The following is a 70,151-nucleotide window of genomic DNA, read 5'->3' on the forward strand; positions in this document are numbered from 1 at the left end:
CTGAGCGCAAAGAAATGCAGTCTCTACCAACCGTCTGTGAAGTGGTGTGGGCGCATCATGAACAGTGATAACGTTTCGCACGACACGTCTCGCATTTACGTGCTACGATCGATGTCTTACCCAACCACAGCGTGCCAGTTGCAGCAGTTCTTGTGTGCTGCCAACTGGATGCGGAATCTAAAATCAAATATGCTGGTGCTGTATAGTCATTGCACCAGCGACTTTATGCTGCGGAAAGCTCACAAAGGGCGTCACAGCTGGCATCACTATCACCCTGACTGATGCTGAAGGATCCATTGGCTACATCAGCTATTCTAGCACTCCCAGAAGATTTTGCCACCACAATTGAGTGCTCTGATGCGTCTGATCATGGTTCGTCAGTAATTATCAGGTTTCGAACTACGACCCTAAGGTCCCTGTCACTGCTAGGCTGCACAAGGAGCTCACGTGCCTCAGCAACAGTTTTAAGAGTTCTCACTTGAACTGGACAGTGATTGAAACGAGGCTTAGTGGCCTGTGGAAAACTAGACTATCTACTGGTGTGACATCAGCATTTTTGCATATTCTGCGACCACGCAACCTTATTCATGTGTTCGCTCCTCGTGAAAGCATTAAAATGCACATTAGTGGCGCGGTGGGTGTTGAAGATAATGGCATACCACTATGTTATAGAACATGCCGACGGTGTAGCAAATGTGTGGGCAAACATGCTGTCCAGGTGGACGGGGGAGCCTCCATCGCTCGACAACTGAGCTCCGGTAGAATTGTTCACTGGACTGCCATGACCATCTCCATTGGCAGAATTTTATCTCGCCGGCGCCAAGAAACTAGTCACATTACCGAGCAATTCGTCAGCCTGTACGCGTGTGAGTGTATTGCTTGAAATACAGATAGACACGGCGAATCGAATTCGTCATGGTTTAAAAAAGCGATCCCTTGGTTCGGAGCACCTCTTTCAATCATTTCTTCACAATGAGATATCTCCGGAGTCTTCAAAATGGAATTATGGCCCGTCTATGAAAAATCTCCCCTTTTGCAGAAGCCTACACAGATAGTATCTGTCAGATAATACTGTACGCATACTGAGACAGGTAGTTTCGCAACGACTAAGGAGTTCCTGAATAGGTGCAAGCCGAGAAAGTCGAAACTCATCTTCCCGGGCGCCGGAAGTAGCCTAGACCTATTCATCCTTTGATTTAACTGACAGCAAACAAGCGACGCGTCGCACATCCCTTCGTTCCTGACGCTGATGTCCAACCACTCGGTCTTCGCCCTTTTCAGGCCTGGCCTGATGGCCACAAGTGGCTACGCTTACAGGAGGGCGGATTTACCCGCGACGGGCCACCCTATGGCTGTTGTTGACGTGTGTCGCGTGAATTCGGGGCGATGGAGCACCTTGGGTGATTTCGAGGTTCGGCGTCTAAGGTCGGAGCTGGTCCTCCGTGCTGCGTCAACGACAGAAGCAACCAGTGCTTAGGATCCCACGTTGAAAGCTTGCGCCTGTGTTGGACGTGCCCCGTCTTCCACAGTCCACTCCGCTCCCTCATGGAACTGGTGGGCTGTCGCTGGCTATAACTGGGATACCACAGCTCACAGTGGTGTGCTTCACGTTTCACTTGGGGAAGAGATTGAGTCGATTCCCTTTAAAGTACATGAGATTGAAGCGCTAGAGTACGCGCCATACGCGTCACGCCCTGTATCAATCGACCAATAGTCGACTTAATGCCAGCCGAGATGCAAGCCATCCACGCCATTGGCTACTTCACGGGTACGGGCTGCAGGGCGACAAGGCGCTCGAAGTCGATTCTCGAGAAGTTACAATGGCCGAGACTAGCACAATTGTGCTCTACGATTGGTCAAAATGAAGGGTCGGTCGTGTCCCGATCAAGTACATCCTCGACTACGCATACTACAAATAGGGAGGCCGCCGAATTCCGCATGGGGTCGCCCTCGGCGATTCCATTTTCGAGTACCCAACCATAGATGATCGTGCTGCCCCTACCGTCCCTGTCAGGGCTCCAACACGCAATACAACGAAGGCGGTGGAGTCAGTACTCACATCTGTGGTGGAATTTAGTGATTCGGGTGAGGACGATGTCAAGTCTCCGCCAGCCAAACAGGACCCCAATGCATCGCTGCTCCGACCAGCAGCAACCACCACGGGACGTTCAAGAGATCTTGACTGACGACATGGACTCGTTGATAACCCTCACTGATACGCATTCAACTAACCCTGCGATGGCACGCCACATCGATCACGTCCTTTCGCTGAGCAAGTCGACACCAGCCAAAGCCGTGTCGACTGGCGCGACGGACACCAAGGCACAGTTCCGCCCGACCGCGATGCAGCGTCACATTAACCACCAGCTAGTCAGTGGTACGCACGGTAGAATGGGTCCACCTACAGTCGACCGACACACTACCACACCAGGCTGTCATATGAGACCGCAAACACTAGCTCTGAAATAAATTTCAGAGTATTTGCCCTGGCTAAGGTAATAGGGGTTCTCACGGTTGGAAATTAAGTAAGTATCAGCAGTCCATCAAATCAAACCTTCGAGTTTCTTTCTGGAAGAAAGTTTTTGTTCGACATTCGTCATGACTCGTAGCGAGTGCGCAAGCGCGCTGGGGTGGCTTGAAGCCGCGATGGTGGTCAACGAGATCGAGGGAACTGGAGGGGGCGACGAGGAAGCTATGTTGCGCGAAGCAATTAGTAGCACTCGCTATTTGAAGCGCGGATCCGTACAGAAGACAGTGTTTGTTCCCATAATATGAGACCGCGGCAAACAAAAAGATGCTTAGCCACCACTTGGAGTTTTCGAGATAATCCCGTTTAAAGTTGATCAATCCAAGTTCGTACATAACCGTACATCCAAAATTACGGCTAAAACACTCGTAGAAAGCGAAAACAACTCTAATTCGATTGCGTTTTACACGAGCTTCCGCCAATATGCAATTTGTTAAAATTGGAAACATATTGAGGTCACACAACCCGAATAAAACACCGGATGTCGGGGATCCGGAAATGGAGATTTTGTTTTTCGATCCACGTGTTTTTCACATTTTCTACCGATCTATAGCTTAAAAAAGCACAAGCACTTTCGTTTCATGCGTTTAAATCGCGATTCGCACTTAGGTTCGTAAGCATTGTTTGGTTGACGCGGTCTCATACGTCACATATGATGTCTAATCTACTGTGCTGGGATTTCGGTATTCGTGGTCGGAGCGTCATGCATTTTGGAGTCTTGAAGGACACGGAACGCCGTCATCGTGTTCAATCGTGCGATATGTCCGACTTCTCCCACAAGAATAAGTTGCCCAAGTTGGGAGCATCTGCCGACTTAACATATATTGCTACTGCTTTGTCAGGGCTAGCTGCTGTGACGTAGTTAATCTACCTCGCATTCGTGACAAACATGGTGGAGAAGGTCGTTTCCAAGTTGGCCCGATCACAGCTGAGCCGATGCTTTGCCATCCCCGAGACACGATTGGAGTTGGTTCACTGGCTGGACTAGTAGTTAGAGGCGATGCGGCTCCTGCTGGCTCAAGACAGACTTGAAGCTACACAAGCTGTCAATCAGTCATTCCGCACAGGCGACGCGTCCTAACGCAGGTGGTGAATGAGTTCCGACTTACTCAGTTCGAGAAACAATTGAGAATGCTTCGCCAAGGTCCGAGGCCACTTCTGCCCTGATAATCTGCTGTCGGCGAATCGAAATGTGATTGTTCGTCACTACGGAGGCTTCAAATCGGAGTTCGCAAGGTTGTCGGAGGAGCAAGAAACAGCGTCACACTCCTCTTCTCCGTCATCGAGATCGTCGCCAGGGCGGAGGGGGTTCCACGGGAGGTAGTTACGACGATCACTTCCCCGCTGCTCACCCCAGTTCTCAATGACAACGCGGGCGGAAACCCTACGTTGGTTTCCCGCATGGCCAGTGGTAGTGTCACGTGCTTTGCTGATGTAAATTCACCCGGTGGGTGGGCCACGGGCTCTGCCGGTTTGCCTGAGTTCAGTGATCGGACCACCAGCTTTGCTGGGCTCGCGGGTGGAGGGGGAAGATCCACAATGCGCCGGTATGGAGGCCTTCCGAAGGGGATACCGACAAGGCTAAAGAGCAGCAATCCGTTATCGACCAATAATATCGGCGTCATCAAGCCGCCCTGGCAGTTACAGACTTCTGACGCATCACTGGAAGGCTGCACGGGTGGCTTGGTGGTCGCCTTGCTGAGTATAACCTGTCGATCTCTCGCTCAAGCGCGCCAGACCCTGGGGGGCCACGCCACACACCCAGGACAACGTACAAACGTACAGGGAGGATCCTCTACCTCCCAACACTCGGCCACTATCCACTCTTGGCCTTACCAGGGCGAACACTCGGTCAGTGTACCTTAAGCTCACCGGCAGACATACCCCGCGTCGGCCGAGCGTAATCAGACCCTACAGCTAAGCTAGCTAGACTTGCCGTAGACGGATTTAACCCTGATGGCTTGGGGGCAATATTCTGCTCTGATTTAATAGTTAGAGGCGGTGATGCCTCGACTATAACTAATCCCTAATAGCAACACAAATAGCTAATATAGACCGAGCTTTCGGTCTGATCCTACAACCGAACGAGCCTTCATCTTAAGTCCGGAAACCTAATAAGAGGCAAAAGGTAATCCACTATGACTACTCGGGGAGCTCGGAGGGGGATTATTAGGACCCATCGAGCCCCGATGTCACTAACTAGCTTCCTGCCACTCTGGCGTGGTAAATGTGAGTAGCCAATAGGAGACCTCGGTCACCTTTCTCCAAAACCTCGATGCCGTTAGACCTCGGCCTGGCGCCCTATCTCCGCAGTCAAAACCCAATCTCACAATGGCCCCCACCTCGACTCGAGCCTGTCAGGTGGTGACCGTCGTGGTGCACGTCGTCGTCGCTAGCATGTCTTCTCCGCCGAGACCTCAGTGTGGTCAGCAGTTCCCCACTTCTGAAGCCCTCGGCCGCGCTCTCATGGTAAACTGTGCGAGGTCTTGAAGCGTCGCTGGGTTCCTCATCCTAATCTCCTATGTCTTGCGTGCTGCAGTATGATCCCAATGCATTTATCGTGCCATTCCCTCCTGCGCTGACAGCCAGACTGGTTGAGGCCTCGGCAGGGTCAACTTCCGCCTCTGGCTCGTACAGCGGAGCACCCCGAGGCCCCCCACCGTTCACAGTGCGTGGCCCCCTAGCGAGAGGTGGTGCCGCTTCCGATTCCAGCGCCCAGGCTCGCTCGCCACCAACTCCCGTCTCTGGTTCGCACAGCGGGGAGATGGTGAGCTCTGAGGCCGCGGTCTCAGCTCGTGTAAGTAGTTCGCCTCCTTGATCTCCGCGGAGTCCTCGGTTGGACAAGCCCGGCGGCATTTCATCCAACCCATATCAGTATCGCCGGCTAGAGGAGGGTGAGTTCGAGTAGCCGGCTCCTCGCCGTCCGCCGAACCCTCGCCGCGATATTCTCGAACACGCAGTCTGGGACGTCGCCGAGGATATGGTCCGTGAGCTGCAGGACCACACCGAGCGATGCTTGTCAGACCTCGCTCACCTCATGGTGGGCTTGGTTCGTTATCCTCGACTTCACCTTGATTCTGATCTCGACCGACGCTTGGAGGACGCTCAAACTCTCGGCGTCGTGATTCATGCATTGGCTCCAGGTCGGGCACAATCGCCCGCTCCCGGCTAGGACGCAGAGATGGTGGACCTCCGGGCGGAGGTCCGCTATTACCCAGAACAGCTCACCTACTGTGACGCCTTGCTGCACCGAGTAGTCGATGAGCGTCGCAAGTTCGAAGTGGTCTGCAACCAATCCTCGTTCGAACGCAATCAGCTTGCTGAAGATTTTCGGACAGCCCGTGAAAAATAAGGCTTCCTTTCCCGCAAGATTGACATCGCAGTCAATGCACTCTGGCAGAGCGCTGAGATGTCGGACAACTTGAAGGCTTGGTGCTCCAAGTATGAGAGTTCGATCAGGGAGACTCGGGCTATCATCAAGAAAGATCGAGATGGGTTCAAGTCTGGGCTGATTGCGTACACCAAGGCTATGGAAAGGTCCAACGCATTTTTCCGCCAGCAAGATGCTCAGCGGGCTAACTTGTGCGACCTCGACCTCCCCGAGGACTCGTCACATCCGCCCGTTGTTTCCTTGCTGCTCGGAGAACTCGACGAGCTGGATCTGCGATTGTCCGAGGTCGCGGTGGGCTCCAAGCGTCCTCACTCGATCTCCTCGGCGTCTGATACCAGCTCAAGTATTGCGAGCTCTCATGGTGTCTCCGTGCCACAGCAGGTCACCCGCGTCAGCATTCCATCTGATTCCTCGGTCGAGCCGTCGGATGACGAGGGCTCTGCGGCCCCTCCAGCCAAACGCCAGAACCGCTCAGCTAAAACCTCGGCGAAGTCATCGGCACACTCCAAGCCTCCACCGACGCCTGTGTCTCCGAAGTGTCAAGTTCAAACCAAGCGCACTTCGCGCATCGGTAAGCCATCGGTGGATCTGAGGGCTAAAGCAGCAGCGAAGGCGGCCAAGTCTCGGTTGGGTTCTGGCGCTATTTCGCAACCTGCAGCTCAAGTCTCAGCACCGTCACCGCAAGGAGTGCTTCCTCCAAGCGTAGGCGAGACTGGCAGCACAAAGACTCGGTCGGCCAGTGGACCTTCGTTGGCGATTAGTGGATCTGGTTCGCGCCTCCATCGCCGTATCCTTCTGACTCGTCGACGAACTCTCTGCCCGGCTCGCCAGCCAGGCTTGATGATGGCGAGACCTCAGTTTCACTTCCGCTCCAGTAGGGGCCTTCGGACGACGAGTTGGAGACCGGCCGAGATCTCGAGGAGAAGGCGCCGGTCCCTATCGGCCGAGACTCTCCTTTCAAAGAGTCGGTGGTGATCAAGTCTCGCCGTGACGGCCGCCCAGTTCGTCCTGCTTCTACCGTGGCTTCACTCCAGTCGAAATCCTCGGCCGAGCAAGAGAATGCTCCCGACGACTTTGTTTTGGGTCTCGATGGAACGTCGGAGGCGGCACCCGAGGTTACCGACCTTACTGGACGCGATGCTGGAGATGGCTTTCGATTTTGGGGCCCCCTCTGAGAATTTCAGGAAGGAGATCCTGTCCAAGCGATTTCCTCAACAGCAGAAATCGGCCAAGGCAAAGAAGCCTACGGCTCCTTCCACAAAGGCTCCCTCCAAGAATCGTCGGCAGCGCAAAACATCACCTCCGCCGAGTCTCCGGCGTGAACGAGGCGAGACTTCAAAGGGTCGGCAGGCTGCTTCCAGAGATGTTGAGACTGGGTCAGCTCGGAAGGCCTACACCTCGGTTTCGACCAAGAAAACTTCTGGTCGTTCTTCGAAATCCTCGCCGGACAAGACGTCGGACCTTCTCGAGCCTCCCTCCACAGCCCCGGGTGCCCGGGCTTGCTGGCAGAAGATATTGAAAGGTCGGGTGCCTCGGCCTGTTGACAGTGAAGTCGCTGTGGAGTAATCGGTCGAGGGCATTGCTGTATTCGGTGATTAGGAAAGCTCGGCCCACTTGAGACCGTTGGAACTAAGGCGGCGCCGCCGGTTTTGTTCATCGCCGCTGAGTTCATGCCGGACGAGCGCATTTCGATACGGGCAGATGGTCTCCCGTTGGTGGTCAAGTTCTGGCGACAGTTCAACGGCCGAGCAGTCGGCCCCGCTGAGAAGTACGACTTGGGTTTCGCCTTGTACGAGCGTTCGCATTGGATTTCCCCGGCTGCTGTCGAGCGATGGCTCCAGCAACTTGCCGAAGAGCTCGGTGAGGGTTCTCCCGCTTACGTCGAGGCGCTCGAAGCTTGAACAGACTACCATACCAACCGGAATGGGCGTGCCGATCGTCTCCGCCTCCGGATCCCCTAGCGTCTGTGGCCTCGGTGTTACCCGGATTCGCACGGGCGCATCCACTGCACCCCGGAAGTCATGATCGAGCCCTCGGTTCCCATTTACTCCGTGGGTAATTTGCTGTGGACCTGACTGCGGACTGGTGCACCGAGGTGACGGAGCTGGATGACCACGAGCCCTGGCGGAACTGTTGGGTGGATGTGCCTGCGGCGCATCCTTACAACACCATCTTCGCCCCCTGCAACCCAGCGGTTCCGGTCTTTGTTCCTCGTGGGATGACCCTACAGCAAGTTGCGTCGGCTATCACTGTCGATCCCTCGCTGGACCCCAAGCTGGTCACCGCGCCGTGGGTTCGCAAGTTCACCCGCTTCCATGCTTCGCCGGATACTAGGGCCCCTGCTGAAGCTGGAGACTCAGCAGCCGAGGGCTCCGAGGCTGAGGAGGGGGAGTCTGAGCGTTCCCACGGCGGAGTGTCGACAGAGCGGTCGGCCCAAGGCTCGGTTGAAGAGGCTGCGGACGCTCGTGACGGTCACGTGGATGAGGCTCAAGCTGCCACTCCGCGCTCGGGAGCACGTGCAGTTCCTCCGGCCGAGCACTCGAGCGACGAAGACTTCGACGACGAGCGCGCGGCCGGTGGCTCTGCTCCGGAAGCTGGAGGGTCGGCGGCTCAACCCAGAACCGGGAAGCCCCGACAGGCGCGCCTCACGGTACTCGCTCGGGTCGCTTCCAACTCGGACCCTTGAGCCCTCGGTCTCTCGCTTCCGCTTTCATGTTTGCAGCTGTAGTTAGCTCAGAGTCTCTCAGTGATTGTAGTGTCAGGGTAGCTAGCTCTCAGGCTTTCGCTAATCGTCTTTTCATCATCTTTGCGTATCTCCTCATATCTCTCCAATCGTAATCTCCACTCGTAAGCTCGTTCCAAATCACAAGATCGCCTCTACCTCGTACTCGCCAGCGAGCTGGTCTGGCTCCCAGCTGTCCTCGGGCAGCAGCTCCTCGTCAAAGTCAAGTCTCGATCCCTCGGTGACTTCTGGGGTCAGCCGAGTTCTCGGTCGATCGCCGAATTCGCTCACAGCTTTTAATCGCGACATATGTACCACCGGGTAGAACCGGTATCCACTTCGATCAGGCAGCTCCAACTCATATGCATACTCGTCGACCTTTTTCTTGACACGGAAAAGTCCATGCCAGCGATGTGCAATTTTCTTTGTCAGCCCAGGTTTCACGCGTTCCATGTATAACCACACTCGATGTCCAGGTTTGAACAGAGAGTTCGCCACCGAGTCCTCGTCGGTTCCATCAGTTCCACCGACGCCTCGTTCACCCTCGGAAACGTCGCCCTGTACTGGCCCAGGCATGGCTGACCTTTCCAGCCTACTCAGCGTGGTGTTATGCTTCTCAGCACGCCGAGCCTTCTCAGTCGCCTGATACGCTTTAGCCATAGCCAGGGCGATCTCTTGTTGTCGGTTGACCTCGCGTCGCCACGCTAGAGCGTCCGACTGCCGACCGATCCCTCGCTTGAGAGACGATGACATCGCTCGAAGGCTCGACCAAGCGTCCCAACATGCACGAGATAAAATGGAGTGTCCTTCCTTGTTGCATCATGTGAATTGTTGATAGCAAAGATGAGCTTCTCCACGATCTCATCCCAATCTTGCTGGAGCGGGTCCTCCGCATCCACTCGCACAGATTGTGTCACGATCTTAACCGAGCGTTCCTGCTGGCCGTTTGCTTGCGGCCGATAGCTTAGTGTAGCCCGAGACCTCGATCGCAACATCTCGGCGAATGCTTGGAAGACCTCATTCATGAAGCGAGGGTCGCGGTCGTGACGTATTAACGACGGCGCACCGAATCTTCGGTAGACGCACTCCTCGAACGCTTGTGCCACACAGAGGACTGAAGTGTCGGCCATGGCTGTACCCATAACAAAACCCGTGAATGCGCACTGAAATAGTAACAGTGCGGTGTTCCCTCGCCGAGTCCTCGGCAGAGGTATAACGAAGTCCACCGATACGATTTGCATCGGGCGATCGGCCAAGATGTTCCCTGGCGAATATCCACGGAATTGTGGAACACTTTTGCACAAGCTACAGTCTGGGCACGAGCGCATATGCCTCTCCACGTCGGCAAACAGGCCCATCCAGTAATAGTCCGCCTTAACTCGGTGGTAGGTGCGGACGATACCCTGATTTCCTGGATTATCGTTGTCGGTACCACCAGCCTGAATTTAGTCTCGTCGGTCCGTTCCTTTCCCCATCGACGGTTCACTCCGAGAAAATAGAGTAATCCATCTTCACTTAGCGCAAACTTGTCAGCCATTTGCCAGGCTTCGCGAGCGGTATTGTAACCTAGTTTTGCCTCTTCTCCTTTCAGCACCGTCTTTAGGTTCGACCAGCGTAATTCCTCATCTTGGCCAGCACTTATGCGTCGGCAGCGCTCATCCTGCACCACCGAGGGTCGATGTCGTCAGCACTCGGTTCGTGCACCGCTGTTGCATCTAGCCTCGGTTGGACCTGTTCGTCATTTAAACCCTCGGTGCTGGCCCCAGTTGGTTCAGACACGGGTTCTTCACGGCCCGGACCGATTACCGAGACTTCATTCGAGAAGCGGACGTGTTTTCGCTGCTCTTTTGTTTGGCGTCTAATCACCGCGGCTACATGTCCCAATTCCCGTACGAAATCGAAAAAATCCGGCTAGGGCTCTGGTCATGCGGTGTCAGTACTCGAACCGGGTTGACAGAACGTGTAGGTTCTTCAGAGTTTTCCGAAGCCTCGGCTGGCGCTTCGTAGATAACTTCTCTCCATCAATTATTGCTTCCTTTCATCACCGTCCACTACCACCGAGGCTTTCTTTCCATTGTTTCGCTTGCGAGCGATTCAGCGGTCGCGTTGAATTCACATATTGCATTCAGGTATTTCACCTGGCGAAGTCTCGCCGTGAGATCCTTGTGCTTGTTCAGTTGTGCCATTAGCGACTCCTTACGACAAGCGATCACCCCTAGGGATTGCTGGATTGCGAGGCTCGAGTCTCCGACGATAACTAAGTCCTCGGCCCCATGTTCTAGGGCTGCCGAGACACCGCTTCATGCCGGTGTACTCAGCGAGGTTTACCGTCGTGGTCTCGAGATAAGCACTCGCAGCGATCACTATAGTCCATTCCGGGAGTCTCCACAAAATCCATGCGCAACTACCATAGCCACCGTGCTTTACAGTTTTGGCAGATCCATCGAACGGGCGTACAAAGCCTCGGTGTGCACGGGGCAGTCGAGCATATAGCAACTGGGGGTCCATACGAATAGCCGGGGAACCACGTGTCGGTGGGGTCACCGGTGCCAGCGAGTCTTCGAGGTCGACGAAACTAGTAATAGTCGACTGTTGGAGTTGCGCAAAAGCGCAGTAGTAACTTAGCGAGGGCCGGACAATCGTGAAGAAACACGAAAGCAGCTACAGCAATAACATGCGTCCCCTTTATTTCACCGGAACATGCTTCTAAAGCCATCTGATCAATTTACTAGCACCCAGGTATACCATCTTCGCCCGGTTGCTTCTGTGCAAGTACAGGACATGGATCCTTCCTTGCATACTCTCTCTTCCGAAGATCGGGTGTTCTTCTTTGTCGCCAACCCAAGCGCCATGTGTGACACAACACCACCTGCACCACGGACAAGGCCAGCAAAAGTTGGTCTGGCGGAACGCTAAAGCTCTTGCCTAAAGGTTTGCAGCGGATTAGCTGCTTGTGGACGTGTAGAAAACAATCAAACAAGATCGTGGAAAGGCGTTGGCATCAAGCTCATGTTCGCTTGCAGTGACACCAGCTAGACGATCGACAGAACCCCTCCGCAATGTTCTGCACGCTAGTGCTTTGACTTGTTCTCTACCAAGGCTGCCATACCCGAGTCATCACCAGCGCGTATGAGATTTGTTGCAGCAAGGCTCTCCCCAGTGCCAGGGTTAGTGTCAGGTTCACTCGATGTGCTACAGTTATTTCGGCCCCATAGTGAGGATGATATCCCTCCGCGAACGAAACATAGCAACGAAATTTAGTTGACCTAAATTTGAAGAAGCAGATGAAACAAAGCTACGCCCTGTGTCGATTTGTTATATTTTTCTCGTAGCCATGCGGCGTGGACGCGGTCACAGGCAAGCTCTAATTGCTCTAGTCTGCGAGTGAGGAAGGAATTTTACAACAGCACAAAGATCAATATTATCTTGGATCGGTGAAGACATCTCTGTACTGCGAAGTACTGTTGTCATGATCTGAAGAGTATCGATTCATCACATAACCGATGATAGACCGACAGGAAGGTTCTTGATGCCCTACAGAGAATTCGCAAATACAAATTGTGAAGAAAGTGATGAAGTGATACGAATATTGCAGTTTGCAAATCGCGGCCACGGCAGGAGCACCCGCCACCTCCATCCTCAGCTCAACGCCGTTTTGACGAGCAAACCATCTCGGCAGTTAGAGCACTTGTTTGACTCCAGGTACCGCGAGATCAGCTCACTTGGAGCGGCATCGCATGGGTCAACCTTCGTGCTACATCAGATTAATGCGATTGGCTAATAGATTTCAAGAATACGAGATTATTGGTTAATAGATTTCGCACTTAGCTGAGGTGGACGGCTTTCTTGCAAGATCCCAGCGACGCCACGCTGCTTCTCGTCGCCGAAGAACTGGCCGGTGAACGGCGGTGTGGACAAGTTCATCTCCGCGCTGGAGCCCGTAAAGGAGTCGTACCCAACGCTGTCGACGGCCGACCTGATCGAGCTGGCGGGCCAGGTGGCCCTCGACAACGCCGGCAACGTGACCATCGACTTCCTGGGTGGCCACACGGACGAGAACAACGGGAACGGCACAAAACAGAAGGCGCTGAGCTACAGTGGCCCGTACAGCAACGACTCGCTCACGCTGTCGAACGAATAATACCAGGTGCTCCTGAACGAGACGTGGATCGAGGTGTCGGAGAAGGAGTACAAGGCTGAGGGCAAGGGCGTATACATGATAGACACGGAACTGGCGCTTCTGGCAGCTCCCGAGCTGAAGGAGGCGGTGCAGCTGTTCGCTTCGGAGGAGGGCGCCTTCAAGCACGTGTTAAATTCGGCGTGAGCCAAGATTGTGACAGCCGACCACTTCAACGTGACCAGCTACTAAACAGGGCGGCGGCGAGTGTACAGTACGGTATCCTAGTCGATAAATACAGTTGACCCTGCGCACCGCAGTGCAAGTGCGGTACCTTAATTACAGCGAAATCTCTATGATCGACTCTGGCTGTTTGTCTTTCTATCACTTATCAGCGTGGTGACACTCTTCTCATTCGTACGAGGTTCTGTTCATAGTGGTCTGACATAGGCACCGTGGTCCGGGCGCAATGTGAGCCAAACTTATTCACTTTTGCGCTTGCAAGGTAGGCAGCGCTTTCGGGGTCAGCGTTGGCCTTTGCCCCACCCAACGCGTCCTACCCCACAAAAGACATCATTTCATATCGCGATGACCACAGTTAAGACGATGAAAGAACTCTATCTAACGGAACGACTAACTGGATTTCCTACTACGTAGTTCAATACTTCAAGATGCACTAGCAGAAACAGAGAGGCTGTGTAGCCAAGAAGCAGAACTTACTTCATGATAAAATCTAGAGCTTCTCCGTGCTTTAGTAGGGATTGGACAGATTATTAATAATCACTGTACAGTGTAACGTAACCGCAGTTGCCACCTACCAGTACAGCAGATGTTAAAGCCAAGAGAAGTAGTGAATACTACTACACAAAAAATGCCCAGGCCATCTATCGCTTCTATTTCTGTTTATTGGCTTCGAAGTGAATGATCTTCTACCCTCTAACCGAGTCCAACATACATCACGTCCTTCCTTCGATTGCAACAAACGAACGCGATTCCAGCAATCGAATTCTGAGCCTAGTTATTGATAGGCATTCTGCACTGAGTCAATTTTGGTCCAAAGACCGCCCACAGAGTCGAGCTCCCTGGCAGCGTAGCCGACGAAGCCGCCAAGCTGGTAGCCAGGCTTAGCAACATCCGTTGCCTTAAGGTGATTGTCCGAAGGAGCCACGGGGGTTCCTCCAAAGATTGAGTTGCCCAAGCTGGTGGTGAAGTTGACGAAGAAGACGCGCGTGTGGCTGTGCTGCTCGTCCCAGTGCACCTCCATGCTGATCACGCGTTCACCGGTAGCTAGAGTGCGGGTGTTCATGTCGCCATGACGACCGCCGTGATACAACCGGTCACTAAGACCCTCAATCTCAAGACCAACGCCATCCACGCGGTCGCCACTGCAAACCGTGATGGACTTGACGACTTGACCCGCCTTCACAAGCTTCGCGTCAGAGTACTCGTCGCCGTGGGGGCCGCCGTGGGTTTCAGTCAGGTAAACACCTTCTGGGAGCTCGGCAGCGCCAGTTGCGACCAGGGCTGCCATCGTGAGAGCCTGCAGGATAAACTTCATCTTCGTAGCTTGTTTGAGCTTGTCTTGGGTAGGAAGAAAAATCGATAATGGACGGAAGCTCGCGGGGTCAGCGGTGCTTTTCTGGTGAAAAGATGGTTCGACATGAATCGCCAAGACAGCGAGCAAACCGATCGTCAGCTGGTATCAAGGGCCGGAGAGGATTACTCAAGTTTACTCAGTAAAACTACTGTTGGTGCTGCTTATGTTCAAGTGGGATGTAAAATGGGATAGGAATGCTGTCTTTAATTTCTGCAATTTCGTACAAAGTATTTTGCGAATATACAGCGAGCATACAGTACGAAGACCCCACCAGGGTTGCCGGACTTAACTAGCTGGTGAACTTTGCGTTGGCCTCATCATTTACTTTGTACTATTACATTTATAATAGTACACTTATTGATTACAAGACCATGCCATAAACTCGAGCGAGAATGACAGGTTTGGGACTCCCAGAATAGATACAGTGCGCGTCAAAACTATAGGATCACCCCTGGGCACCCTCATAACTCAATCAATCTTTATCATTTTGAGGTGGGGGATCGACAGTAGTTGTGAAAGACGCTGAGAAAGACCTGCTATGCGCTAACACTCGCGTTTTTGCACTTTAACAGGTGGCTCGTATACATGTATACGAGCCATAGATGTATACGAGCCACCCGTTAAAGTGCAAAAACGCGAGTGTTAGCGCATAGCAGGTCTTTCTCAGCGTCTTTCACAACTACTGTCGATCCCCCACCTCAAAATGATAAAGATTGATTGAGTTATGAGGGTGCACAGCAGTGTGGATAAAGCCGCACCCTTGCGGCTTTATTTCGTCCAGGGCTCTGTCGCGATTTGCTAGATAAAGCCGCAAGCAAATTCAAAAAGCCGAATAGAGCCGGCCCTATAAAGCCGAAGATAACTCCGCGAGATTGGCTATACAACGGTATACGAGAGGCTATACCTACTTGTATACTCGGCTATTTGTGTGGGGTTTGTGTTTCGGAAAGTTCCTGCTCAGGTGAGCACCACAACACAACCCCCCCCTCAAGTTCCCGTCCAAATCAGTATACAGCCAGCCTACTCATACAACAAGCCTACCCTGGCACGATGGGGCGCCTCCAGGGCTACGAGCGGCAGCAGTTCATTGAGACGGGCTTACCGAAGAAGGGCGACAGGCTCCAGCTTTGGTGCAAGCATTGTCATGCAGCTTACGGCGACGAACAAAGATCTGATCCTGCACCCGCGCCCAAGATCGTCATAGGGCGAGATACCAACTATGTGAGCCACCTCAAGCGTTGTGAGTACTACCTTGAGGCAGTCACACTGCGCAAGGTTGCCCCTCCTCCCTTTGATTGTGTTACTCTTCACGAAGCGTTGATGCGCAGCGCCCTGCAGCCTATACCCAGACCCAATGTGGCGAGGACCCGACATCGGGGGGATGACGTCAGTGATAGTGTTTCGACGGCTGGAGTTTCCACGGCCAGCTCCGACAGCCCAATTAGGTACGATTTGTCCGGTAATGTCCGGATATTGGCCGCCACTTGCCCCACAAATAAAGCCGCGGCTTTATCGATAAAGCCGCGGCTAAATTATAAAGCCGATCGGCTAAAAAATCGATAAAGCCGAAAAGCCGAAAATAAAGCCGCGGCTTTATCCAACACTGTGCACAGGGGTGGTCCTATAATTTTGACGCGCACTGTATGTGCGGAAAGGGGTACAGACGGGGGCGTGAATAAGGAACGGGTGTCATCCTATAACCTTAAAAACCTAATATTATGCAATTCTAGAGGGAAGAGCTTGAAGCACTGACATTGGCCATCGCCATTGGCCAGCTGGGCCTGCTGGCAGAGCTGGGTTTTGAATCTGGGCGGGAAATTCGAATCTCTGCATGTCTATTCCTTGGTCTGGTGCAGACTCTGGGCGCAGACTGCTACAGTAGTACGATTGCTACAGTAGTACCATGACATGATGTCAGTGGCATCCCACATCATGGACTTGTCTGTAAAAAGTACACTACCGTACATAACGGATACAGTAGCATCAAATAGCGAACCGTAAACCACGGTTTCACCGCTCAAGCTTCAGCAAAGGGCAAATTGTAGGTTCTGACTTGATTTCAGGATATTTTGCATATTTTTGGTATTTTGTCCTAAAATCCGAAAAAAACATGAGTTTGTCCTTAATTTGTTGCTGATCAGGGGCAACAATCTCCATTAAAGCCGTACCCGATGACATTGCGAGTCGCTCTGCAACAGCACCAGGGCTTTCTACGTGGTTTGAGGAGTCGCCACGACGTCTATGCTCGCTCACGACAAGAACTCCGAAGGTGAAGACTCCGCGGACGAACTACTCGAAAATCTGAACGAAATGATCTTTTAGGTCTGAAGTTTCCATTTAAGTTTTTATAGTATATTCTCTTCTATTTGTGTACCTTTCTTGGATGTATAAGCGTTCAATCCAATAGTATGCGGTACACAATTCGGCGTTATCCTTATCCGTATCTGCTGAACTGTCGTATTGTTGAACATTTGTACATATTGAGTGGACCGTCATTTTTTGTGTGGGAAATGACCTGTATAAAGATGTGTGCTCCTTTCCCTACAACTTCCTTCAATATTGAATGCGTTTGTGTCAGCGGGAGCGGAGGATGGTAGTTACTCGGGAAATGGTAGACTACGCTATTTCTACTTATACTTCTGGCGCTCGGTAAAGCTTTCGCTTCATGTTATTTGAGTTTTTTTTTTTTTTCACTTAAAGTCAACCGCTCGTATTTTGTGAAGGGCACCCATAAGTTAAGGTTAGATCCCCGGAATCAAAATTTAAGAATGATTCGGTGAATATGGTGTTTGCCAAATAAACTATACCGTCATGACATTTACAGTAGCCCAGTAGTCTCTTATAATTGAAGTTTTACTTCAGTATCTTGATAAAATGAGCATTTGAGTGTACAGACGGAGGCGTGAATAAGGAACGGGTGTCATCCTATAACCTTAAAAAAACTGATATTATGCAATTCTAGAGGGAAGAGCTTGAAGCACTGACATTTAGTCATCGCCATTGGCCACTGGCAGAGCTGGGTTTTGAATCTGGGCGGGAAATTCGAATTTGACACGAACAAGATGGAGCGGCAAGCACGGAGAATGCGCCTCACCAAGCAGCAACAGCTCGACCTCTGTGCAATGCGCACCCGCGAGCCAACGTGGAGCCTCGCGACGCTAGGAGAATGGGCTCGGGAGAAGTTTGCGCTGGACAAGGCGCCGGGCAAATCGTCCGTCAAGAGGATCCTGGACAACGAGAGCTCGCTCAAGCGACCAAGGTGTGCTCGCGTGGATCAAGCGGTGTGTACAGACACCGCGCCCACTTCCGACACATGGGTACACACATAAATTTCTAAAGTGACACGTATTCTTGCTAGAGATAAGATTTGACAATACTATTCCGCATATATGTTTGACAGGCGAAGAATGACCTCGTCCACTTGGACGTCGTCTCCGTAGCTGGTACGGAGACGACGTACAAGTGGACGAGGTCATCCTGGATGTAGCGTAGCGTCCATTGGCTGGAGGAAGGCTGTTGTGCTGGACGGGAGATGCTGCACGGTCACATTGGTCAGTGCTAGAGGGCCCACATCATGAAAGGACTAGTTGTCGAACAGTAACAGGATGTGGCGGTCCGCAGCCCGCATCTCGCGGTCAGCGCCACGCAGACACACGTCAGCACACGTCTGTCCAGGGCAAACTACGTGGTGCTCATGATGGCTGACGCGTTCTTCTTGATGGCGCTGATTGTGTTTCCCGCCCAAAATTACCTGTACAAATTGATTTTGATTTATATAAATGTGAAAAAGGTTATAGGTATACCCCCGTGTCGGAAGTGACAGCGCTGACTGTATTGCAAGACTGCGGCGAAGAGGCAGTCTGGAGACTGTGCTGCGAGCTGGACCCCTTTGTAATCGAGACATCGGACGCAGTCACGTGGTGCAGCAACGCGTGTAATGCGCTGGACGCCGTCGTAAAAGAAGCTCTTCTCATCCATGTTGAAGACATCAGTGGAGGAGTAGAGGCTAACAAGTTGGCGGAGACGCTCAAAGTCAGACGCCACCGCCTTTAGATCCACCTCTCCAGACTCCCCGTAAGATCGCCGCCACCGAACTCCATATCTTGCTTGGAGGTGCCGCAGCCAAGACCATCCAAGTCTAGGCTGTGACTCAGCCGGGATGCAAAGCCGCCCTAGCAGTCTTCGGGCATAGCAGACGATCATGTTGCCCGAGAGCGCCAGCTGGAACTCCTCGCAGAACGTGATGAACTCAATGACGCTCTGGTCCAGGCGCAGCTGATGAGGGGGGCGGCGCTTCTTGCGAGCCAAACACTCAGGGGTCATTCGCCGGAGGCTGCTCTCCGACTTCAGCACGCGCCCAATCATCTGCTTCGATGGCGTGTCAATTAGACCGAACTGGGCCGAGGCCCAGTTCGGCAATTGACTTGTAAGTCTCGTTTGGCATCGTGCGGTGCCGCTTGCAGACAGCCAGTTCTTGCTGCTTCGATAATCTAACACGCTTCTTGAACGCCCGTCTTCGTGTGGGTATCACAGGCATGGTTGCTGGAGAGAGAATGTGTGGAAGTGAATCAATCTTGGCGCCTTCCAACGTCATTTACGCGTGCAATGCATGGATACCGGATGTCCTCGGTTTGCGGTCTGTGATTGGCGGAATCGTTGTAGATACCATCTAATTGGCGGAATCCCAAGTTCAACCCTTCTTGTAGCAGTGCAAATGGCTACAACTTCAGTAACATCAGAAACAGAAGGTTATCAGCTGCTACCTGTTCTTTATTCAGGCAAAAGACTGTAGCAACAACATCAATGGTCTATGGTACCTACCCCGCCTGCACCAAAGCTTAATTTGCTCTGAAGTGCGCACTCCGCCCTCCCAGCATCTACAAAAAGTATTGATTGACCCTTGGGCCTCAATTAGAATTCAATTTTATTTCGAGCAACCTGGCTTCCTACTCACAGGGCTGCTCAGGTCGAAAAGTAGTGGCGGACAAGGTCGATCGGTGTATGTGGTTGAGTGGATATTTGGGTTCGAGAATTATTCACAAGTTTTGTTAGCAATAGTTTCCATGACCTGAACGCCTGTCCCGCTACGCAGCACCAACGTGGTTGTTTCCTCAGCAGCACGTGCGCTGGATGCCAAGACACTCAATGATCCGTGGGCTTCACTTTATTGGGTCGTCGATATCCACATCAAAGCTTCGGGTACACGTACACACACCGCACGCCCTCTGCTCTCCATCGCCTGAAGGCGGCTACACTATATTATAGCCGCTACTCACTGCAGAAGGTGGCGGCCACGGATCAACGATCAATGGACTCCGTCCGGTTCAGCATGCTATGTGCATATTCGGGATAACTCTTTTCCCGATGTACAATTCTGCTTGGTGGTTGCGGGTGGTACAGCGCTGGTGTTGGCAGTGAATCAACATGCGCGATCTTCCTGCCGCCTACCAACTGAGCATCCCATAAGTATCGATTGTACTCAAGAAAGAGTAGGGTCTCAAATGTTGTTGGGTGTTTTGCGCGGCGGTGAACGCTGAAAGCGAGACCTGCTCACGAGAACAGCCTCTGTCGCTTGGTCTCCTCCCTTGGTGTCAGCAGGACGCCCAATAGCTTGTGATTAGAGTGGTCTATCGGCTCCTCAATGTCCACGTAGCGTCAATGACGGTGTCACCGCGCAGTGAGTACCAGCCTCCATTCGTCAATCAAAATGTCGAGGGGATGACCGGCAAGTCGCTGGCTAATTCGATCTCCGTCGAGACAGCGACGCAATAGGGCGCGGAAAATGGAGTCCAGCGACGTGTGCTTTCGTGTCTGAGGATGGGAGCGTTCTTTACGATCTTCTAACAGCACTTGACACACCTGGTGCTACGTTGGGCGGGCCGTGCGGATCTCCATCTTGTTGGGGGACAAAAGCTTCGGAGGGAGGGCTAGAACTGTACGCAGGAAATCGAAGAATGAGGAATATAATGCCAATCTGATCCGCACTCCAGCATTGCTCGCGCCAAGCCCACCTCGAGCTACAATTGCAGATTCGGGCGTGAAGCATACCACTAACGTCGATAGAAGCGGTAGGAGTGCTCTAGGTGGAAATGGAAGGCTACCTACACGGTAGCAAAATGAACGGTAGCAAAATGAACCTGTATTTGGACGTGATTGGGGCCTTGAGCAAACAATAATTTTGTGTTTTAATCGCAATAATTGTTAGACAACTTGTTTTTCGAGCAACCCTACTAGAAGCATGAGGTGTCTCCTCACTGTTGTGTTGAGTTTTGTCTGTGTGTGTGTGTGTGTGTGTGTGTGAGAGAGAGAGAGAGAGAGAGAGAGAGAGAGAGAGAGAGAGAGAGAGATGTGGTACTGCCAACAGCGCTGTTCACAAAACTAAAGCCAATGTTGCAACCTGCAAGACAAGCACAGCTCTACGATGATTTACAGCCACTGGCAGCTGGATACTTCTGCTCGCAGAGTGAGATGTTTGGTTGCGCACGCTTACTTCGTCCGAATGAAGGACAGACTACAAGTAAGTTACAGCGAACTTACCACCCATTACTGCATATGAGAGGCATTTTATCAAAAGTATCACTATCGTGTTTTTGAGATTTTTCAACGAAGGACACAGGGCGGAAGCACGGCGTATTGGCTTCCTCTAGCGCTATTTAGCTCCTCTAAACTCGAAGAGGAAGGGAAGTTATGGCCGAGTGCCAGAGGCAACAAGTCCCGACGACCAAAAATTCGAATTTTTTTTTGTAGTTTCAGAAAGCTAAGATCCTGGGCTATCCGATAGACCAATCAACAACCTTCGAATCGAGCTAGAACACTCTGAAAACATTTCTAAGAAATGCTGGATTGACTTTATGAAAATGTTCTCAATAAAACATAAGTATCACAAACTATGTAGCCATGTCCTAGACAATAGCCTGCTTACCCTCGTCGTCGTCGTCGGCTTCAGCTTCAGCTTCTCTCTGCTTCCGTTTCTTATCTGTTTTTTTACGTCTTGCATGCTTTATTTCCAGCACAGTTTCGGTCATTTGCTCAGAGGTTTCTGGTAGATCGGATCGTCGCGAAATCGAGCTGGAACAAAGGGATTTTGTATGGCCTTTCGTAAAGAACTTTAGATGCGCTTCACTTAGCACTCCAAATTCAACTAGAAACATAAGATACCATACCACTTGAGAATTCTTATTCTGCCCGCCGCAATTGTCGGCCCACACAGTGACACGACCAGGAGATTCAGTTTTCTCCACGACATCGGCAGTGGCAGCGCTAAGAACTCCATAGAGATCGAGCGTATGATGCAGCATGCTAGTTACCTCGTTTGCTCCTTTGCCACCTTTTCTCTCTGAGTACACGAAGTGGTTGTAGCTAGAGTCGTTGGCGCAAAACACACCAAATAACGATAGATGTGAAGCGTCCTATGACCGACGCCATAGGCATTTTCAAACGCAAACTTGCACACCTTACCAATAAATGGTAAATAATACGAGAAGCGTTCGCGCTCACTCTCGCTGTAGTCTTTGCTGGCGAAGGCTGCCGACATCCCCAGAGCAGTCAACAACGACACCTGGCGCTCGCTCCTGGTCATCCTTGACAACGACATGAAGAAACGGATTGCAGCATCTTGTTTTCCTGTGAAACAATGCTTCGTACAGCATGCAACAGCTTCCAGTTTCTTCACGTGAGCAGCGACGTCTGTCAGCTCCTCAAGAAGAGGACCGCCCTCCGGGGTAGGAGGAGCGTCACCAGCTCTTTCGGGAGGCGCGGTTCCGTCTTCGCTCGAGCTGCTGCCGCCTCCTGGGTCATCAATCCAGTCTTCGTTGCTGCTGTCAGACATGCTTTCGCAGGAGTTCGTTTTGTTTTTGCTTGTTTTCTCAGCTCCTGGAAAACTGGACTCCTCACCACTCACCAACTTTCAAGGCCAATTACAAAAAACCTCAAAAACACGATAGTGATACTTTTGATAAAATGCCTCTCATATCACACAAGAGGAGACTCCAAGGGGATAGCCCTAGTGCATGTAGAGCTCACGCTCCAACTTCTTTCTCATTCTCAATTCTACCAACTCAATAACAACCAGTCTCCTACACCTCAGTCGACTTCCTAGCCTTCCGTAAGGTTATGAGCCCAAGGACGACCTGCACTGAAGAGTAACCAGACGTCATACGACTAGGCATGTGCAGAAAACCTCCGATACCGGATACCCGTGATAAGCGATACCTGCCTATCCCGATACCTGCGACGCGCGAGAACCTGCGACGTGTGAGAATTTGCGACGTGTGACAACTTCAACGTGTTGCACTCGTACCACCCTCAGGCTACCCTCCAGCAGAGATGAACCCCGATGATGAAATGAAACACCCAGTCAGGCGGAACCTTGACGCCGAGTTCAAGGCCGCTGCTACTGAGACCCCCGTCAAGACGGAGCCAGGCCCGCCCGACCCCGAGCTAGTGAAGCTGCGGGCAGAGGTGTCAACGCTGCGTAAACAAATAGCGTCCGCTGCAATGATGGCAGCAGAAATGGAGAAGATGCGGTCTGACTTTGCTCAGCTGATGTCAAGGCAAGCCGCAGCGAAGTCTCTCCACGATGCAGAGCTGGCAGAGCTGGCAGAGCTCAGGGCCCATGCCCAGGCCGCACCACAGCTGCATGCAGAAATTGTACAACTAAAAACAACGATCCACGCAATGAGGAGTGGAGCCCCGCGGCAGCCCCCCCCCCCCTGTCCCAGGGGCCCCGACCGCACCTACAGCACCCGCACGCACCACGCCTAAGATTACTAAGATCAAGGACGTGATGTGCCGTAAGTTTGATGGCCAAGAGGTGTACCTCGGTCTTGGACCGGGCTTCGAGGACTTCATCCTCGAATACGAGCAAGCACTCTATACTGAGTCGCTGCTAAACCAATCGCGTTGGACCTCGCAGATCAAAGCTTCCGTATTGGTCAATTTTCTGGCGGGAAAGGCTGCACGTTTCTTTCACTCCAACGTGACGCAATGGCGTATTAAAAATCCTGACTTCAACTATGAGAACTTCAAGGGCAAGATGAATTCTGAATTCGGCTGCCGACTTAACCAAGGGCAGCTATGCAAACGATTGACGTCCGGCAAACGTCCACAAGACAGCTGGTCCGACTATCTCGACTACTTGAAGTATGTGTCCCGTCTCATGACTGGTGACCATAGTCTACTGCTGCTGGAGACCTTCTGTGCGAATGCCTGCCCGGACCTCGCAAGTGTTCTCGTTGCTCGCATTGATCGCTCAAACGGAACTACCTCTCCGAAGCAGACCGCATCCTCGCACTACTCGTAGATTTGCGAGGCGATGGCCGCAACGTCCACAGGTCGCCAGAACGCCAGCGCCCAGCGAACAGCATGAAAAGAAAAATGGAGCCTACCAACTGCAAAAGCCCCAGCATCACGCCGGACAAAAACAACAGAAGCAAAGTCACCGAACTGGACAAGGACAAGCACTAGCAGCAGCTGCGAAACCTGTGCCTAAACTAGTATGCTATGTCTGCGACGAGGAGGGCCGCCGCGGACCTGTCTGCCCGGAGCTCAAGAAGGTAAAGCGCCTCGTGAAAGAGCGCGGACAAGCCCACAATGCTGCAGTGACCATCCCCGACCCACCTATCGATGCGACTAGCCAAGATGATGATGGAGGTCTCTGGTTGGCCGCCTCGGATAGGACGACCGTCGCTGAAGAATGGATACTCGACTCGGGTGCAACACACCATCTCTGCACCAACAAGAATCTGCTGTTCGGAGTCGAGCCAGCCAGCCTGAAAATCAAGTTGCGAACTCAGACACAATTACGGCAAACCTCAAGGGTAACTGCCTGCTGCGGACTAATGTCAACGGAGTTGACCGAACCGTCCTGCTGACGGAAGTTTACTACTGCGAAAACCTCGGTCGCAACCTTCTGTCGTTATCGCAGCTGAGACGACGTGGTCTCCGCTTCATTTTCGACGAGAAGTGCACATTTCACGGAAGTGATGGCAGTATTGTGGGAGAAGCAATCGAGCGTCGCGGCCTCTGGGTCGTAAATGCCTCCGCCGCTGATGTGAATAGCGATGACCCTCACGCTTATTTCGCAAACATTCCCGAAAGCTCCTTGCAGCAGTGGCATGAACGCTTAGGCCACGTGAACTACCAAGACCAACTGAAAATCGTCAACAAGAACCTTGCTACTGGGATGGAAATCAGCACCAAGAAGATAAACTTCTGTATGGCATGTGCTGAAGGAAAGCAAACACGCCACAAGCAGCCAACGGATGATACCTCTGAGTCAGCACCGACGGATGAACACGGTGCAGTTATCTGCATGGACTTGAAGGCTGATCTTCCCGCAGATCGCAATGGCCATCGCCACATCCTCACCATTGTCGACCACGCCACTAATTACAGTCAAGTGTGCTTACTGCATACAAAGGATGAGGCTTTCGACAATTTCGAGCGATTCGCAACTCAATTTCAGCGCCAGTTCGACATAGTCATCAAAGTCATCCGTACCGATGGTGGGGGAGAATTCGTCAATCGAGAATTCGAGGAGTACGCTGGACGATACGGCATCCGGCTACAGCACACGCAACCTGATACGTCCGCTTCGAACGGCAAAGCAGAAAGATTCCATCGGACACTGATGAATTCAGCCCGAGCCATGCTATGGGCATCCTCACTACCGAAACGCTACTGGGGTGACGCAGTTGTCTACGCCTCCTACATTCGCAATCGAGTCCCCACCCGTGCAAATGCGGACTACAAGTCCCCCCTTCACGTGCTCACCGGTAAGCAACCGAATCTCGCGCATATACTTCGTATTGGCTCCAAGTGCACAGTGCACGTCCCGCGCAAGAGCAAACGCAGTCTCATGAAACGCGCCGAAAAAGCAATCGTTGTGGGGATCTCTGACACGCAGAAGGGATACAAGTTGTTGCTGCCCCGAACCAAGCGGTTTATCACCAGCTCGGACGTACAAAATATCAACAAGCTGGACATCAACGAGCCTGAGAGCGCGGAAGTTCTCCAGAGACTGCATCATGAAGAAATCCACCCTGAAACGCCCAGCAACGAGGCCACCAACCAACCCGACGTAGGCGAAAATCACTCGGATCAACGTGGAACAGATGAATCCAGCGATGAAGTAGACGTCCCAGAAGATTTCGGACGGCCAATACCCGCTGGTGTACTGCGTCGAGTGTTTGGACGGTGACACACCGCTAGAACCGAAGAGTTCCAGCTCCCGAAGTCATTCATTGACGCATTTGCAGGGCCTGCCTACGTGCTTCTCACAATTCGTGCATTCGACCACATCAAAGAACCTAAAACACTCGGTGTGGCCATGCGCAGCAAATACTGGCGGCAATGGAAAGAAGCGATGGATAAGGAACTCGCCGATCTCCAAGCCAACGGTACTTGGAAACTTGTTGACACACCCGAAAACGTGAACCTAGTGACGGCAAAATGGGTGTATAAGATCAAGTTCTCGAGCAACGGTGAACTAGAGCGCTTTAAAGCCAGGCTCGTTGCCCGCGGCATCACGCAGAAGTTTGGAGTTGATTTTGATGCTACTTTCTCTCCGGTGCTCAAGCTGCTGAGCGCTTCAACATCGAAAATCTAGGGGAAGCTCAAAAATGTCTCGGTGTATGGCTCAAGCGCACCTCGGAAGGCATTATTCTTCACCAGCAGCAGACGATCGAAGAATTGCTGCAAAAATTTTGGCATGGAGCAGTGCCGCCCCGTGGCAACACCAATGGAAGTGAACCACCAATTCTACGATGAAACTTCGGAGCCGTTCACCGACACAAACCTCGTCCGTGAGGCTATTGGTAGCCTTTTGTGGCTTTCAAATTGTACACGACCGGACATCACCACCGCTGTAAACTGCTTGTCACGTTTCGTGGCACACCCGACAGTGATGCACTGGCGTGGAATCAAACGCGTACTGCGATACCTCTAGGGCACCATGAGTAAAGGACTCCTGTACAAGTTCGGCAACGGTCCGGGAGCACAGCTGCAAGCAGTCGTTTACTCTGACGCAAACTGGCTGGAGACCCCAACTCTGCAAAATCAACGAGCGGTGCAGTGTTGCAGATAAATTTGATGACCGTCTCCTGGGCCTCACGCAAGCAGACCACGGTCGCACTTTCGACTATGGTAGACGAATGTGTTGCTGCCTGCACAGCGATTCAAGATTGCATCGGCATCCGCCAACTTCTTGATGAACTACGCCTGCTACCTGAAGGCGCGTCCATTTTGCTCCGCGTTGATAACCAATCGGCCATCAAGTCCATGCAAAACGCAGTTTCGTCTCAACGGACCCGGCACCTTAACATCAAGTACCATTTCGTTCGCGACGCCATCATGAAAAAGGACGTCCACGTCGAATATTGCCCCACGCAACAGCAGCTCGCTGACCTTTTCACAAAGGCCACCGATCGGGTCATTTTCGAGCGACTCTGCTGCAAACTCCGCCTCGCAAGCCATGCTTGAGGGGGAGTGTTGCAACCTGCAAGACAAGCACAGCTCTACGATGATTTACAGCCACTGGCAGCTGGATACTTCTGCTCGCAGAGTGAGATGTTTGGTTGCGCACGCTTACTTCGTCCGAATGAAGGACAGACTACAAGTACAGCGAACTTACCACCCATTACTGCATATCACACAAGAGGAGACTCCAAGGGGATAGCCCTAGTGCATGTAGAGCTCACGTCCCAACTTCTTTCTCATTCTCAATTCTACCAACTCAATAACAACCAGTCTCCTACACTCGCTGTGCTCCTCAGTCGACTTCCTAGCCTTCCATAAGCCAACTGTGTGTTTTCACTACCGCTTATGACACTTCCTCCAACAAACAGGATCGAGCGAACGTGCCACTGAGTCCACTTACTCCACGGGATTAATGCTGGTCCAAATGGCTCCCGCCGAGTCGAGCTCCTTGCCAGCGTTACCGATGAAGCCACCAAGCTGGTAGCCAGAATTCGCAGTATCCTTTCCGATGAGGGCCGGATCAACCATAGGGGTACTTCCTGCGATCCAATTGCCTGCATTCGTGGTGAAGTTGATGTAGAAGATGCGCGTGTGACTGCCCTGCTCATCCCAGTGGGCCTCCATGTCGGTGACCCACTCACCCTTACCCAAGGTCATTGTGTTCGAGTCACCGCCGTAGCCGCCGTGGTACAAGGGGTTCTTCAGTCCCACAATCTCAAGACCGACGCCATTGACGCGCTTGCCAGTGCGGATCGTGATAGATTTGACCGCTTGTGCCGGCTTCACAACGTCCAGGTCCGAGTACTTGTTTCCGTGGGGACCGCCGTAGATCTCGCTCAGCATAACACCGTTCTGGAGCTCGGCAGCGCCAGTTGCGATAAGCGCCACCATCGTACGAGCCTGCAAGAGAAACATCATCGTTGTTGCTTGCTTGATCTTGTCTTGGGGGGGGGGGGGGGATTCGATAATGAGCTGGATAGCGCGACCAGTTGAAACCGCGACGGCAGCACTATTCGCGTGTCATCAAGACCACGAGCGAGCAGATCTCCAGCAGGCTTCGAGGACCCGGAGGTGGTTCCTCGGTTTATGTACACGCCAGACTGGCCCTTACCGATAAAAGATAGGATGGGTGGATCGGGTTATTCGTCCCTTGAAGTACTATACCTTTGCCCATCCAAACTAAGAATTGTTTCAAGCAAAGCGATACTGTAATATTTGACCTTTTCGCAAAATCGACACTACTGCTACTAATTACCAACGAATCAGAGAATACTTGCACACAAACCGAGACTGCGCCTCCGGTGTTTGAGTTGACCGCGCACTGTACTTGCAGGTTGGCGCCCTTTGACGGTGGCAGCACCAACGTAGCTCGCTTGCCCTTCTTGGCACGACCGCAGCCTCGTTTGCAGGAGACGTTGTACTTATAGTTGGTTTCATCGAAGTACTGTAGACGACGAAGTCGTCATCTTACTGGTGCTTCTTCAGCGCCTTCGCAAAGACCTGGCGTTTAGTCCTGTTGACCATGTTGTTGCATGTCATAGGCTCAATCCGCGTCTGTTTGACCGTGAATGCCATGTGACTTGGATCCAGTCAGCGCGGCCGGTGCGGTGGCAGCGACGACGCGGAGCTTCTCTCTCGGCTGGCGAGTGCTTGGGGAGTGAGGCTTGGCGGGACATCTGTGCGCGAGGAGGGGGACCGAGTTGTGAGAGACGCCTGCCTGGGTCAGAGCTCAGGGCTTCTCACCGCGCCTTCGCGCGCATTTTCGTGCTAGGGCGCGCTCACCACTCGTTCTGCGAGCGCGGGAGCGCGCAAACACCTGAGGCGCAGTCTCGGTTTGTGTGCAAGTATTCTCTGATTCGTTGGTGATTAGTAGCAGTAGTGTCAATTTTGCGAAAAGGTCAAATATTACAGTGTCGCTTTGCTTGAAACTATTCTTAGTTTGGACGGGCAAAGGTGTAGTTGTCGGTGGCAAGAATTGGATGATTGGGTTTCCTTGGTGAACTAGTGAGTTGTAGATTAAGCATATCGTTCCTTACATGGGGAGGTAGTATTACCGAATTTGAGAATTCCTACATGATACCCCAGGAACATTGAAGTTGTCGCGTTGCACTTGTACACGTATGGGGAGGTATTATAGTATTACCGAATTTGAGAATTCCTACATGATAACCCAGGAACGTTGAAGTTGTCGCATTGCACTTGAACACGAGATGTACAGGTGAAATGCACAAGAACACTCCTCTGATAAATGCAAATGCAACGATGCGCGTGTACTCATGTAGTTAGGCTTCTTCCTCGTCGGCAGTTCGTGTATCGATATCGCGATCAACCGATACGTTTGCAAGCATTGTCACCCCCTTCGCTACGTAGAGTTGGTCCAGCGAACGAGCTTTTCCTCACCTCCGGCAGCAATGTAGCTCCCGCCCCAATTGCACGAGAATTAAAGTGTACGGCTGCCCCCGACTCACATTGCTCTGCTATGAAGTCACGCTGCAAGAATCACGAGTAAATCTGCCCCTTTTTCGGAAGACCCTGGCATTCTGCAAGCTCTTTGCAAAAACACTGGTTGTTTTGGCTCGGCTCTGCTGCATTACATGCTGTCATCGAGTGGTGAGCTGGGCGCACCGCTGAACATGATTGGCTAGTGAGGGATGTGCTTTAGGAGATATGTCTGCTGTAGGAAATCTCAACTTCAGAAAAGCCAAATCTATCATTGTCTGTAGAAATTCTAAAAATGGAGCTGCAGGTGGTGTCAGAAGAGGTAGTGTATGTTGGAAATGGACACACAGTCGGATCCTAACTTGAAAGATGCCAAATCCAAGTGGCATCAAGTGTGTACCTCGTTTCGAAACGAAAACAAAGGGAAAAGATTGGGTGGAAGGATGTGCTGAACTGTTGTTTTGTTAGAAATGTGGCCTCGAAACCATATATATAATAGGTATATATCCCTCTACTGGTACTGCTCCTGTGGGCCTGTAGCCGATGTGGTTATGGAGGCGCGGGGCCGCTATACATCTAATGTAGCTGTACACGGTATAACGTCCATTGTGATGACGGGAGAAATCAGCGCTGAACTGGTACATACTAGTATGGGCGTGAGCCTCACACGATTGAGCAAAGGAACCTGTACGGCTTTTACTGCCTCACTCAGGTGCCTATATCAGTATACTTAAGTAACGGATAGCATCAAATAGCGCATCCTTCCCAAATTGAATACATCCTCTCAAATCTGATAGAAATTGTTGAATATACAAAGCTATTGTACCTACACCAATTTGTAAAGGACAAATCGCAGGACAAAAACGATTCTGACTTGATTTCAGGATATTTTGTATATTTTTGGTATTTTGTCCTAAAATTCGAAAAAAGCATGAGTTTGTCCTTAATTGTTGCTTATTAGGGGCAACAATCTCCATTAAACTGCTTATAAAGCCGTACCTGATGACATTGCGAGTCGCTCTGCAACAGCACCAGGGCTTTCTTCGTGGTTTGAGGCGTCGCCACGACGTCTATACTCGCTCGCGACAAGACTCCGAAGGTGAAGACTCCGCGGACGAACTACTCGAAAATCTGAACGAAATGATCTTTTAGGACTGAAGTTTCCATTTAAGTTTTTATAGTATACCCTCTCCTATTATGTACTTTTCTTGAATGTATAAGCGTTCAATCCAATAGTATGCGGTACACAATTCCATTAAGTTAGTAAATATCACTGCCAATACCGTATAGAACTTGTTGATTCCGACATTGATGTTTGAGTAGGGTAGGGGTACGAAATACCCTATCAAATATCATATCCACCCGTAATATTTCATAATAATTTGATGTACCTACGCTCCGTTCCTTCTCTAGTAGACTGTGAAAGGGATTCCCAAAATCAATGCATAAAAGCTGTTGTTTTCCCCTAAGTACTAGTATAACGAATTGCCCCTATGTTTGTGTTTTGCTTACCTGGTAATGGCGCTGTTCAGACAACGCTTGGAACCTGGAACCTGACAAAAATTAGTGACATTTTGCCCTGAAACCTGAGAAAAGGCCACTAAAAACACCAGGAATAACCCGCTTCAGTGCCCTTTCTCAAAAGTTCCTGGAATCTGGGCCTTCTACAATCAAATAGAAAGCCTACCTCCCTCCCTGTCAGAATCAATGTTCGAAATGATTGTGCGCTAGACTCGCTCGTGTAGCTGAACACGCGGCAAATCCTGGAACCTGGGGCTTTTTTCTCAGGTTCCAGATCTCAGTTTTGTCTGAACGGGGCCATTGGCCCCGTTCAGTCGATTGATAAGATCAGCGTTGTGTCAATTCTCATTGAATAATAGTCATTTTTGTTGATTCAAACAAGAGTATAGATTTCATCAATCAAAGTTCTCTGCTCAGGATTTCACGATCACGAACAGTTACGCGAAATTGGTCAAATGTTGCGCATACACGTATACAAGTCACCAACAATATAGCCGGGCTGCTGTTGCCTACGACTTGGCTCGTCTCGCGAACGTGGCTCGGATGAAGTTTCGCCAGCGGGGGCGCTCAGCGGCCTGCGGGTCCGACCGGCGACGACGAAGCTGTGTCTCTACATCCTCAATACGCGGGGATCTGCGTTCCTCAATGGAATGGCGAGTCTGTTTAACAATTGTACCACGTGACATCACACGACTGCAGTACAACACACCAACTCGGCTGGATCCTCTACCAACCTGAGCGCCAAACGAGGTTTGATTGTCCTGCACTGAGTTCTCCTCCTTACCGTACTCGTGGTCATCTGCGCGCATCTGCTCCAGGTACGGCTGACCTGAGTAGATACTAAGTGAGTACTTGCTTCAACGTCAAAAATTCTGTTTGCATCAAAGGGAATGATAGGAGCAAAGTACCGTTCCAGCAGAAGACTACGCCCGTTTCCTTCTGCCACTTAGCAATGCGATTGTGTAGTATCGCGGTGTACTTTGGCAGCTCGCGCTCAATGCGCAGTCGCGTTCTCTCGTCGGGGACGCCGTGCCTAGATGCGCACAGGACAATGAGAACGACTGCTCCAAAACAATCGCCACGGTGATTCGTACTCGGCGCGAACTTGAAGAACCTCTTCGCGCTTGACAACGTACTAACACAAATTCAAGCTCAAAGTGATCCGTCTCCGTGTAAATGGCGGGAGCCCCCCCCCCCCCCCCCCCCAAACGTACATTGGTCAGAACCCTCATGCCAAAAAGTTGTCGCTTCAGCCGCTCGGCCTCTTTCTCGTGCGCGCGGAAGACCTTGTAGGACAGGTCTGAATTCGGTGTCGTCATCATAGCTGCGAAGTACGAGCGCTGGTCGGAGCTGTAGCCGAGCAGATCCCAGTACTCTGCGATGGTGTTGCGCAAATTCGTCACCTGGACAGCAGTCGCAGCAAACCGCTTATGGTGACGTTGGAGCCTTGTCAACTCCGCCTCGCACTACGAATATAAAGCAGTGTATCAGGACACCTAGATCGACAAGTCGTGAGGCGCACGGCTTACCGATGCGAGAGCAGCTCTACTAACTCCTTGCACGGTCTTTCGAAAGCGACTCCGCTCGTCTTCAGAGATCTACGCACAGACCAAAGCGGTCGGTTCCCGAACACCACAAAGTTTGAGGAGAAGCCTTGCCACACGCACCTGCAATTTCTGCCACAGATCTTGGATCTCCCCGAGCATCTCTGCCAAGCTCGCTTCTCGCTTGACCTTGAGCTCACGGAGCTCGACAGTTCGCTGCGATATCTTCTGCAGCATCTCGGGGGTTAAATCTCGCTTCTAGGAAACAGCACACGCAAAGGTTAGCACAGCAGATTACGCATCTTCAACTCTCGCAGCGTGACCTTCAAACGGGCATTTACGTCAGCCTCGAAAGTACAATCCGCAGGAATTTGCAGCTCGCGAGCCAGGCTCACGCACTCGCCGACAGCCTCCAAGAGCGCAGCCCTCCGCATGTGCTACACACCATGTTTACAGTCGAACACATTTTGAGCAAGCGCACGCCCACATCGAGCCAATCCATCCAGCCGCAGCGTACAACTTCGCGCGACTTGGTAGCCACCAGCTTCTGCAGCGTATCTCTGTACTCCTCGCTCAGGTCCGACGCGTCCGTAGGCTAAGACCGCCAGTTAGAGTACGTGCGCGTCGCCATTGGAACACAACAGCCACAACGTACCAGTGCGGACGTGGTGCCCAGCTTGGCATCCATTTGGGCCAAGTGCTCTCGGAGCTTGCTGACTTCGTCCACTCGGCTGGCGCGAACCTGCATGCCGCCACCCCCAGTGAATGCCAGCACAGAGCAGAACCTCGCAGAGCTGAGCCACCCTCGTACACTGTCCAGAAACTTGAACTCCATCTCCAGCGCGGCAAGTCTGTCCCGCAGCGGCCCACAACAGAGCTGGTCCAGCGGCCGGATCATCCGCCCCGCCGACTGCAACAGGAAGCATCCAGTGTCAATCAGCGCAACGGTGCAGTCCGTCTTTTATCCCAAGCACCTCGTCGCCCCGGAACTGCGCCTTGATGGCCTGCACGTCCCTCTCCAGCTCCACCACACGGGCGGTGGCTCGCTCGACTTCTCTGCGCCAGGCGTTCACTCTCTGCTGGCAGCTCCGCTTGACCACGGCGGCCAGAGCGCTCTTCTGCTGCAGCACCTCGTCCGCGGACAGCCCGAAGTCCTCCCACAGCGGCCGGAGCTGCGCCAACGCGTCGCTTGCTGCGGTCTGTGCGGACGCAGCGACGTCCACGTCGTGGCCGTTGGATTGCTGGTGCTCGGCCATGGCTTTCGTCCTCTGGATTGCTGGCGCACCGCGAATCGATCTGGTGGCATCGCCACCTTGAAGTGCTGACGTACTTGCAGCGGTACCCTGTACCGTTCATGTGCACCACACCAACTAACGTCAAGGTTTTATCTCCACAATCGCCCGAGGTTTTTCCTTCTGCGAGCTCATGTGGGCCACGCCAATGAACACCCCAGCCATTGGCTGGCGGTGGCCGCAAGTGCCTGCCCCTGTGGCCAGCCGCTCACAATTCATCGCTCTTTGGAAGGAACAGGAATCGATCGCAGCCATGGCTACCCAACGTGAGGAGGACATCAAGATGATGCTGGCCGCCCAGGTCCACATCGGCACGCGCAATGCCGACTCCAAGATGTCGGACTACATCTGGCGCCGCCGCAACGACGGCATCCACATCATCAACGTGGGCAAGACGTGGGAGAAGCTCATGCTGGCCGCGCGCGTTATCGTGGCCGTGGAGAACCCGGAGGACGTGATCGCCATCTCGGCCCGCCCGTACGGCCAGCGCGCCGTGCTCAAGTTCGCGCAGCACACGGGCTGCCAGGCCATCGCCAGCCGCTTCACGCCCGGCACGTTCACCAACCAGATCACCAAGCAGTTCCGCGAGCCGCGCCTGCTCATCATCACGGACCCGCGCACCGACTCGCAGGCCGTGCGCGAGTCCTCGTTCGTCAACGTGCCCGTGATCGCCTTCTGCGACTCGGACTCGCCGCTGCAGTTCGTGGACGTGGCCATCCCGGCCAACAACAAGGGCAAGCTGTCCATCGGCCTGCTCTACTGGCTGCTCGCCCGCGAGGTGCTGCGTCTGCGCGGCACCATCTCGCGCGCGCTGCCCTGGGACGTGGCCGTGGACCTGTTCCTGTACCGCGACCCGGAGGAGCTCAAGAAGGCGGAGGAGGCCCAGGCCACCGCCGCCGAGGAGGCCCAGGCCCGCGCCGGCTGGGGCGAGGCCTCGCAGACCCCTGCCGAGCCCGCTCTGTACGCCGCTGAGCCTGCCGCCGCCCCCGCTGCCAACGCCGAGTGGACCTCGGCCGGCAACACGGAGTGGTCGGGCGAGGCCGGCGCTGCCCCCGCCGCCACGTCCAACTGGGACGCCGCCGCCCCCGCTGCCAGCAGCGGCTGGGACTAAGCGTCCTGCCGCCAGCTCTGGACGGTTCGTTGCTCTTGATGTGCTGCAACTCACTCCACCAAGGACCTCGTTCTTTTCGACGATGAAGTACGCTCGGAGCGTCTTCGCGGGGTGACGCTGCGCTCTGCTGTGGCGCGTGGGCGGCCGCATGGAATAGACGACGGTGTTATGCGATGGCACCTGGTTAATGCGACCTCAAGCTCCCGCCGCAGCGGAGGGCTCGACTAATACACTCCTCGATAACCTCCGAAACCCTTTTCTCCTCCTTCAATCTGCCGCATACAATCCGCTCTATATTCTGCCCTTCAACGGTAGCTCTACCTCGTGTGTGTCACACCATCTTTTTCGAGAACGTGGAAGATCCGCCATACAAAGCGCAAGTGAAAAATCGGCCCACCCGCCCAGTGGCTGCCCTCGCCGCATCGCACAAGGAAGAAATCCGAGCCAAAGGCAGGCGAGAGAAGCCCATGAGCGAGCAGCCCCAGCAGGCCGCGCCGGAGCCGCCGGCCCAGGCCCAGGCGGAGCACACGATGACGGTGGACGCCGTGGCCGCCGAGGCCGAGGCGCAGCAGGCCGCGGCCAAGCGCAAGGGCGGCGAGGACACGCCGCGCAAGCGCCGCACGCCCAGCCCGCGCGCGGCCAGGAGCGACAAACCGCCGGCCGAGGGCGACGAGACGGAGTCGGAGCCCGAGAAGCAGCCCAAGAAGCGGGCCAAGACGGCGGCCAAGGGCGCCAAGCGCGGCCCGGGCCGCAAGAAGAAGGCGGAGCCCGCGCCCGACTCGGACGACGAGCAGCGCGAGGTGGAGCGCAAGGTGGCGGCGCTGGGCGACGACATCAAGGGCCGCTTCGGCCAGGTGGTCTGGGCCAAGATGGGCGGCTACCCGTACTGGCCCTGCATCATCACGGACCCGCGCCTGCTGCCCAAGAAGCTGCAGGACACGGCCGTCAAGGCGCTGGAGACCAAGTTCCTCGTCTTCTTCTTCGTGTCCAACAACTTGTACGTGCGGGCCGCGGAGCGGGGAGGGCCGCTGGTGCTTGAGCTGACGCTGACATGTTGTTGCTGTGTGTTTTGAACTGCTGGTGCTGCCTGCTGGCAGCGCGCCGGTGTCGTTCAAGATGATCGAGCCGTGGGACGACGCCAAGTTCAACTACAGGGAGGGCCACCCGGAGAAGGACTCGAAGGCGCCCAAGCGGCGGGTGAAGCTCATGGCGGCGATCGAAGTGGCGGACGTGAGTGCAGGCAGAGCTGAAGGGAGGCGCATTTGCCGCAATGGCCTCTGACTGGGGAGTTTGCGTGTGGGGTTTTGTGTTTGTGTTGTGTGTGTGCAGAAAGAGATCAAGCTGCCCATCGAAGAGAGGGCGGACGGCCTGCTGAAGCCGGAAGAGAAGGTGGAAGAAGAGGAGGGGGCTGCGGTCGAGCCCCCTCCACCTGTGAAGCGAAAGCCCGGCAGACCCCCGAAGAACAAAGCAGCAGCCGCCAAGCCGGCGCCGAAAAAGACGCCGAAGAAGCGACAAGCGAAGGGAGAAAACGCAGAGGAAGCGGCAGATGACAAGGGTGGAAAGGAGACGGCGGTTGCAACTACGACACAGGAAGAGGAGGAGGATGCGGCGGGCCCGACGCTGAGCAAGGAGGAGATTAAGGCAAAGGTAGCGAGTCGCAAAACGCCCAAGAAGAAGGGAGCAGATGACGGTGCGAACGCCGCGGGAGGGTCCGCCAAGAAGGCACCTAAAGCTACTGTCAAGCACTCGAAGTCGAATGGCTCTGCTGAGATTGACAGCAAACGCAAGAAGGAGATTGAACTGGTGGTTCCGCACAAGACCGTGAAGTCAGCCGATATTCGCGAGATGACCGAGGAGGCAGCCAAGAAGAAATTGAGTGGCTCCAAGCCGAAGACGAAGAAAGACAAGGGAGAGTACAAAGTGGGCGATCTTGCTTTATTCGCGAGCAAAATGGCACGATTGCATGCGAAGGAGTCGACGCGGAATAACGACGAGCTAGTTGCCATGATGCAGGAGTTGTTTAGAGAAACGCTCATGTACCGTTCGGATGTCGAGCGGTCAGGCTTGGCTGCAATTATTGCGACTTTGCGCAAAAGCTTAAGCCCCACGGTCGGTCAAGCAGCAAGCGCACTCCGAAAGCACATGATCAAGATCTTGAACAACGACACAGAGATTTCCCATTTGGGCAAGAAAAACCACAACGATGCTGTCGCACACGGTACGAAGAAACGGAAGGCTGAGAACGGAGCTTTTGTGAAGTCGGAAGAACACCAGAAGAAATCTACGAGCGAGCCACCGCCTGCACCCGCAGCCAATGGTGATGCCAAAGACAGCCCCACAGTCATGTCACCACCTACCAAGTCTCCTTCACCTTCAAAGAAATCAGACAACGCGACAACAAAGATCGACGCAGTAACGACCAAAGAAGAGAAGGTGGCGGCCACAGAGACGGTAGCAACTAATGATAAGGTTGTGGTGACCAAGGTGGAGAAAGTGACGACCAAGGAGGAGAAGATAGTTAGCAAATCCGGGGAAGATGTGGTCGTGAAGGATGCTCCTTCGAAGGATCCGCCAGCACAGGGTGAGGATACTGCTGAGAAGCCCGAAACAACTACGGAGGACAATCAACCAGCTTCGCCTGTGAAGGAGGCGGAGAACTCTGCCGATGGTGCGGCGAAAGACAAGGAGGACATTTTCGAAGCACCAGAGCATGTGGACAAGAATCGAAAGATTTTTGCGGAGATGCTGAGTAAAATCCTAGACCACGAAGGATCAACGCGTCGTGACCTGGCGCAGGAGATCGAGGTGCGCTCACTCATCTGCTGTTGCTACACTGCCAATATCTAACTAAGCGTTGTTGTGAATATGTTGGCAGGCCGCTTTGTTCGAGCGCTTCAAGGAGAGCAACGACGATTACTTGACGCAAGCGCGGATCATAATCTTTGGCCTGAAGGAGAACGAGCCCATGCGGGAGCGACTCTACTCTGGTGCCTTGCACTGCCTCGAGTTCGCATACGCCGACGATGCGGTACGTGCACTTACTTGCTGACAACACCGATCGCGGAGAACCTAACTGACGTTCACAATGGTCTGGCTCGTGCCTTTTTTGCAGTTCTTCAAGGCGGAGTGATAGGACGTCGCCGCAAGTGTAAACAGAGAGCTGTAGGAACTTACTCATTGTTCGTCTTCTGGCGTTATCAGCCGACACCCCAGCGTTCGGAGAGCAGGCAAAAAAATGTCATGAGATCAGAGTTCGAACTTGTCCACCTCTGCTGTTGCCTTCCCTCGTGTTGGTATGCTCCAGGAGGGGTTTGATGCGCCGCAATCGCCTCCCGATCTGACTACGAGTGTATCAATCCTCGATCATGGCGAGAGCGAACCTGCTGCTGAGCGAAGAGCTGGAGCGCGCGTTCGCCGACGCGCAGAGCGGCAAGCTGCGCTACGTCAAGGTGAGCATCGACGACGAGTCGTTTGTGCTGGGCGCGGCGGGGCCCGCGACTCCCGACCCGCGCGCCGACGTGGCGCAGCTGGCGGCGACCGCGCTGAGCGCCGAGCAGGCGGCGTTCGTGCTGCTGTGCCCCGACACGAGCGTGGCGGCGCTGCGCTGGGTGCTGCTGGCCTTCGTGCCCGAGGGCGTGAGCGTGCGCGACCGCATGCTCTACTCGTCGTCGCGCGACTCGCTCAAGAAGCAGCTGGGCTTGAACTACTTCTCGGGCGAGTTCCACGCCACGGAGCTGGTGCGTGAGAGAGCTAGAGAGAGAGGGAGAACGGTAGAGCGGAGGGGGTGACGGCTGTGCTTTTGTTGCTGGCTGAGGTAGAGCGAGGTGACGTGGGAGAGCTTCCTGGAGGCCCGCAAGAAGCAGGCGGCGGACGCGCCGCTGTCCGAGTCGGAGCGGCTGCTCAAGGAGGCGGCCATGCTGGAGCGCGACACCAACGTCAAGTCCAGCGCCATGGGCGTCGTGCCCTTCGAGATCACGCAGAACGTGCGCGACAAGCTGCGCCTGCTGCAGGACAACAAGTTCGACTGGATCGCCATGGTGAGCAGAGCAGAGCAAGGAGCAGTGTAGTGTGGTGTAGGGTGCTGGGGGGAAGCGGATGCCGACTGTGTTTGGTGCGTCTTCAACTTGTAGAAACTGAGCGAGGACAACGAGAGCGTCGAGGTGGTCAAGAGTCTGGAGAGCGTCGAGCTGATCGACGTGCCTACGACGCTCGACCGCCGCGCGCCGAGCTTCGTGGCCTACCGCTACCGCGGACCCGTGGCCTCTGGCGCTGCGTCGGCATTGAGTGAGTTTGATTCGATGTCCACGGATCATCGTGTCTTGAGACTTCGCTCTACTAACTGTGGTTCTTGACGAATGCGGCAGTTTTCATGTACGTGTGCCCGGAAGACTCGCCTGTGCGCCTGAAAATGGTCTACTCGACGTGCAAGGCCACCGTGCTGTCTGTGGCTAACGAGCAGCTCAACATCACGTTTGACCACACGGTAAGCAGATACTACTCGACGCGTCTTCGTGCCGAAAGCCTCCTGCGTTGACATGTCTTGCCATCTCCCCGTTCAGATCGAGATCAACAACCCGAGCAGCGCGGTCGACGACATTCGCTCGGAGTTGGCGCCGCCCAAGACCGAGGAGGAGCTCAAGCCGCGCGAGTTCGCTCGTCCTGCTGCTCCTGGCGGTCGCGGCCGCGGTCGAGGAAGAGGTCGCGGGCCTCCTGGCGCGCAGTAACCTACGAAGACTCTCCGCTAGACGTGACCAGTGCCGACAGCAAGCCAACTCGAGAAGCAGCACAATGGATAAAGCGTGAAGTGATCGAACGGCACCGTATTCAACCGATAGACCCCACAGGCTCTAGCCTGTCGCCTGAGGTCGTCCCTACTCCTGCTCTCGAGCATCTCCAGCACGTCCCAGCCAACCCATGGCCGTGCCGTCAGCACGTGTTTATCTCCTACCTTTCTTCTTGCCCTTCTTCTTGCCGCCGCCCGAGCTGGCCGTGGCCGCGCCGGCCGCCGCCGCCGCCTTCTTCTTGGCCTCGTCGGCCTCCCGCTCCAGCCGCAGCTTGCGGCTCTGCAGCTTGGGGATGAGCTCGGCCATCTTGAGCATGAGCGCCTTGCGCGTCGGCACGTCGGCGTTCTCGGGCGAGCCGTCGTCGCGCACGAGGCGCACGCGCACGCGGCCCGACACGAGCCAGTCGCGCGGGTACTTCTTGGCCGGCTCCAGCACGTGCGGCAGCTGGAGGAACGTGCAGACCTCCGACATCTCGTCGGCCAGCGGCGCCTCGCACGCCTGCAGCTGCGGCACGCGGCGGCCCTGCTGCACCGTCTTGCGGCCGTCGATGTAGTTCGGGTAGAACGTCAGGAGGCTCGCGGTGGGGGCGCCCTCCGCCAGGCCGTACGCGTAGATGAGCTTGGGCCGCGCGGGCTCCATGGGCGGCATCATGCCGGGCATCCCGGGCATGCCAGGCATCATGCCGGGCATGGCCCCCATGGGCGGCATCCCGCCCATTGGAGGCATCCCAGGCATCCCGCCCATGCCCTGCATCATCTCCATCATCTGGGACATATCGGGCATGCCGCCGCCGCCGCCGCCCAGCATGCCCATGAGGTCGGCCGGGTTGAAGGCGCCCGGGAGCGGCCGCGTGCGGCCCTGCGCGGGCGCCGGCTGCGCCATCGGGATCGCATTCGAGTCGTAGCGCTCGCCGGCCACGTTGGGCTTGGCGCGGCCCTTGGTGCGCACCATTGCCGTCGCCTGCTTCTGACTGTGGCCAGCGAGGGCGCCTGCGGATCCCAATATCAGCTTCGACGGGGAACTGGTCCCCTTCGCTAAGTACGACTGGTGGTAGAGTAGTAGACCAAAGATTAGTAGCGTTAGTAGTGCTTTACTATAGTACTGGTGGCTTGGCCGATTAGTAGTGCTAATTGGATAGTAGAGAGAACAAAGACCATTAGTAGTACTAGTTAGCACTACTATAGTTCCCCAAACTTCAACCCATGTGAGATCTTCGTAGGGCGCGAAAATTGGTGGCTTCACGGCCTCCCCCACTCGCTCCGTCGCTCATTTCTCAGTTTGCGGCGCAAGCAACAAACCCATGAAGCGCACTAAGATTGGCTATCATTGGAGGGATATAGCGGAGGCATCTCCTTGCTGTGTTTGTGGCGGTCAGGTACATCATTTGTGCAGCAATGAGCTCTGCACGAAGCCAGATGTCGACCCCTCGAAACGGTAACAATGCTGGGGTAATACCTTCGCGTATGATCTGTTTCCCCTAACACTATCTGAATGCAGGTTCTGCAGTCGCTTGTGTGTGAGCAGATTCTTCAATATTGACAGTGATTCCCAGAAGCTTACACCTAATCACATCGTTCACAAGCCGCCTAAGAAAATGACTGACTCGGTTTTGAATATGATACACTGCTGAGAGAAGCCTACTACCCTATGGGGGCTGGGACTCGCTGAAGTCGAGTCCCTATTACGAATTATTGAGGGAGTACAAAGACGTACTCCCGGAAGAGATTCCTGCGGAGCTTCCGCAGGATAAGTGCATTCAGCACGAGATTGATCTCGTGCCGGGCACGAAGTATTGTGTTACGCGGCAGTGGCCACTGCCGCGAGATCGAGTGAAGGCGATCGACGACTTCTTTGAAAGTCGTCGCAAAGCTGGACAAGTGCGGGAATCGAAGTCCCCGCACAGTGCTCCGACGTTCTGTGTCAAAAAGCCACAGGGCGGATGGCGCATCGTTCACGCGTATAACAAGCTGAACGATGCGACGGTACCGGCGCAGACGCCGATACCGCGAAAAGATGGTATCATCGATTCGATGGCCGGGAGTACCGTTTACAGTGCTCTCGACTTGCGAGATGGATTCTATCAGATCCTAAAGCGTGAGAGCGATATCCCTCTCACGGCAGTGAGCACGCCAAGCGGCATGCTCTGGGAATGGCTAGTGATGCCACAGGGGCTTAAGAACTCCCCTGTGACCTTCAACAGGTGCGTGACGCACTTGTTGTGCTCGGTGCGCGACTTCGCACCGAGCTACTTCGACGATGTGTTCATCCACAGCCGGGCTGTGGACGGGAAGACCGACGTAGAGATGCACAGGGTGCATCTCCGGAAGCTACTTGAGCTTATGCGAAAGCATAAGCTCTACGCGAACCTGAAGAAGTGTTTCTTCAGGGCGAGCGAGATACCCGTCCTCGGGTGTCTCGTAGGGAAGAATGGTGTTCGCCCTGACCCGGAAAAGGTCAGGGTGATCAATGAATGGCCAACGCCTTCAAGTGTCAAGGAACTGAGGCAGTTCCTTGGCTTGGCCACGTACTTGTGCAAGTACGTGGAGGATTATGCGGGCAAGATCCGCCCGCTATTACAACTTCTTAAGAAAGAAGCCGTGTGGAATTGGACAGCCGATTGCCAAAAGGCATTCGATGCAGTCAAGCGGGGCTGGACCGAGGCACCGATCTTGGCAGTGGCTGACCAAGATCGCCCATTCCACGTCGTGTGTGACGCATCCGACTTCGCGATCGGATGTGCGTTGATGCAGCACGATCACGAGGGCCGTGATCGCGTCGTCTACTACCAATCGCGTCAGCTGAAGCCAGCTGAGCGCAACTATCCGGTGCATGACAAGGAACTCCTTGCCATGAAGTACGCACTCGCAAAGTTCCGAGTGTATTTGCTTGGAAGTAGACCATTTGTGGTCTACACCGACCATGCTTCACTGCGTACCGCAGTGAAGTCGCCACTCATATCACAAAGAATGGCGAGATGGCTCTCATTCTTTGTGGAGTATAACTTCCGGGTCGAATACAAACCCGGAAGATTGAATGTAGTGGCCGACGCGTTATCACGTCGGCCGGACTACGCAGAAGCTGCTGACGTCAATGCCATTGACGCCATGCGATCGAGCAAACCCACATCGTCTCTGTTGGACGATGTGAAGGCCGCGTACGCGCACGACGCGGACGCGAAACTCTTGTTGGCCTATGGCACAACACCTTCTGACAAGGCTCGTCAGAAGTTGCCTAAGCACCTTCGTGCGCGTGCACACCGATATCGGGTGCACGACGGACTACTGCTTTACAATGCAGTCGACGACAACGCGGATCGCGTTGTCGTACCGAATGACCATGACCTGCGACTCAGGATCATGTACGAATATCATGATGCCCCGACTGCGGGACATCTCGGACGTGAGAAGACTTACGTCCTTCTCACGCGCGACTTCTACTGGCACCACCAGTATAAGTGGGTGCGCAAGTACATCCGTGCTTGCGAGGTGTGCCAACGCGTAAAGCCTGCGCCGTTTGCGCAGGCTCATTTGCAATCACTACCGACTCCGTCGGAGTGTTGGAAGTCCATGTCATTGGACTTCATCTTTGGTCTTCCCCCGGACAGCGGAGGGAATACCGGTGCTGTGGTCTTCGTAGACCGCATCAGCAAGATGGTACATCTTGCTGCGGTGCCAGCAGAGGTGACCGCGAAGCAGACGGCCCGTCTGCTCGTCGACATGGTGTTCAAACACCATGGCATGCCGACCGACATCGTGTCGGACAGAGACCCGCGCTTCACAGCGCACCTGTGGCAAGAAGTGTTTACACTTCTTGGGAGCCAGATTTCAATGCCGACTGCGGATCATCCGCAGACGGACGGTCAAACCGAGGGCGTGAATCGCGTGCTCGTCGATATGTTGAAGAGCTACGCTCACTCGTTCCAATACTGGAGCGAGTGTTTGTCGATGGCGGAATTCGCCATCAACAACTCGGTGCATGCCTCTACCGGGCATACACCGTTTTATGTGAATGTCATGCGGCATCCCCGTCTGCCGAGTTTACTCGGAGTGGTGACTCCCACTTTAAGTGGGGGAGGATCTACGACTGCAACACAGCAGTCGCAAAAAGCCGCTGACACCTGCACAGTGTCAGCCGCGACAACAAGGAACAAGACAACCAGGTCTGCGCGGGGCGCAGACCTTGGCAGGAAGAACCAAGGGTCAGCGCCTTGCGCTGACCCCCAGAACAAGGAAAATGAGTCTGGGCAGAACACAGACTCCACAAGGAACAAGGACCACGGGTCTGCGCAGGGCGCAGACACCGCGAAGAACCACGCAGAGGCCGGGCCTCTAGCGGAGAGCGAGCTGAACGCGTTCAGCTCGGATGCGATTGCTTCATCAATAAAAGACAAGCCGTAATTCGGTTTGTCCAGGACACGATTGCAGCTTCTGTGGATAAACAGAAGCTGAACGCCTATAATATTGGCAGGGGGAACACAAATGAATTCAACGTGGATTCATTGGTTTTGTTATCTACTCAAAACCTGCCTAAACATGCAGTTTCGGATTTCGGAGCAAGTAAGCTTGCTTCGCGCTTCATCGGGCCATTCACGGTGATGGCACGGCACGGCAACGCTTACACGCTAGACATACCGTCTAGCATGCGCCTCCACCCGACATTTTATGTCGGGCGGTTAAAGCCATACCTCCAGCACGAGCCAAGTGGCTCGTCTGACCCGAAGAGACAGACTCGGCAGGGGAACCCCTCCTCTCCAGCGCGTTGTCGCGCTGCAGCAGTTAATACAGTCGGGCCTACAGCCCGACCGGCACGTTCAAGGCGGTCAGGGAGACCGCCAGAGCCGGGACACGAAGGAACAGAGCGGCAACCGCCGCGCTCTGAAGGTACTCCACGACCGTCACTTGGTCGTGGAGCAACACGAGATGAAGGTCAACACGGCGTTGACCATCGGGGCGTGTTACCACCACCTCCGCCACCGCTGCGAGACGCACGCGGAGAAATTCGCTGGATCATCCAGCGAATTGTTGATCATAGGAAAACAATCCGAGGTCCGGATTGTTTTCGCATTCGCTGGAGAGGTTTCCCTCCCCAACACGACACGTGGGAACCACGGAACGTCCTGCTGGAGGACGTTCCGGAAATGGTGAGGGCGTACGAGGAGCAGTACGCGCTGGTGCAGCGGAAGTAATACGAGCGCTGCGATCATCGCTAGCACCCGAACCCTCACGTGCTAAGAACTTAGCACGGAGCTCTTTGAGACTCTCGGGCACACGAAACGACGTGTACCCGTTCAGGTCGCGGTCGCTCAAGCGGACCGCGCCTGGGAAGCACTTCGTGCACTGAAAGCCCTCGGGCACAGCGCACGGCACATTAGCCTCCTCAGCAGCAACATGAAGTTGCTCCAGCTTTCCACGCTTCGAGTATGTCTCGAAGCGATCACGCGCTTGCTTAATCCGATCACGGTAAGCACTGGGCTTCTTGTTGAAGTTTTCAACAAAGGCGTTCCAACTTTGACAAAGTGCCTGCCACTCGGGCACTTTGCTGCGAGAAGATGTCTTCTTGCTTTGAAACCATCGGAGCTCATGAAAGAGTCCGATGTAGTAATCGCGCCTTTGATGCGTTTCCGCATCAAAGTGCAGCTCGGCAGCCACAGCGTCATCTTTGATGGCGCTGCATACGTACAGAGGTACCTCATTCGGAGGTACCGAGTTCCCATACCGGTCCGCAATCTCGGACGCGGACGGCATCCACGGATCGCGCGCTGCAGGCGCAGCGCGCGGAGAGCCTTGAGCTTTGAAATCACGCGCTGCAGCAACAGCGCGCGGAGTACTGAGAGCCCCAGCGGAAGCGAGTGGGGTATCGCTCTCAGTACGCGAACGCTTCGAACTCGAAGCGTCCGATTCGTCCCCTTCACGCGGACGAACGTTCTTGGCGTAAGGGTCGAGCGATTTGCTCGAGACTGAGTCTTTACGCTTTGAGGGCGAGTCCTCCTCGCCCTCCATATCTTCACCGTCGTCGTCGAAGTCGACGACGTCGTCGTACTTCGCCTTCTGGCGTTCGAAGTAGTCCTCGATGGAGAGATGACTCCCCACCGACTTTGTGGACTTCTTCTGAGGCGCGCTCATCGTTGAATGAGCGCGGATTTTTCTCCAAACGCGGAGAATTGACGAATGGCCAATTCCAAAAGATTGACGTGCGGGGACCCCGCGCGTCTAACCGTAAGGGGGGATGGTGTAACGGGGTTACACGCACAAGTGGCTGCAAGCCACTTGTGAATTTAACAGATAGGTTATCTGTTAAAAGTTTTGGATACTTCCTCACCTTGGTGTAAGACACACCAATGGATACATTGAAGTGGACCACCACAGTGAGTGGTCCACACATACCCAAAATATCCTATTGGTAGAAAGCACCATCTTTCTACCAATCAGAGACATGCATATTAGCGGGGCTCTGACAGCCAGCCGCTGCCAACCCTTTCATAGATGATAAACAGTTTTTAGCAGATTTTAGAGGAAGATCAATTTACAAACAATACAGTTCTCATTTTACCTTAAATTAGCTACTTGGTGTTTTATTTGATTTATATTATACTTGTGGACTCAAGTATAATTAATTCAAATTATTAATAAACTCCTACGCTTCCTCATACACGCAGCGCGACGTGTAAGCTAAAGTAGTGAGCCAAAGTAGGCCCACTACAAGAATTATGTTCCGCAACTCTGTCACGTCCGGAATACACAATCGCTGAGTTGAATCAGGGCACACTTGGAAATACAAAAGGCCATCGGCGATGGTAAAACGGCGAAGTCTCCTCGACCCGGTGTCAATATCTCAGACGATGCCTTGCATAATTGGCCGAATATGGGGTCTGTAGCTTGGTGACGCCTGCACATACGTAGTATGTCAACGGGGTGAGTGACCTGCTGCGCAAAAGCACTTGCCTCCTCGGAGTCGGCGTATTGGAGGTGAGCTGGTGTAGCAGTTCCGAGAAACTGATAGGACGGCTCGTGTCGTCGAACCAGTCGGGTCGTCTTCATACACTATCCGCAACGGTATCGGTGCTGCCGGCGATCCACCAAAAACGAGGCTGGAATAGCGCGATCTCGTTTAGCCACCGTGGTAATCTCTGCGAGCGCGTTTGCTGCTGCAGTAAGGATTCAATCGTTCAGTGGTCGGTGTTGAGCAAGAAAGGCTTGTCTAGCGAATATACCTTCCAGGTTCGCATAGCGTGCAGCGCTGCTAGAAGTTCCTTTCACATGTATGTAATAAATTAGCTCCGCTCGTGAAAGCTTCCTACCGTCATACACGATAATGCGTTCCACACCGCTATCACCATACTGGAATAAATACCCACCAACCGCAAAATCAGAGGCGTCCACGCTCACGTGGAACGGTTTCTCGAAATCTGTATGGGCGTGAGTCGGAGCCGATGACAGCTTCTGCTTGAGCGTCTCAAACGCCACCATCTGCGCCGAGGAAAATGTAATCTGGTCCTTCGGACGTTTGGTTTTAATAAGTTCGATCAGCACGGCGACGTTCACAGCAAACCCGTCGCAAAATCGGCTAACGTACACACAGGTCCCGACGAAAGACTGCAACTCGCGCTTGGTCCCGGGCGAATGCCAGTCCCGGATGACTGCGGCTTTGACGGGATCGATCCGCACGCTGTCCACACCAACAACATCACCCAAACAGGGGATTTCGCGCGCGCAAAAAACATATTTCTCGATCTTCACGTACAACGGCTGTTCCGCGCATATATCGATTGCACCAGTCGGTTGAACCATGACGGACTACATGAAATCCCCATAGGCATCATCAGGTACTCGAAATCCCATCGGGCGTGGACAACGCTGTGTAGGGAATAGAATCCTCTCGCAACTTGACCTGGAAGAAGCCCCATAGCAAATCTAACGCTGAGAACATGCACCCGCGAGACATCGCGCGCAGAATCTCGTAGATTCCACGATAATCGTGAACGATCCGCCACTCGCCGCTGGCCTTCTGCACACAGAAGGTCGGATGGCGAAGACGACGGCCGGATCAATTCGGCCTTAAGCATCTAGCGCGTCCATTCCAGGATTGCCTCGCGCTGCGCCCTTGAAAACGGGGACTGGTTCCGGTGAACGGGCGCCGCGTCTGTAACGTCGATGCTCGCATCCATGTTGCCTTGGCGAGCCGGAGGGAACGGTTGTAATTCTGATCTGAATACAATATCTCTATATTCCAGCAACAATGGGTACACTTCTGTACCCTCGAGCGCCTTCCAGGCCGCTGCTGCTTTCGGGACCAAAGTGGTCTCGTCTGCAGAATTAATCAGGAAACAAAATTCATTGTCAGCAGCTTGTAGGAGTTTAGGACATCCCGAGACCGGACTAAGCTCGTCCGGTCCACCTCGGACTGGTGACTATGAGTATAATAATCACGCACACGATACTGAGCACGCCGCCTCGGAGAAATGCGCGGGTGACTGCATCGTCGCCCACCTACACGGACTCCTGGCTGGACGCCCGGCTTTTGTCGCACCGTCTTCGCTACCCAGTCGATGATTGGGCTCACCGTTTCGATCCACGGCATGCCCAGCATGACGTCGCATGACTCCGGGGTCTCCATCACGAACGCCCATTAGTGTAAATAGAAAGTCAGGTACAGTAATAGAGAGAGAGGTTTCACTCGCCGGGGAATGACAGCTTGGTTTCCGCCATCAAGGCGGATTGTCAGCAGTCGGGCATGCTCGTAGACGCTCAGTCCAACACGCGTGGCGAACTGCGAGCACACTGTATTGAAGGATGCACCGCTATCAATAAAAGCAGACACAGACTGGTCTTGGACCAGGTCTGGCTGCTAAAGGTGATCATGAGGAGAGGATTTCTAGCGCATCACCACAACGTCGTCGTTTTCGTAGTCGACGTGTGTTTGATGGCCAGAGGCTTGACGCTGCGCTGCCGCCTGGTCGACTACAGCCGCGTTTTCCTTGGTGGGGCGCCAGCCCACCGAGCCTCCTAGTTTGTTTAGCAACCGGGCCCTTGCTAGGACACACGGGTGCCTTGTGCCCCTTGAATCCACTCTTGAAGCAAGTTGGCTCAGTATGGGTATCTACAGATCTCGGCTTGGACGGGGGTTGCGAATTTGAGCTTCCTGTGTCATTGCCCTTGGTTTCCCCTTGATTCTGCTTTGGGGCATTTGTTGTTGGTACTGATTTAGCCTTCGGGGCCTCCCGAGAGTCCTCAAAGCGTTGAGTGTGATTGATAGAGTCCTTTAGCGTGCGTGGGCAATTTTGCGAGACGTATGAGTTCGTGTCCGCGCGAAAGTTCCGCTGGTAGAACCAGCGCTTCACAATATCGGACATGTCGATGTCCGACATGGACAGCAACTGGATAAACTTGGTGCTGTAGTCCTGTTGCGTGGTCGTGACGCGCAGATCATACATCTCTGTCAACATCTTGAACTCGAAATTATTATCACGATACCGTGATCGGATCTGTGGCTTAAACAGAGGCCACGTGCGCGGATTATTACCCATCGCGTGCTTGAATTCACGATACCAAGCCATGACGTCTACGCCCAAAAATGATACGACGTATCCACGAAGCGTGAGTCATTGCTACTCATCTCGATGGTGTACGCCGCGAAGTACTCTTCTATGTGGAATAACCACAGCCCCAAATCGTCCTCGGCGCGCCCGTGAAACTTCGGCAGGTTAGCTTTCTGCTTCTGACGATTGGGCCGTGCTTGCATCTCATACATCTCCTGCTGGAACCTAGCCTGCTGCACCATGCACGAATGCATTTGCTGCTAGCTAGTGGCCATGGCCTGCTGCTGTAGCGAGAACATGTTTACTAGATTAGCCAGCAGCTGAGCCGAATCGGTTCCAGGCAGCGCTGCTGGGGGCGGGATATAGTGCCCTTGTCCTGACGATGTTGCTGGTGGGGCTGACCCGGGGCGCGCCGGCGGGGATGGTGGGGCAGGCCCGGAGAAATCTGGTGGTGCTGGTCCAGCTGTAGGCACCTGCGTAGTTGGTGCCGCGGGGCCCACGTTTGCACCTGCAGGAGGCGGCGGCACCTCGGGGGTGCTGCCGTTCTTCAGGCATAATCTCGTACGCAGCGCAGCCTTCGGCCCCAGGCACTTGGGAAGCATCAGTGGAGTCCATTCGCGGCGCCTGGTACGGTCGTAAGTTGAGTGATTCGACTTCGGTCTGCCGAGCGGTCTTCCTTGAGCTCGTGAGCGGACGGACGAATTTAGCTGTACTTCAGCGAATAGGTGTGGTGTTACCTCGAATGTTGCTGCAAAGCCTTCGGCTCTAATTTCGAAATTGGCTTGCCCTTAGTGGTTGCTTGGCCTTGCATCTTGTATAGCTGCGTGCTAGGAGGCGAAATGAAGACTGAATTGAATAAAACAGGCAACTACGACTCCGCGCTCTGCTCTACTCTCTGCTGTACAGCGGTCTAATGAAACTCACGCAGCAACGGACGCACCCATGTGATCGACGACGGGCGCTCTTCGCTGGATCCTCCAGCAACGGACTGCAATCTCCGTTACAAGTAATTCCAACCCTTAACTCTATACAACTCCAAACCTTATCTTGCGCTTCAAAACCTGGAAGGAAACCCGTGTAAGCGTTAATTTTGGTTCAGCAATTTGCGTATTTTACGAGTCAATCAATGTAAAGCGGATTGGCAATATGCCAAACTTAACCATTAAACGTGATCAAAACCCGCAACGCAGGAATTAAAAGTGCAACCATAGCTGTTTTTGGATGTAGAATAAAATTATGTAATGAATAGCTCGAGCGAGTCAACTCATCATTAAAGTTGCAATAGCAAACCCATACTTAGTACAACGAAGTACATACTTAGTGCAAGTACGCATGGCAGTAGATATTCCAGGTACTTGACAAAAGTGTATCTATTCGACATTTCTGTGGTCGATTGGTTACCGATTTCGACAAATTTGGCCGGGACACACAAATCAAAACTGGTTTCATAAAAAAAATTTGTCATAATTTTTATGAAACCAATTTTGATTTGTGTGTCCCGGCCAAATTTGCCCGCGTCAAACAAAATAATGCTTACAAACCTAGTACGAACCACGATTTAACCGAATGAATCGGAAGCGCTTTGTCTTGATCTTCTCTTAAGCTATTGATCGTTATAAAATGTTTAGAACTCTTGGAGTTACATCGGTCGAAAAAAAATATCTCCATTCCCGGACCCCCGAAATCCTGTACGCGATTATCTCGATCACTCCAAATGGTGGCTAAGCATCTTCTTGTTTGCCGCGGTCTCAAATGTTCTCGTAGTGAACAAGTAAAAACTAAGTGTGGTGAGATATGAGAGCAGCACTAAAGCACGAATCTTCCTCAGCTGCATGCGAAGTGGTCTACAAGTTAAATCCAGAAGTGTTCTGGGCGAAGCTCGGTAGTGAGACGACCGTGACAGCACGGCGTCACCAATACATATGACACCATCGAGGCTCATCAAGCGTGATGGTAGAAAGCAGGGCTCGCAAATGGCGATTTTCGGGTTACCCGCACCCGTCCGATCGCTCCACTTGTTCACTTCGGGTACCCGCACCCACCGTTCGGGTACCCGAACTTTGCCGGCCCATTATATACAAACAGAGCCATTCCAAACAAAATGTGCAATATATTGTGAGTTCATCTTTACTCTCAGTCGATGAGATCGCTATTAGATCGTTGCCAGCATTCTCGTCGTCCAGCAGCGGCGCCGTGAGGAAGAACGGGTGCTCGTCGATCGAGCTCTGGTAGAAAGGCAGTCGGTGCGTGGTGCCTCAGTCCAAATTTTCCCTTTAACTTAACAAGGTGTCTGTGTGTGAGTTCGTGTCCTCTTCCCAAAACTACATGCTGGAACATCGTAAGCTAGCGGTTATGATAAAAAACGTGCGTTGGGAAGCTATATTTTAAGTAGCTAGGGGAAGTCCGTCGTGGTGTCCGCTAGTGGGACGACCATGACATCTATCATGCTCGTTACGTTCTAGTTGCTGGGGTAGATGATTTCGGCAGCTTCAACTACTTCAATTATGTAAGCAACGACGATATACCTATACGTCTCCACATTTCTCTGGCATATGACGCCGTATTTGGCTGTCTGCGCCTGACTAAGGCCTTCAGCCGCACACCACTCGATTAAGTGCGATCACAAGATTGTCACACAATTTTTTGCTACATATGAATTTTAATTGAGGCACAAGGGTCAATCAATACTTTGTGTATGTGCTGGGAGGGCGGAGGGCGCACTTCAGAGCAAGTTAAGCTGTGGTGCAGGCTGGATAGGTACCGTAGACCATTGATGTTGTTGCTACCGGTACATGTACTTGGTTGATGCGGTATCGGAATCCGTACACCGATACGGTTCGTTTGAGTGAGTATACGTGTGCAGAAATGTTTGTGGAGTACAGATACGGAGCCCGTAAACCATAATGGAAAACGTTAAAATCACACGAACGGATCTGACCTACACAACGAACGTCCAGCAGTAAACAGAGAGAACGACAGGAGGCAAGGCCAAGACGAGAAAACGTTAAAATCACGAACGGGTCTGACCAACACAACAAACATCCAGCACAATACAAACAGAGGCAATGCCAAAGACGGGGGTGAAGGGTGATGCGTATCGCCTGTCTGGATGGCCTGTCGGGTGCTGGCACAGAAGAAACCCACACTTGATGTGCTGCCGCAGATCTATTGTATTACAGGTGTCCCCGCTGAATCTGCAACTGCCATCGGCTATCTACCGCGAACACAGAGTGTGCGGGAGTCTGCCAGTGCAGAAGATTTGCCACAGCTGTCTGGTGAGACGTACTGAATTAGTAAGATCATTGCGGGAAAATGTCTCTCTGCGGGAAACATCGAGTTGCTAGATCACGGTAGAAAATGAAAGGCCCACAATGAACATTACTAGTATATCTTAGATCAGGGCATCATTGCGTGCATCAAGAGTCACTTCACGCGCATTAAGGTCGAGGATAGCATTGATCGTATATAGTAGGGTTGCCGCAGGAGAAGATCTCAATATACACAGCGTTCAGTTGGGCGTCACAGGCTTGGAATGCTGTAACTCCGGCCACTATCAGGAACTGCTGGATGTATTCTGGCATCGTATCTAGCGCAAACTCAGCTATGGTGATCCGTAACATTCTTCATTGAAAACAGTACATTAGCGTCTATAAAAGCAGTACATTATCGTCTATGCGCAACCTGTGCAGATATTGTAACCTCGCAGTTTTTTTTGGTCCCACCTTTGCAGATTCGGCGGCGACACCTGTATAGAGGTACAACACTGTTATGTGTCCTTCACGCGTTCTCCTATAATACGTTATGTACGTGTGCTCTTGAGCGCGATCTGCTGCTCGAGACACGCCACGAACCGACAACAGAAATACACTCAAATGCTCGTTTTATCAAGATACTGAAATAAAATCTCAATTGTAAGAGACCCGGTATTGGACTTTTCCGGCCTTGTCATGACGTGCATAGTTTATTTGGCAGACACCATATTCACCGAGTCATTCTTGAATTTGGAATCCGGGGACCTAACCTTAACTTATGGGTGTACTTCACAAAATACGAGCGGTTGACTTTAAGTAGAAAAAGCATCTCAAATAGCATGAAGTGAAAGCTTTACCGAGCGCCAAGAGTAGAAGTACGTAGTCTACCATATCCCGAGTAACTATCATCCTCCACTCCCACTGACCCAACCACATTCCACATTGGAGGAGGAGGAGCAAACATCTTTATATACAGCCATTTCCCACAAAAAAATGGCGGTCCACCCAACATGTACAGATGTTCAACAATACGACAGTTCAGCATATGTACGTTACTGTACTTTTTACAGGCAAGCTCATGGTCACTGAGACAGTGACTGAGATCATGTCAGTAGTACTACGGTGGGTCCCCCCGTTTACGCAATAATAGGGCGGGCCTTATTGGACGGGGGACCCACTGTATAGCAATCTGTCCCAGAATAAATCCCAGACCACGGAATTGACATGCAGAGAAGGGGGAGACACTATCGAGCACACTTTTTTTTTATTCCCCAAGAGAAAATGCATCAGCAGCAGATACAAGCGAAACCAGGTGTATTATGATGTGCTTCCACTTCTTGCTACCGCTCGAATTATTTTATCCTTACGTCGTACTACACTGTACCATTCTTAGCGGTTGGATGATTATGTAACCGTCCCATAATCCAATCAAAAACTGTACAGTATCCCTTAGGCCTGTTAACGTTTTCTACAACTGACAAACATTTTACATAAACTGCCCAAACTGCATAAACTGCTTCAAAACGACTCTAAACATTCACTGCGTCCAGCAGATGTTTCCTGTTCCCTCTTTAAACAGAAATACTGCATTTTGAGTATCGAGTCCATGGGCGGTCGATCTATTCTGGGAGGCACAATTCTATCACAGATCCTCGCCCCAGTTTATCACATGGTGTTGTTATATAAAAGTACTAGTATAAATATGATAGTGCAAAGTAAGTGATGAGACACGAATGCTCCAACGCAAAGTCCACTAGCTAGTCAAGCCCGGCAACTCTGGTGGGGTCTTCGTACTGTATGCTCGCTGTATATTCACAAAATATGTCGTACAAATGGTTTGCAGAAATGAAAGGCAACATGCCTATCCCCGTTTACATCCCAGCTGAACATAAGCAGCACCAACAGTAGCTTTACCGAGTAAGATTCCGTAATCCTATCCGGTCCTTGATACCAGCTGACGATCGGTTTGCTCGCTGACATGGCGATTCGGGGATCGCCATGTCGAACCATTTTTCCACCAGAAAAGCACCGCTGACCCCGCAAGCTTCCGTCCATTATCGATTTTTCTTCCTACCCAAGACAAGCTCAAACAAGCTACGAAGATGAAGTTTATCCTGCAGGCTCTCACGATGGCGGCCCTGGTCGCAACTGGCGCTGCCGAGCTCCCAGAAGGTGTTTACCTGACTGAAACCCACGGCGGCCCCCACGGCAACGAGTACTCTGACGCGAAGCTTGTGAAGCCGGCTCAAGTCGTCAAGTCCGTCACAGTTTGCAGTGGTGACCGCGTGGATGGCATTGGTCTTGAGATCGAGGGTCTCAGTGAACGTTTGTATCACGGCGGTCGTCATGGCGACATGAACACCCGCACTCTAGCTACCGGCGAGCACGTGACCAGCATGGAGGTTCACTGGGACGAGCAGCACAGCCACACGCGTATCTTCTTCGTCAACCTCACCACCAGCATGGGCAACTCAATCTTTGGAGGAACCCCGGTGCCTCCTTCGGACACTCACCTTAAGGCAAAGGATGTTGCTAAGCCTGGCTACCAGCTTGGCGGCTTCGTTGGCTACGCTGGCAGGGAGCTCGACTCTGTTGGCGCTCTTTGGACCACGATTACCCCCTTGCCTGTCAATAATTAGTCTCAGGACTCGATTGCTAGAATCGAGTTTGCTTGATGCAAGCGAATGAAGGACGTGATGGATGCTGGACTCGGTTAGAGGGTGGAAGATCATTCATTTCGAAATAAACAAGGTTGCTGCGCTCTGGCTAGGAGATCATTTTTTTCTGCTTGACTTTTTTTCCTTGATGGATAAGATCTGTGTGGTTAGCCTCAGACAAACTACCTGACGTGTCCGCAATTTTTTCCATAGAATTTCATACTACCTCCGTTCGGAAATAGATGACCATTTCCAATCATATTTCAGCCTCTCCAACATAATTCCCCTTCTAAACCAATCGAGTTTGAATTCTGAATCTCCCGCGCTTTCCCGCTCACTGGCCACCACACACTGCTGGCCCCCGCACACTGGCTTCTGGATTCATTTCGAAAGTTGGCGGATGGGGGAGATTACGGATAGTGAACGCCAGGCCGTCTAGGAAACCCTACTGCTTCGCAGCGAAGGAGGCGTGCTTACACGTGGGGAGATCGTCCGGGTTGCAATGTACTTCCACGTGAGCCGCCAAGTTGTCGAGCGCATTGGAAGCGTGGAATCAACTCGATGGGAGATCGAGTAGCAGCTGTGGTCAAGTCAAGAAAGAGTGCAAGATGGACCGCCGCCCCGCTGCCCCTGCCAACCGCCTGGACGACTCTCCACCCCCAACCTCGCCGACGCCACGCGCTGACGCTGCTGCGCCGAGGCCTGGAACGCTGGATTCGACCTTTCGTGCCCGGATCGAATCCCCCCGTGTCTCGCATGTACATGCGCTACGTGCCCCGCGCTTGACTTGGCGCGCGTCGTGTGCTGGAAGCGATGCGGGATCTGACGACGATGGAGGGCTCGGTTGCTGACGATGAGCGTGAGGCGAAGGCTGAGAGCGACGCTTGGACGGAGGGCTCGCGCTTCCTGCTGCAGCGCCCATGGAGCGTATTATGAACTCTAATGGTGGAAATGATTACCGGCTCGAACATTTGCTAAGTACAAACTGATGCGAACGGACAGACTTCCAACGTCATTGCCATGCGATGCAACATCTCTCAGCAAGTGGGATCCTCGTAGCACCTGAAGTGCCCCTCAAGGATGAAGTGAGATCTTAGATCCATTTTTGTGCGGCGGAACAAGAACGCCTGCGCCTCTCTGGACTGTGTCTTGCTTAGTGCCAACTCTAGATCTCCAGCCCTCCCACATTTTAAACGCCTGCGCCTCTCTGGACTGTGCCTCGCTTGGAGTCAACTCTAGATCTCCAGCACTCCCACAATTTTATAATCAGGAAAATGAACGAGGCGGAGCGCTGCGCAAAAAAAAAACAAATGGTCATCTATTTCCGAACGGAGGTAGTAATACAACTTCGCTATGGTTGCACATTGCTACTGTTGCTCACGACGATGGTGGAGCTGGAAGGGGTGCATTCAGCGAAAGTGTATGCGAGGGTGTGGAATGAAATTGAAGTTGTTGATTCAAATGTACTGGGCAGATGCAGTACTGTAGATGCCCGTACTTAGAATCAAGTAATCGTGATTTTTGACGCGAATTTTTTGCTACATGAAAACGTGTGCTGCCAAAACACTATTAGGGGTTGTTAATGTCCGCAGCATCAGCACAGTTTTTTCAATTCAGCAAGTCGGATTTTTTTCGGGGCGTGATTGGCCAGATAAAATCCGCTAATGGAACGAAAAGTCGTTTCGATCAAGAGGCAGCCTCACTTTTTTTTTTGCAGCCCAAAGGTTCAACAGGGCCGCAATGGCCACGTGCAAGCTGAAGACATGTCACCGCGTGGAGAGGGCCACCGCTGAAGACTCGGCCCTTGTCACCTGCGATGTCAGCAGTTACGAGCAGAGCATTCATAAGGTCTCATTGGATCGGGTTGTGTGCAGCAAGCGTTGCTACAACGCGATTCTAGAGTCACAGCGCAAGGCCTCAGCGCAAACAGTCCAAAACAGTCCCCTGGCACAATGACGGCCCCAATATTAGCGTCACCTCCCTCAGCGTGTATGAGGAGGGTCGATCGAAATATTGCGACGTGAGTACTTGCGCATACTCTGCCGCATACCGGCTGTTTATATTATCTTTGCTCGAGTCATTCTCGTCGAGGACACAGCGAAGATGGCGTGTTATGATATCGTTATGATTTGATGATATGATGCAATCTAATTGGGTATAAATAGATTGTTAATTTAGCCAATAGGAAAAGTACAGCTCATCTACTTGTGCGCACTACATACACAACCTGCCGAAGGAGGAGGACGCATGGCGCCGCCACTGCAGTCCTCCTCGCTCCGAAACGGACGGCCTAGTAACTAGACCAACATTTCAGATACGTCTCCACGCACGATGAGCTCTGGTCGCAATGGAGGCGCTCCAACTCTTGGGTTGGAGAAGTTCATGGGAGACAATAAGGAAGGGGAGTACACCATGTGGGAAGACAAGTTCTTTGCCTACACCAAGGAGCAGGACCAAATTTACGAGCGCGGGGTTTGGAAAAGGACGAAATCCCAGCCTCTGAATTGATGGTCGACTTCCTGGATGGGCATCCGGAAGAACCGGCCAATACGATCGGTGAAGCCACCGCTAGGGATGAGGGGAAGGAGTTGCATTGGCGCCGCCAGCATTGGACTAGGGCTAATTCAGTTATTCGGAACCTGCTGAACCAATCAGTGACGAACATATTCCTCTCGGGACTATATCAAGCATGAGGTCTTGCGACATCTGGAAGCTACTGGAGAAAACATGTGGGTTGGGGACGCCGGAGGAGTAATCGAGCTATGCCGAAATTATCGGCTCGAACTGGAGTGACTTGGGGACCGTATTCGCCCAGTTGAAGCAGCTCCGCAACGACATGAACCAGAAGATGACGGGATTCGTCGGCAAGGAAATTGTGACGGAACACTGGCTGTGCATGGAGGTGCTGGCTCAGCTGCCCAGTGAGTTTTGGGGAAGCTCCATCCGCATGGCAGCGGAATGGTTTTCCATCGAAAATGTCGAAATAAGCTTGCGACGTGTCTTTGGTGATCGTTCCAAGAAGGAAATCAGCATGATCACGGAAAAGAAGCGTCCAGTCATGATCAATGTGGCGAAGAGATTCACGGGGAAGAAGCGCAACCAAGTTGAAGCGACGAGTGCTGAGCCTGGCAGCTGCTTCTACTGCTTTGAGGACGTTACCGTAAGAAGGACTGTCCGACTATGGCGAAAGCTCGTGGTCCGAAGCGACCGGATGGAGCGTTGTTCCGCTCGAACATCCGGGCTGCACCGAGTGCGAAGAAGAAACGCTTGATGACGGTGAACAAGACATCCACTCCGAAGAAGAAAACTTCCAGCGGAAAGGGCTCGAAGATGGCGACGGCGGACGCCCACGCCTACGACCAACAACTGGCAAAAGCAATTGAGGTCGCAGATGAGTTCGCATTCGGCGAGAATGTCCCTGTGAGTGAGGGGGAGGAGGCCGAGGACAAGGCGTTCAACCCGATGAACATTGATGCTGAGGTAAGGAAGCATTTTGGAGCGTACTTATCCATGTTAATGGAATTAGATGTTACTAACGATCTGTGGGTTGCTGATACTGGAGCAGGACTCGCATTAAACCCCATCGATACTGGTTCAGTACTCTTGGTCGAGGGCAACCCCACACTTTTGAGTACTGGAACTGGGTACCTCATTGAGTACACTGCAAGGCACGGTGAGATTTAGTATACTCATACGACAGGGTTACTATGTTGATATCTCAATAAAGAATGTTGCCTTTGATAAGGAGGGCAGTGGTAATCTGCTAAGTGCATACTACCTTGCTACACAGGGATATCGGCATATCAGGCCATGAATGGGAAATACCTATATTTCTTGGATAAAAATAATCGATTCGTCTTTGCTGCTGTAGCAATTGATGAAGTTTACTACTTACCAAGTAAGAGGGCGGGTGATAATACTAAAGTATCATCTGCCAAAAGTATGAATTCAACATTTATCCATAACACTATGAAAGAGTGGCACTTGCACTAGGTCATGTTTGGAAAGACCGCCTAATGAGGATATTGTCGAAGTAGTTAATTGACGGGGAACCACGCCTGGCACGGAAAGACATGGCAAGGGTAGCCTTCTTTTGCCACACATGTGCACTGGCTAAATATCGGCGAATGTCATACAGGAATATGATAGGAGAAAAGGCGACCAAACCGCTCCATACTCTACACATGGACTCTTTGGAAGTCTGAAGGGCTGTATGGTGCACCAGGGTTTAAGTATGACTTGACGGTTGTGGATGATGCCACCGCATACAAATGGTACTTTGTGATGAAATCACTCCATTGAGTGAAACCCCTGGGACTGTCGGATAGCTACAAGGATATAGGCTGCTGGAATATCAAGGGAAACCGGTACCTCACTGCCCGCGACGTGAGGTTTGATGTCACGTCCACGGCCAGTTTGATCACGAGTTCCTTTCCACCGGCAAAGATTGAAGTCAGTGAGAACACACTCAACGAGATATGTGGGTTAGGTAAATGGGTGCGAGTAGCAGGGACACACGCTCCGGAAAAACAGAGAAGAACTACAAGATCCTCATGTGCGGCTCTAATGAGTACATGAGCAGTGGGAGATCAGGCAGATCATGAGGTAATTTCCTCGATTCCGAGGACCCGCCGCAACCACCAGCCAAATTCTCGGCTCACAGACTATGTAGTAGCCACCAATGTGGTTACACGAAGTATTAAAGTCATACCGATTACGAGGTCACTCAAAGAGGCTCTGTGAGGATCACACGCAAAACAGTGGGAGGCAGCAGTTCAGATTGAACACCGAGCAATAATTGCGAATGGTACTTGGGAACTTGTAAAATTACCGAAAGGGCGCAAACTACTACGGTGTAAGTGGGGTTTTGATGCAAAGTATAACCCCGACGGGACGGTTGAGCGATTTAAAGTGCGCTTAGTTGTGAGAGGTAATACGCAAATTCATGGGGTAGACTTCAATGAGATAGCAACTATTCGGGGCCTGTATGTCCACCAAATGGATGTGTCAATGGTGTTCCTCAATGGAAGGCTGTTTGAGGATATTTATATTCAATAACCTCATGGATTTCGACACGGTAGTGATTCGATCGTGTGTAACCTAACGAAAAGCCTATACCGACTCAAACGGGCACCACATATCTGGTATCCACTCCTCAATAAGGTTTTGATACAACTTGGGTTTTCCAGTGCAAAAAGGAGTATTGTCTGTCCTGGCAAAAGTGGGAGGTAAATGGAGTTCCTCATATCGTACTTATCTGCGTGAACGTAGATGATGTCACTATCGCTGCGTGTAATATGAAACTCATGGAAAAGGTCAAGGCTAGGTTAGCCTCTCGGTTTACTATGAAAGACGTAGGCGAGGTCCACCACATCTTGAAAATGGAGATTAAGCGAAACAGGGTCAATAAGATTCTCAGCTTGTCCCAACATGAGTACATCAGTACATTATGGACTTATTACACAAGTTTAATATGACTGAGTGTGTTCCGGAGTCGACGCCTCGGGCCAAAAGTGTTGACCTTAAGAAAGAAGAAAATATGAGTCCGCAGCAAATAGCAGCTCAGCCATACGATTACAGAAGTTTAGTGGGGTCATTAATGTATTTTGTTCGTGGAACAAGACCTGATATAGCTAATGCTGTCAGAGAACTAAGCAAGTTCCTGTCATTCAATAATAAAAGCCATTACAGGGCGGCCCAAAGAGTGCTAAAGTATCCGAAAGGAAAGTCGACGTATGGCCTCATATTCGACGGAAAGAGTAAAGAAGTACTATATGAGCTATACGCAGACGCGAACTTCGCGAATGCTAATGAGAACCGAAAGTCAGTGACTGGGTATGTGAGTATTATGGCCGATGCCTGTGTAACATCGAAAAGGTCGAGGCAAGATACAGTCAGTCTCGACACAGCACAAGCTGAATTAACAGCAGCAAGTGAGGGAATAAAAGAGAGCGACTGGTTGTGGTACCTACTGGATGAACTGGGCTTTAAGCAGAAACAACCGATAGAATGTTGGTGTGATAATAAAGGAACAATTAGTATAATAAAGGACCCTGCTAACAATGCTTCCACAAAACACATTGATATTAAAGGGCTTTATGCGAGAGAGGTACATGACGAGGGGCGAATAGTAGTATCGTACTGCAATACTAATTATATGGTTGCAGATGCCCTCACCAAGACACTGCCTCAAACTCAATTTGAGAAGCTGAGGAACTTCATGGGGGTTACGTACCTAAGCCTACCCTTACCGTGGCAACGTAGCATGGGTAACTCGTGAACTGCGGTCTTTGATAGTGAGAAACCATCGGGTCTGCGATCTTTCGCTAGTATGTCTGTAAGATCCACCATGTGGTCAAAATCAAGCCAGCCGGCTTCAAGTTGAAGAGCAAAGATACGTTTGAGCCAAGGACGAGTAAAGGACAAAGACTTATGCGAAAAGACCAAAGAATAAGACGCAACGTTATCGTATTCTTAAGACTCTCAAAAGCTTAAGCTTTTGGTTAAATACTAGACTAGGACGAACCAAGTAATTTTGGTCCATGCACAACAAGGGACACATTTCTCCGCATCAAGGAAGAGAGGGGCCAGGCCCCAACCGTGGAGTATGTCTCTTTGTACCGCCGCTCCCAAGACTCTTGATGGATTTATTGTTGTGTTTGTCCTAGCCCCCGAAAGTTTAATTGCGGCCATAGACGCAAAGTTGAACCGAAGCTTTAAATCAAAATTGAAAGTGAGGAGAGTGGAGAGCTTGAAAGGCTACCAAGGAGGCCAATGAAAGATCCAGAAGTAATTAAGTAAGATGCAGAAATCATAAGAAATCCAGGAAGTCATATCAAAAGTAGGGTTTCAGAATTATAATTATCAGAATTGAAGTATGTTATAGCTGTAATGACATCTTGTGATACGCCAAAATGTTGTGATATACTGGACGGTCATATGAGCCAAAAAAATGTTTTTCTGGCTCTGTAAAAAAAGTATTAGGATTTTTTTTCTAATCGGTAAGTTACGATGCAGATCCCAGCCGTCCTAATAAATCCAGGGAATCTGTATATAAAAGTGCAAAAGAGGACGCTGTAATGCCATGTGACCTAAGAACTCAAGTGAATAGACTAATATTGCGCATACAAAAGATCGGTTAACATCCGTCATAAAAAGGGATGGAAATCCGTGTGTTGAACACATGATGCGATCTGAGATCGGCTGGCCCTAACTTTAAGTGGGATTGTTATGATATCGTTATGATGTGATGTATGATGCACTCTAATTGAGTCTAGATAGATTATTAATTTAGCCAATAGGAAAAGTTCAGCTTATCTACTTGTGTGCACTACACAACCTGCCGAGGGGTGTAAGAGGAGAGGAAGACGCGTGGCGCCGCCACTGCAGTCCCCCTCACCTCGAAATCGATGGCCTATTTATCGGACCAACATAGCGGTTTGTCTCCGTGTTTCTAACGCTGCACACAGCTCTCGCAGGATGCGAGTCACAGCGCCTTGTTGTGCTCAGTATCCGTACGTGACATATTTCCGGCCGCTTCATATTTCCGGTCAAGCTAACACTGTATTAAGAGGCGATCTTCCAGAAGCGCTGACGCGTCCGAACAGCTCTTTGATAGGCTGCTTTAAACGGTTGGATTGCGCGAACGTCCTTTTTCAGATTAAGGTGTAGCACAACCCGATTCGCGTCATTTTGACATCACGGGAGCCAAGTGAATTTCCATATCTAGCATGGCTGCGATCACGATGGCGAAAGTTGAGCAATACAAGCGGAATATGAAGCTGGTGAAGGCTGGAGTTTCATTACGGCAAGCAGCGAAAAAGGCTGGCGACCCTACGAGAACCTGCGTGCTCATGTGGCTGGCGACGTGCCGCACCGGGCCGATGCTAACCTATCTGTCCAAAAGGAGCTGAAGACGGTATCCGCGAAGCCATAGAGCACCGAGCATCTCGTAGCTATTCTATTGGCTCCGCCGAGCTTCGATTTGTCATTAGGCAAGCTGCAGTTGTCTTCTCAACCCGACTTGTCCCGATAGGCTTTCCGAATGGCACGTTTGTCGGTAGGTGGATCTAAAAGCACGCGAAAAAAATCTCGCTTCGCAAGGCAACGATTTGGAGGAGAAACGCACTGAGACTTCTACAGAGGATGTGGTACGTTATTATTATTGAAATCTGGAAGCGGTTATTGGCGAGCTCAATTTGCGGAGTTGCCCCGCTCAGCTTTGGAATTGTGATGAACTGGTGTACGTCCGTAAGGACGCTGTCAGCAACTTGTCAGCAGCTTGTCATCGGTGCGATTCATCCTGCCCCACGTCGAATCCATCAAGGTTAGTGAGCGCCAACAGTGTTATGTGATGCGCCGGTCTGAAGATGGATGCATTGAACGTCATCAACATAGCTGTTAGATTCAGTGTCACCCCTGCGACGAAGGGTAGAGGCCGAGGTACGTGCGTTGATGAGCGGTACTCAGGCAGCGGACTTCTCACTCACGAGGAGATGCTGCAGCAAGGCATTCGGGACGGGGAGTCCATCTAACGTGCCGGTCAGTACTCCACCGGCCTCTGGTGCACCTGTGGCTCCCCCCAGTACGGCGACCGGGATTTCGCATCTTCAGCGCCCGTCGAGGTTTCGTCCGTCCCGTCGCTCGGGTGCTTGGTCTGCCCAGCCTCAACCTCGCGTTCAAGTGACAGCTACGGTGTCGGCTTCTCCTGGGACGGACCCGACTTCCTTTGCCCCTGCGGTGGCAGATGCGTCCGACGTAGCCACTGGCTCTCGTAGGCTGGCCAAGCTAGCCCTCAAATTTCTCGAGCTGGGATTGGTGGCTCCGGGGGCTCAGGAGTGCTGATGTCTGATCCAGAATGCTAGCGTCTCTCTCCAATACGACGACAACATGGTCTCGCCCTGCTCGGTGGAGGGAATTATGGCTTTCGGCGACTTGACCGACTCGGATCACCCGTTTCAGGTTCTCCGCCGGCTCCTGCCGGCAAAGCCTTGGCTGTTCACCACTACCAACTACGCTTCTGCCCGGAAAATATCCTGCCAATCTCCGGTCACCCTCTTTTGATTCGGCTGTGACGTCAATTCCAACGTAACTCGTACGTTCCCAACGAGAAAGCCGATATCGGATTTGCGTTGTGGACTGGATCAAAGCCTCGGTCGTGAAGGGTTATCTTGACGACATGGCTACAAAACTCGGTCGGATCTATACGCGCGTGAAGGCACTGTGGGAGGCTTGGGTGGAGTTCGACCGGGTCCGCAATGTACGCGCGGATCACTTATGGGACCAAATGGTCGAAAATTCTGGTACAACGCTGTGGATTACGACGGTGATCTGCCCTAGTACCCCCCTTACATTTGCTGGAGCCCACTTATCTGCAATACTCGTACGAGGTGCTCGAGTGGGCTCCGAAGACCTTCGACTGGGTTCCGAAGACCTTCGACTGGGTTGGGGTTGCTGAGCTTGCTCGTTTGGACGCTCAGGAGCCTTGGTGCAACTGCTGGGTCAGGGATCCTGCTCTGCACACATACAACATGTCGTTCGCTCCCTGCAACACCAAGTCTCCTCTGTTCACCCCCACCCCCGTGGGATGACACGGGCGGAAATCGCCTCCGAGATTTGAGCTGGATCCGTCTCTGCCAGCATTCCACGTGACAGACCCATGGGTCGCTGAATTCTCTTCGGACCAAGCTCTCTCTCAACCAGGTCTCGACGAAGAAGCCAAGGAGTCGGCCGATCACTTGTTGCTCTTCTCACCGTGGTCACGGGCTTAGGCATGCTGGTCAGTGCCGCGACTTTCTTCTGCCGCATGAACGTCGGTAAGTGCCATTCATTTCAGTTCCCATTCGGCCGCGCTACTCCATAGTTCCCCGAGGTCCATAGTGATATCTAGACAGCGTAAGACCTCTTTCATCAATCCGGTACTAGTCGCAAATCGTTCGGTTATCGTTGCTCATCGTTATTTCTTTCTCTGCTCTTGTTCGTCCTTCACCGAACTTCAGTTGTGTGCCTCGGCAGCATTTCACTCAGATTGGCCGTCGTCCCCGTCCCCCCGGTCTATTACAAACCACCGACACTTCGTCCCTTCCCACTGGCGCTTCGATAATTGTTGTCCTCCGGGCTGGTTGCTAGTCAATCGCCCTCTTCAATCCTCGGTCGCACCCCCATTCGCTTCCTTGCTACCTCTGGTGACGATGTCCCGGCCGGCCGAGGGTTCATAGCCCATAACAGCCACACTATAGTGTTGTTTCCCTCGCCCCGGCGTCTCGGTTTGTCTTGCCACTTAGTCTGTATCCGTCTCTATTGTGAATCGTTTGTTCCATAAACAATATGCAAGCTCATCCAGTAACTTTCTTTGTTTGTCACCGCGAGCTGGGCGGCTCTCGCAGGCAGCTCAATTCCCCGGTCGTGTTGATGCCTAATCTTCGTCAGCGACCTGGACCATTTGCAGCCGTCGGTCCCTCCATTTCCTACGCAAGTAGTCATAGAAGAGGTCGTCGCACGGCAAATTGGAGGTTGGCTCCCACGTTGGCTCGTCATAACCGACCCACTTCACTTGGAACTCTCGGACGGCTCGGCTCGGCTGGTGCCTGTCGTCAACGGTGTTCGATCATCTCGACTAGTGGGCCAGCTTCTTGGTCAACCCCGGTTTGACTCTTTCCCTGTAGAGCCATACCCTACTTCCCGGCTGGAAAATAACCCTCAGTCCCGCGTCTGCAGCGACATCATCACCTTCGGCGCGGAGTGACGTGTCCTCGGTGGATTCATCTCAACTCGGGTCCAACACAGCCCCCGTCTCTCGAGTCCCGAGTGACTCGTTGTGCCTCTCCGCTCTCCGGGATTTTTCAGCTGCCTGGTACTCCTTATCCGTTCTGAGCGCTATCTCTGGTTGTCAGTTTACTTCTCGGCGCCATGATAAAGCGACCGACTGTCGTTGAGGGCACTACTAGTCGTATCATCATCTCTGCGTCTCGTTCATTCCTCGACCGACGATTCGTTCCAGGGTAGTAGAGTATTCTGTCCCCGCTTAGAGCAAATCGATCCGCCATTTCCCACGCCTGTTACGGGCGGCTCGATATCCAAGTTTCTCATCTTCCCCGTTGAGCACAACCTTCAAGTTAAACGATTGTTGTTCTTTGTCCTGGGCTTTGCCTATCCTCCACCGACGTTCTTCCTGCACCGCGAGTGGTTCTATGTCTTCCGCGTTTGGTGGTGCTAGCGAAGTTTCGGCTCGCCGTAGTGCCGGCGCAGTGCCGTCCCGGTTTCCTGTTCTATGCTTCTCGAGGGCCGCCTTGCTGTTCTGCATCGTCTCGTCTAGCGACCGAGTGTTCGTTCATAAATCGGACGCAACTCTTCTTGGTCCTCGACTGCTGCCTCGTCACTGCCGTCCCTCATGTTCGCTAAATCTCCTCGTCCACAAAATCGAGAAAAAAATGCTTGTTGTCCCGGTCGTCGAAGCGAATGGATGCATTCACCATACTGCCCGAGCGTTAGTTCTCTGTCGTGCCGCCCAACGGGTTTTCATAGATGGCTTCCTGGATTATGTTCCGTCCAGATAGCTCCTCTAACCTGCCCACCGATAATACCGTCGCTGCATTTTCTTCTGGAGCGTTTCGCTCGCTAAGGAATTCGCTGCAAGCATTAAACTCTCTCACCACGTGCAGGTATTTTACCGATCGCAGTTTAGCCGTGAGGGCTTGGTGGCGACTGAGCCGTGTCATCAACGACTCCTTCCGGAAGGCGATCACCCCTAGGGACTGCTGGATCGCGAGCCTCGGGTCCCCGACGATGATCAAATCCTCGGCTCCGTGTGTCAGGGCCACCGCGACCCCATTATTCATCCCAGTGTACTCAGCAAGGTTGACAGTCGTGGTCCCGAGGTAAGCGCTCGCAGCGGCCACTATAATCCATTCTGGCAGTCGCCACAATATCCACGCACAGCTCCCGTACCCACCGTGCTTTTCAGTCTTGACCGAGCCGTCGAACAATACTACGAAGCCTCGGTAGGTTGGCGGTAATCGAGCGTAGAGCAAGTGCGGGGCTACGCGAAGTGTCGTCGACCCTTTGGACGGCGGTTCGACACGGCCTAACGGCTCATCCAGGTCGACGAATTAGTGAGACCAATTTGGAGGAGCTGGGCGAACGTGCAGTGCTTTTCCTTCACTCGCTCCACTACCAGGTGACTCTGCCGAACAAAGACTTCGAATTGTGGACCCAGTCTAAAAAACGAGTGTACACCCGGATTATTATCCCCACCAGTTGAGTGTACCACACCTTCGGTAACAGCATTAAGGCCAATACTTCCTTCTCGGCCGGATGGTAGCCCATCTCGCCTTCCTTCTACACCCGTCACAGAAGCGGACAAGGTGTAGCGTCCCTTCGTGCTCTTGAACGAGTGTTGAGCTGGGGGGACATTCGTTGGCGAACAGCATCACTCGGGCGTCCTTTTGTCGGTCGAAGTGGCGTAGAATCGGAGCTTCAGCAACGTTCTGCTGGAGCATCGCAAAACTCTGTTTCGCCGCCGTGAGCCCCCCCTCCCTCCCCCCACCGACGGTAGTTGTTTAGAGCTCCCAACAATGGCTGCACGCCCTTCTTCGTGGACGGGAATGGGAGCGCGGACACAGCCGATGCATTCTTGGAGTCGGGATGGATACCTTCCGCCGAGACCGCGTGTGACAGGAAGTCCACCTTCTCATACCGTTTCCCTAAATTGCGAAGAAGGGTCCGGCGGGCCTTCTGTTTAATCGGTGCATGCCCCTGCACATTGATATCGCATACTACTCCGTACACTGGAGGTTGCTGAGCATTCCCGCTCGTGCGTCATGAAATTGGCCTTGTTCCAGGAACTACTGCGCGACGAGGCAGTGGCCTTTGCCAAAGGAAAAACTTGACGTCATTGACGTCCGTGCAAAGCACGAGGCAGGCATGGTGCGTGAGACCGAGTCTCCGCACTCCACGCCCGCCTTCTGTGTCAGAAAGCCGAGCCAACTTCTTCGGATACACTTGGCATTATCAATGGGATGTGGGCGAAGTCAGCAGCTCCTTCTCTCTGGCTGTGAAGCTTTCACTGAAGGACCATCTCTTCTGTTGACAACAGAAGAGTGCGACAGACTGTTGCACAGTACCTGTGAACTGTACATGTAGATTATTGCTACAGACAATATCATGTATAAATTGCATATACTGTATATTAATGCGTGTACTTGCATCGATATCCGACCTAACATGTTGTACATGTATCACGAGGCAGAGGCGACGTCATCTACATAATAGCGTGTGGTTCAGCTTGGGTTCATGCAGCTCCATTCACATATCCAACATCAGCCTGGTTTAGATAGGTGCCCGAAGTTGTACCCAGGACACTAGTTGATATGACGTAAGTACTTATACATGGCAGAAAACACATACGCAAAATCCACCAACCGTGGAGCTGGTGGATTTGGAAATGCCTCGGGAATTTGGGTCACAGCGACACGTGGGTAGAAACGCAAGGCTAAAAGTGCTATGCCTCGCCGCTCGCCGCGGAAGGCGCTCCTGTCGGATCTACAGGTCCTGAATATGCTCTATCTCTGCTCGAGTGATCAATATGCAGCAGAGGCAGTGCTCCCAGCGTTCATGTCGGTTGATACAAACACATCTCTCTCGTTTTGCTTGGGGAAGCCCCGCTTTGCTCCGTTCCTTTTCTTCAGCGCAGTGGCCATCTCCACCACTTGTTAGAGGGCTTCTTCTTCCCAACCGATGTCTTCTTGCCACGCCAAAGCGCTTCTCGAAGTGAGTACCCGAACCCACAAGATGAGCGCGAGGAAGTCCTCTTTCCTGAGGTGCTCTTTCGGCTTGATTGCTGGGGAAAATCTGACACTAACTCTATAGTCCAACCAAATCCGCCGACCCGACAACTACGAATCACGTATGATCTCGTTGGCGGATTTGGTGGAGGGCCTTGTGAAATCCGACGGATTCCATTACAAGGAGGTAGATTATGAAATCCCCTAGTAAAAATAAATCGGGGGCGACGTGGTGTCACCTCTCTTTTAAACCTCGTTTTGTTGATTGATCGTATTGAACACACTCTACAAGTTGTACACATAGATGTATGTGTGTGATTCGTGTGTTAAGCACGTGGCTGTAGCAATACCTATCGACTGGCCGATCCTAACTTTATCCTGCCGTAATTCCTTTGTCTGCGAAGTGAGCGTCGATGCCATAAGTTATTATACAAACACTAGGTTTAGTATCCGTACAGTCGAGTCAACGGCAACTCCCAGGCTCCCAGTGCGTTCTCCTTCGGGTAGCTCTACGACGAACGCCTCATTCTTCCATTTTCCAACCTACCACCAAGAAACTCAATTTACAACGATGAAGTTCTTCTTTCAGGCCGCGGTGGCGACCGTTATGCTACTGACAAGCGGTATGGACGCGACTTGGGAAATCTACCGAGTGAGCGAGAAATTTGGCGATCCCCACGGCGCTTTTTTTTTTTCAGATACGAGCTTTGCCATCGATGAACAAAGCGTGCACTCCGTCACGATCCGCACATGCGAGTGTGTGAATGGCGTCGGGATCAGAGCTCGCAACAGGTACCCGAAAGTAGGGTACCCGTCCGACCCGACCCGCCCGAAAGCATTGCGGATGGATACGGGTACCCGATTAAAATTGTGGGCGGGTACGGTCACCCGGTGATTGAAGGGCAGGTATAGATCCGAAAATGGTTGCCAAACTTGCAGTCGTTTTCTGGGTAGGACGTGATGGTTATATATATATATTATTGAAACTTCGAGTACGGGTAGGGTACCTGATCTCCACGGAGCAACCAGCAGGACGGGTGCGTGTGCCCGATACCAGATCAGCACACCAGTCACAGTCACGGTGACCCGTGAACCTCTGTTTGCGAGCTCTGGTCGGAATCGACGTTACAAGCCCGGACGGGAAGGAGCAATCCGTTCCACGGTGGTAACGGCGGCAACCCGCAGACTCTCACCCTGGACTCTGGTGAACGCTTCCAGGGATTGGAGGCCCACTGGGGTAAATACGAAGGCCGTACGCGCATCTTCTACATCATGATCAGCACTACTAGCGGCAGATCGATTGGTGGCGGTACCCCCACGACCAAGACTGGAACGGGTTGCGCACCAGCCGGTTTCTAGCTGGGCAGCTTTGCTGGTTCGTCGGGTGTGGAGCTCGACCAGGTGG

General features: G+C 52.7%; 10 protein-coding genes across 10 annotated transcripts; 6 read left to right on the forward strand and 4 right to left on the reverse strand.

Moving 5' to 3' along the window:
* Positions 1–12,377: 12,377 nt before the first annotated feature.
* IUM83_12345 (catalase/peroxidase HPI) lies at positions 12,378–12,781 on the forward strand (the record flags this gene model as incomplete). Its single annotated transcript, XM_067936966.1, has 2 exons — positions 12,378–12,381; positions 12,501–12,781. 2 exons carry the CDS (start codon positions 12,378–12,380, stop codon positions 12,779–12,781), a joined length of 285 nt encoding a protein of 94 aa, XP_067800221.1.
* A 994-nt stretch (positions 12,782–13,775) lies between these two features.
* IUM83_12346 (Amino Acid/Auxin Permease (AAAP) Family) lies at positions 13,776–14,315 on the reverse strand (the record flags this gene model as incomplete). Its single annotated transcript, XM_067936967.1, has 1 exon — positions 13,776–14,315. One exon carries the CDS (start codon positions 14,313–14,315, stop codon positions 13,776–13,778), a length of 540 nt encoding a protein of 179 aa, XP_067800067.1.
* Positions 14,316–17,437: 3,122 nt separating this feature from the next.
* IUM83_12347 (Pdc2p) lies at positions 17,438–17,846 on the forward strand (the record flags this gene model as incomplete). Its single annotated transcript, XM_067936968.1, has 2 exons — positions 17,438–17,613; positions 17,795–17,846. The coding sequence occupies 2 exons, from the start codon at positions 17,438–17,440 to the stop codon at positions 17,844–17,846; spliced, it is 228 nt and encodes a 75-aa protein (XP_067800218.1).
* A 9,381-nt stretch (positions 17,847–27,227) lies between these two features.
* IUM83_12348 (uncharacterized protein) lies at positions 27,228–27,749 on the reverse strand (the record flags this gene model as incomplete). Its single annotated transcript, XM_067936969.1, has 1 exon — positions 27,228–27,749. One exon carries the CDS (start codon positions 27,747–27,749, stop codon positions 27,228–27,230), a length of 522 nt encoding a protein of 173 aa, XP_067800222.1.
* A 3,551-nt stretch (positions 27,750–31,300) lies between these two features.
* IUM83_12349 (Anaphase spindle elongation protein 1) lies at positions 31,301–33,591 on the reverse strand (the record flags this gene model as incomplete). The annotated part of the gene is made up of 12 exons (XM_067936970.1): positions 31,301–31,450; positions 31,526–31,620; positions 31,700–31,824; positions 31,886–31,926; positions 32,006–32,257; positions 32,321–32,389; positions 32,459–32,593; positions 32,659–32,772; positions 32,853–32,930; positions 32,991–33,077; positions 33,147–33,245; positions 33,310–33,591. The coding sequence occupies 12 exons, from the start codon at positions 33,589–33,591 to the stop codon at positions 31,301–31,303; spliced, it is 1,527 nt and encodes a 508-aa protein (XP_067800260.1).
* A 289-nt stretch (positions 33,592–33,880) lies between these two features.
* IUM83_12350 (Ribosomal protein S2) lies at positions 33,881–34,738 on the forward strand (the record flags this gene model as incomplete). Its single annotated transcript, XM_067936971.1, has 1 exon — positions 33,881–34,738. The coding sequence occupies one exon, from the start codon at positions 33,881–33,883 to the stop codon at positions 34,736–34,738; it is 858 nt and encodes a 285-aa protein (XP_067800169.1).
* A 467-nt stretch (positions 34,739–35,205) lies between these two features.
* Positions 35,206–37,868, forward strand: IUM83_12351 (Transcription elongation factor S-II, central domain; the record flags this gene model as incomplete). Its single annotated transcript, XM_067936972.1, has 5 exons — positions 35,206–35,735; positions 35,836–35,968; positions 36,068–37,543; positions 37,614–37,766; positions 37,851–37,868. 5 exons carry the CDS (start codon positions 35,206–35,208, stop codon positions 37,866–37,868), a joined length of 2,310 nt encoding a protein of 769 aa, XP_067800168.1.
* Positions 37,869–38,103: 235 nt separating this feature from the next.
* IUM83_12352 (twinfilin-like protein) lies at positions 38,104–39,462 on the forward strand (the record flags this gene model as incomplete). Its single annotated transcript, XM_067936973.1, has 5 exons — positions 38,104–38,475; positions 38,557–38,775; positions 38,869–39,022; positions 39,103–39,221; positions 39,298–39,462. 5 exons carry the CDS (start codon positions 38,104–38,106, stop codon positions 39,460–39,462), a joined length of 1,029 nt encoding a protein of 342 aa, XP_067800170.1.
* Positions 39,463–39,675: 213 nt separating this feature from the next.
* On the reverse strand, positions 39,676–40,473 carry IUM83_12353 (Transmembrane protein; the record flags this gene model as incomplete). The annotated part of the gene is made up of 1 exon (XM_067936974.1): positions 39,676–40,473. The coding sequence occupies one exon, from the start codon at positions 40,471–40,473 to the stop codon at positions 39,676–39,678; it is 798 nt and encodes a 265-aa protein (XP_067800137.1).
* Positions 40,474–54,410: 13,937 nt separating this feature from the next.
* IUM83_12354 (Amino Acid/Auxin Permease (AAAP) Family) lies at positions 54,411–54,947 on the forward strand (the record flags this gene model as incomplete). Its single annotated transcript, XM_067936975.1, has 1 exon — positions 54,411–54,947. The coding sequence occupies one exon, from the start codon at positions 54,411–54,413 to the stop codon at positions 54,945–54,947; it is 537 nt and encodes a 178-aa protein (XP_067800113.1).
* Positions 54,948–70,151: the final 15,204 nt, after the last annotated feature.

This window comes from Phytophthora cinnamomi (assembly GCF_018691715.1).
Source record: "Phytophthora cinnamomi strain GKB4 chromosome Unknown Contig2, whole genome shotgun sequence".
In the NCBI taxonomy this organism is placed as follows: domain Eukaryota; phylum Oomycota; class Peronosporomycetes; order Peronosporales; family Peronosporaceae; genus Phytophthora; species Phytophthora cinnamomi.